This window comes from Miscanthus floridulus, chromosome 6, assembly GCF_019320115.1.
Source record: "Miscanthus floridulus cultivar M001 chromosome 6, ASM1932011v1, whole genome shotgun sequence".
Classification (NCBI taxonomy): Eukaryota; Viridiplantae; Streptophyta; class Magnoliopsida; order Poales; family Poaceae; genus Miscanthus; species Miscanthus floridulus.
Window position 1 is genome coordinate 26,536,217 of NC_089585.1, and position 72,089 is coordinate 26,608,305.

General features: G+C 44.6%; 1 pseudogene; it reads right to left on the bottom strand.

Annotated features, from left to right (window-relative positions):
• Positions 1 to 6,454: 6,454 nt before the first annotated feature.
• Positions 6,455 to 39,586, bottom strand: LOC136457920 (NAC domain-containing protein 20-like; annotated as a pseudogene).
• Positions 39,587 to 72,089: the final 32,503 nt, after the last annotated feature.

Genomic DNA, 72,089 nt, shown 5'->3' on the forward strand with positions numbered 1-72,089 from the left:
GTCGTTGTCCTTGCCTCTAAGACTCTTCATCATCCTCTTCATGCAAGCAAAGCCTCTCATCACCGGTAGAGGGTCCGTCTAGTCGGTCCCTCAGGTTGTAGAGATGTAGACATGTCAACTGGTGCAGTCATCTAGTTGTGCCCTAGGATCAGCTTGCAGAGTTTCTGCCTTTTGATCGGTTTGGAAGGCACCAATGGTCGCATGGGTTAGCCTCGAATGGAGCTGTTTGCGATTATTGTTCATCGGTGGTTCTCTTCCCGATGAAGGAAAAGTAGCGAACCACGCTTCTTTATAGCCATTGGCCACTCGATGAAAACGTGTGGTTGGAATCGGGAGTCTCTCGATGCAAGGTTAGCGCCTAAGTAATCGGTTGCACTACCCCGCTATTCTTCCTGACTGAGGGGTAGGTTTCATCCTCTCGTAGGAGGGGATTGTCTGAGTTTCGCTTGCTTGTCTGGCGAAGGCTTGGGATTGGAGCCCGTCATGGGTCGGGCGACCTCATCATAGTCATGACCTGAATCTAAATTCTCGAGTAGCTGGTCATAGCTGTAGAGAAAATGATAGAAAGCCTCTAGATCAATGAGTTCAGATACGTCGACATCATCCCGCCAGTCTTGTTGATCGGGGATGTCATTGAGATCGCTTCGGTTGGTCGGATTTGGAGGCTGGTCTTCCTCTATGGGAGGTTCGATGGGTTCCATCGTAGCCTGCGATAGTGTCTCGTGATGAGTTATCGTTGTTTGTTCTGGTCTCCCTAGAGATTGGGAAGCAGAATGATGAGGTATCTGTATCGGGCCTGAAGCGAGGGCCAGATCCGTAGTTTTGCTGATATGAAAAGTAGCGATAGGCTCACCTTCTAGTCCATCCTCGACGAAAAGATGGGCGTAGTGCTTTAGATGCTTTGTGAGCACGAATGGTCCTACGTCCACAGCCTCCTCTAGTCCGGTGGTGAAAGCACGGATCTGGGGGGACTGCTCTCCCTCCTCGGTTGGTTTGGGTTCCTGAAGGCATAGGTCCTCGAACTGGTCGACGATGAAGTCGAGCTTGCCGAAGGTGATCTTCTTGTCCGGCTGCACTTCTTCTGGTTCGTCACCAAAGTTAAACATAACTCCCATCTGAAACACAATATTAGTTTGTACACGGAAGAACCCTACCAGGCGCACAAACTGTCGAATTGTTTTGCTCCAGCAATAACTTGCAACGTGATCACGTAGACGGAATCTGATGGTAGCACACGAGATACATAGATTTATACTGGTTCAGGACGCGGTAGCACGCAAAACCCTACTCTAGTGGTGCGGCTGCTCATGTATTCATATGTTCAAGTATAGGGTCTATTGCTCCTAGCTATGCAGTAGATTGGAATGGTGGAAGATGGATCTCGAGCCCGAGGCGCCTACCCTCCTTTATATAGGCAGAGGGATAGGATTACAGAGAGGACGATCAGGCTAACAGATTGGTTTTCTAGTTGTTACACGATATGCACAATAGAGTGATCCTAGCTATCGTCCAGATATGCCTTTCTTGGTTTACCTTGATCTCCACATTGGTCGATTGCGTCAGCCCTCGCGGGTCTCCTCCTTGATGGCTATAGGGCCGATAGCCTGGTGACGGTCACATATACGGGCGGTGCAGGTCCCCCTAACCCATTATCTGACACCAAGGAACAATTAGAAATTTCTCAAATGTTGCGGAAGCAAAGATAGAAATACTCAAGAAAAAGAGGTAGCTCACAACCCAACAAGTTGAATAAACCAAGCTTTCAAAAAGAGTGTTGCACAAAAAGGAAATGTCCTTAACCTCCCAACCATGATTACTACTCTCAGCAAAACGGAGTACGGCCTGTTTGGTTTGTACAAGAGCTCCTAAAATTTCTGTCACATCAAATATTTGGACATATGTATAGAGTATTAAATATAGACTAATTACGAAACTAATTGCACAACTTGCGACTAATTTGCGAGACGAATCTTTTAAGCCTAATTAGCCCATGATTTGGCAACATGATGCTACAGTAAACATGTGCTAATGATGGATTAATTAGACTTAAAAAATTCGTCTCGTAAATTAGCCTACATCTATGTAATTGGTTTTGTAATTAATCTATATTTAATACTCCTTATCAGTATCTAAACATTCGATGTGACATAAATTTTAGAAGCGACTAAAGAAGCAAACACCCCCGTAATTTAATGCTCCAATGATGAGCTAATGATTACCTGAAGTACAGAAGTAGTAAGCCCGTGTTTAGTCGGAGGAAAGTTAAAAATTTGGCTACTGTAGCACTTTCGTTTTTATTTGGCAATTAGTGTTTAATCATGGACTAATTAGGCTCAAAACGTTCGTCTCGCAATTTCCAACCAAATTATGCAATTAGTTTTTTTCATCTACATTTAATGCTCCATACATGTATCGCAAGATTCGATGTGATGAATACTGTAGCACTTTTTAGAAAAACTTTTCACGAACTAAACAAGGGCTAATTCACTGCTACAAGAAAAAGACATTCGCCCAAACAAGAACCAACTCTGAACAGAATAGATGGGACCTGCAACTTCGTAGCAGCAGCACGTGATAAGTCATAAGTGCAAGTTGAACGCTGGGAAACAAAGAACCGCAGAGAAAAGATGCAAAGCAGAGCCAGCCTATGGAGCTATTAGTCCGAAGAAGACACAAAATTCAGCAGACTAACGGAGGACTGCACGCTGGAACGCATGGTCCGTTAGTCAGCAACCGAAGGGCATCGGACCAATTGCTAGACCGTGAAAATGAAAGACACAAAAACGAACTCCGAGACTTACTCAGAAAACCCAAAACTAAATCAAAATAAATCCGATTAATCTGAGATTTTGGACGTGGCTTCACAGGATCATATAGCATCCATCTCAAACTAAAACCACATCCAAAGATCAAGAAATTTAGATAAATTTCAGAAAAAAAAACGAGAAAACCTAGAGAGGTGAAATTTTGGGAAAACCCACGGAATCGAGATGCTCGTGAGGGGATTCAAGAGATTGATGATTGGAATACCTCCTCACCGTCCTAGCACCGATTTCCCCTAAAAATCCACACCAAAACTGTAGCAAAAACGACGCACGAAGTTTCCAAGAAAATAGCCTAAAAATTCAGGAAAAGGAAAAATAGAGAGAAGACTAGATGAACTCGAATTTCAAAGGAATGATTGCTTTATTTCAAGATCATAGAGGTCAGATGTTACAGATGAAAGATTACACAGACAGAAGAATGATTCTCTCAACTGCAGATCTCACTGCAAACTATTGCTGGCTAGATCTGAAAGCTAGAACTAGGGACTCAAAGATCTAGTTAGGAGCAGCCATCCTCTTATTTATATAGCTATTACACAACCCCTAACATGTCCTTAGATATTTTGGCTGAACGCCTAAACCACTTAACTCCAGGGGCAAAATGGTCTAACTCGAGATCCAAGCATCCGATGGACAAGGGTTATTCACGACTTTGCTTCGCCTCGACGTAAGCTTCGCATTAATGCCACATACCTCCTCCCATTTCCGCCAGAACTCCACTTGGGTTTTGAGGCCCAAACCCAAAAACCGTTCACCGATGCTTTTGAGGCACAAACCATGAAACCACTTGGAGAAGCGTATCCACTACGCCTCCTTCACAATATTGACACGTGTCACTGTCGTCCTCGACCGCCCAATCACTAAGTCCTCAAGCGCCTCCGCTTGACTTGGTCAGCAGCCATCTTGATTTGGTCAACACGGTCTACTCCTTATGTGCTCTTGCTTGGTGGTGTCCTTCTCCATGTCTGTCGACCGTCTCTATGCTCCACACCTGCACACCAACATAGCTAAGAGACATGTTGCACACACACTCATGCAATGGTTATTCTCTAAACTCAACTAAAGCCTTGATCATATCTGACAATCACTCATCACAAACTCGACATAAGGGCACGATCCCAGTGTCAATAATAGTGTTGTGATCAAATATCCCCAAAGAATCTTGATAGCTCTTGCCAAAGGACACATATCCTCTCGTTCCCTTGTTCAACTCTATCCAACTTTTCAGGAATAGTAGGACAAGTTCGATTGCTGTTCCATGTGTACTTACAACCATTGTTGGGAATTTTCTCTATGTTCATGAATTTGGATAACAGAATTAAAGTGGTCTAACTTCTTGTGAGTAGCTATCCCTTTATTTTTATCACTATCCGCTAAATTCTTCAATTATGAACATGGTCACACAAGTATAGATGGCCATTCGGTCTGCCCGGCCAGGCACGGCACGGTGGGCCACCGGGCCGTGCCGAGGTCGTGCTTCGTGCCTAGTCAGCGGCCTAGGCACGACCCCTCAGACTAATTTTTGGGCAGAACTAGCCCGATAAGCATGACACTTGTGACCCTCTGGGCTGGCCCATAGCTCAAGTAGCCAAGACACACGCCGGCGTCGAGGCAGGGACGGGGAGGAGGCACCACGATGATGAACATCGAGGCAAGGACGGAGTGCACATGTCGCGCCGCTGTCGAGGAAGGGACAGGGAGTAGACATCATCGCGCTGGTCGTCGAGGGAGAGGGGAGGGGTGGAGAGGCGACACGGCCAGCACAACAAAGGAGGTAGACCCATGGGGCAGTGGTGGAGGAGGAGGCGACGTCTAGTGAGGTGGGGGCGGGTAGATCCAGGAGGGACGAAGGGGGAGGCGTCCAGCGAGGCTAGGTGGGGGTGGTGAGGTTTAGGAGGTGATGAGGAAGAAGTCGCGACTCATGGCTCTGACTCATGACCCGTCACTCGCGAGGAGAGGAGAGGAGAGGAGGCGACCATCAGACATCAGGTTGGTTGGGGAGTGGGGAGAGAAACTAGGGTTAGGGAGTGAAAGGATGCATTATATATCTAAATTATGGGCTGGGCCAAATTCCAAATTCCATAGAGTTGTCATTTTGACGGGACACCACTGGGCCTCCCTCATTTTGCGGGCCGTGCCATGCCGCCCATCATCGGGACGTGCCGTGCCATGCTCGTGCCGAGCTACAGGGCCACGGGCCATATGGACATCTATACACACAAGGCATTGAGTTTTAGAGGAGGTAAAAATATTATATGATAGTTCCCCAAAAAATGCAAAATTATGTCACCTGTAGGTATTTTAATTGTAGATATTCAACAAATATTTTTACATGACTCTAAAATATCCCATCTTCATGCATGTTCAATTTGCGGAATCCATTAGCACACTACCTTCTCTGATTTGTATTAAACTTATTCTATCAAGAATTGAGAGGTGGAAAGGGACGGTGATGGGAGGCACCTTATGGATTGCCTCGGTAATGATTTTGGTGGTCGGGGTCATTGTTGGTCCTTGCGGCTTCATGGACATTGGCTGCAACATCCCTTCGAATGGAAACAAAAGAGAGACAGAGGAGGACAAACAAATGAAATGGTGCAACCCCCAACAATTGTCCTTTCCTTGGAGGATGTACCTATAACGCACAGCTGCACACCGTATAAACAAAAAAGAAATGATCAGGACAGAAATAATATGAGAAATATTTTTGGCAATCCCTATTGTTGTCGACCTCCGCCACCGCCCACCATAGGCCCTTCACACTGCCTCCAATCCACTAACCAAGGAGGCCACTCACCGCTATCCACCACACCCAATCCTGCACGGCTCTAGCGGCAAACCATCACTAACCATCACCAACACAAACTACTTCAAATCTCACCACCTCACCTACCTCTTCAACTACCGATGAATCGGCCTCCCTGAATTTCACTTTATATGCAGTCCCTAACCATGAGAACCCTAGCCCCAACATGCTTAAATATGGAGAAGGAGGACAACCTACCTCATGAGGTGTTGATGGTTTAGATCTAGAGTGCCTAGATCAGAGGTAGGGGTTGTTGGTGGGGGTGGAGCGGTCGAGCAAGAAAATTGTGTTGCAAGTTGTTATTGATACGAAGTGAATATAAGGTTGAGCTAGCACTGTGGAATTTGTTTTGTTCCGATGTGACAGCCATAGAATGTGCAATCATGACAACTATCACATGCATATTCGGTACGTAGCCTTAACAAAAAGATCACAATATAAATGAATATAATTTGACATTTAATTTGGCAATCAAGTTCATAGAATTAAACAACATACTATAATTCACATATATATAATATATAGGTTCACGATAATATTGTACCAAACTCCAATCTGCTTCTTACAATACAACCATCAGCGCGACCAAGCAGATGTCATATATCTAGGTATGCATACCATCATGCCCTAGATTGCTAAGACCAAACAACACACATACCACACAATGGAATGATACGATGCATATACACACATAGCTTATCAACTAGTTATTAAGGAAATATATAAACAATGCATTATTTCACAAAATGCAATGCAAATATAGATATAACATGCATATTTATACGACTTCATGTCTTTGCCTCCACCCTCCATGTTCACTTCTTCAGTACTTGTACTTCCATATGCCATCTATCTCTATGGTGGTGGTCGCGGACCCTAGGCGGTCACAAACATCATCGATGAGATCTCAGCGGCGTTAGCTTGCTCATGTTTCTATGACACCATTGAGGGCAGACTATTCTTGGGTGCAGCAACATCGAAGCTGCCAGCGCCGGCTGCTCCCATATCCATTTGGCCAGCTGTTCCCATGCCCATCTAGCGTGCTGGTGCCCCCATGCCCATCTGGTGGTAGAAGTTCATCGGCAGTGGTGCGACCATTGGATTGCCGAATAGGGCATCATTGATCTAGAGCCCACCAGCGCCACAGATACCTACCATAAGTGGCATCATTGGCAGCATCCCTACACCGATGTTGGGGTTGGGCGAAGTCTAGCGCGATGGGAAATTGCTCGGGCACATGGTACACCGGTGCAGTCGTCTTCTTGATCCCAGTGGTCTTGTGGAACACACAACAGACCACTCACTCATCCTATTCAAATTTCATTTGTAAACCAAAAGCGAAATCGGATTACAGCAAGCAAATAAAGCAAGTAGCATATGGATGCTGTTGATGGTAGTTAACATTCATTATAAACCATCAATACATCTTGCATAAATAACTAAAATGAATCACCAACATAGACTTAGGAGTTTAAACTAACAAATTCCACAAGTTTTGGTGAATCTGTGTTTTCAGCAGGATTTAATCAGAGAACCGCCAAGGAGGACCTATTCATCAAAGGAAATCATGTAAATCTACAACGATATCTACACGGGAAGACTCTAGAAGACTCCAGAAGGCAAATCACTGAAGCAGGCCACATGTTCATGACATGTGGGGTCGACCAGCCCCACCTGGTAGCCTCTCCTTGCTATGTCAGTTCTCCACCACCTTAGGGTTTGCATCTACGCCGTTCTTTTAAGTTAGTTTGATCTGAGGGTCTAGGATGCTTGAAGGCCCCTTTATATACCTGCTTGCACCCTCCTCCTCAGAAAAGGCATTTGATCCTGAGAGTCTAAAGGCCAGAAACCCTAATTCATATGTCCACCAGGATCAAAGCTAGAAATCAAGAGAAGATTAGTCCTCAATAGGATCTAGTTTTGTATTAGAGATAGAGAGATAGAGTGTGAGGGAAGAGTTTTGGAAGAGTCTCGGCCTATTTGGTGCTCATTCTACGGCTTGTACCCTGGCAGAATCAAGTTCTTCTTACGCTTGCTTCTGAGATTTCTCTAGTAATCAACTTCTAATTCAAGTAAGCATCTTGTTCATATTATTCTTCAGGTTTGTGACTCTCTTTTGAGTACTTTAATCCTTGTAACTCCTCGTAGTATAAGCGTGGTGCTTAGACTTGGTTACTCATGGATGTACCCTATATTCTGGATCGGTGGTAGCTCATAGGGTGACTTTTATAGCCTCATTGAATCCTCTATAGTCCACCTCCCGTTTATAGGCCTAGCAGGACCTCGTTGCTATAGAAAACATACTCTGCCTATGTTTTCTTTAGTAATATCCCCATAATTGAACAATAGAAGACAAAGCTTACTGAAGTTAGAACTAGAAGACCTTTATGATCTCTTTTATACTCCTATTATCTAAGCCTTGTTGCGAAGTTGGGTCAAGTTAGATTTTGTTATTCTCACACATATTTCCTTGAGTTCGATATAAAACTGGGATACTTTCGATGAAGTGCTACATCAATATAATATCTGTGCGCTTGTGGATTATTCTATGTGTGTTAGTATATACCAATAGATGCATACATCATGCTAGTGTTGTTACCACTACCACGCACCATGGAAGCTGAAGCTGAAGCTTTCATGGCCATGGCGGCATTGGTGTCTGACCTAGATGCGGATGTGGGGCTGGGGAGCCTACCGCTACCTTTGAGCTTGTATTCGTGCATCACCCAATTTGTTTTATCATCCCTAGGAGCCCTACCTTTATAGAAGATGAGCATCTTCTTCATGCCAATGAGTACCACCATACCACCCCATCCCCTTTGAAAGCATCTAGGCCCCCAGTTGGGTTTTGGTGAATAATGATGACATGAGATTACTATGACTAACGTGTGTTTTGTAGAGGCAATTTGAGTTATGTCATGATAATGGAAATTGATTGGGCAATCATGGTTGTCATGCCCCTATCGATGGAAATCATTTTGGTTTTCAAAGGATGGACAACAAGGTTAAGGACAGACTAGTTCTAAGTGTTATTTGGTGTTGGAGAGACACTTAGAGTAGTATAGGACTTTGTTTTTCCTTTGGACGTACTATTAAGGGGGTATGGACTAGTAGCTTAACCTAGGTGAGTCTAATGGATTAGATGTGGTACACACTTGTCAAACTTAGCACTAGGTAGCTCAGGAATAGCCCTAAGATCAATAGAAGTCAACTTCATTCATAAAGAATTTCTAATTGGAAGTAAATGAAGAGTCAAATAACTGACCGGACGCTGGTTTGGTTATGACCGGATGTAGCTTGGAGAGTCTAGTTAGTTCATTTGATCGGCAACAGCAGTCAGAGTGCGACCAGATGCTGGACACTAGTGCTCACCAAACGTGATGCTAGCCGTATCTGTAGCAGCATGGACAGGCTGTTGACCATGGACCAAACACTCAATAGAGAAATGACCAAACTCTGGGTGCCAACATCTGGTCAACAACAGTAAGGTTCTAGAGAGGATTTTTGATGACCAGACATGTTCGGTGGGTGCTGACCGGACGTAGGCCCGAGTCCTATCAGAGCAAACGACTCTCACTAGTGCATAGGGAGTAGCAAGTTTGCATCCGTCTTTCTCATTAGGCTTGTCTTGGTCAAGTGAGAGTTTGTGCTTGTGACTCTTGGTGATTGCCATTACCTAGATGGCTTGATGGTGGTTGGGAGCTTAGTGATCATCCGGCAAAGCTTGTGGATGACCCAAGTCATGTTGTGAGTGGTTGTGGGTGATTCACTGTGATGGAGTATCAAAGAATTAGCCGGTAGGGAGCACTTGATCCTTGCATGGATCAAGGGGGAGCTACACCCTTGCGCGGGTGCTCCAACAAGGACTAGCGAGGATTGGCGACTCTCCGATACCTTAGGAAAACATCATCGTGTTCCTTTCCCTCTCTTTATTTTGAGCATTTACATTTGAGCAATTCATTTCATGTCTTTACATTCCTAGAATTGCCATGCTAGAGTAGGATTGGAACCTAGGATACAAAACTTTTGTACGATAGAACAATAGAAACATATTCTAGACACAAGGGCTGAAATGGGCTAAGTGTTGGGCTTAATTATTACAAAATTTAGAATTAGCCCAATTCACCCCCTCTCTTGGGCATCTTGATCCTTTCAATTGGTATCAGAGCCTCGTGCTTCCTAAATTAGGCTTAACCGCCTAGAGCAAGATGTCCCACGGGGATGGACCGCCTCCTATCTTTGAGGGAGATGATTTTCCTTATTGAAAAATTCACATGGAGGCTACCTAGAGGCTTTAGATGTTAGAGTTCTTAGAGACACCTCACAAGGCTTTCTAAAACCTAAAGATCCCGCCAACCTTCAAGGCGATGAGGTTAACTAAGAGAACTAGAATGCAAAGGCTTGAAACACCATCTTTAGAGGCCTTTGCAAGGATGTCTTTAATCATGTGCGAAACCACAAAGATGACCATGCACTATGGTTGGACATTTGAGCGCTGCATGAGGGAACCAAGAGTGAGTGTGAGGAACGCTATCACCTTGTGATGAAAAAGCTTAATTCATTTGAGTTGCTTCCTAGAGAAAGTGCCAATGAGATATATTCATGCTTGAATGTTCTTGTAGAGGAAGTCAATAGGCTTGGACTCACATAATTGCAACCATCCGATGTTGTGAGAAAGATCTTGAGTGTCCTCCCCATTGACAAGTATGGGCATATTGTGATGGTGCTTTATCAAGGTGATCTTTCCACCGCTACACCAACTCAAATATTAGGGAAGATCAATGCTGTAACACCCTAGGTGTTAAGCTTGCATAATTTGACTTGCATTGCATGAGCATGAGCATCAAGCATTCATATTTAAGCTTTTACATTTGAAACATATGATTGAAACATATGAAACATGCCTTGCTATTTCATGTTTCTCCATGTATGCTTATGATCATGAGTAAATAAGTGTAAGTGGTTGATGTTAGTTACTAAAACATCTTAGCTACACTTAGGATGATTAATGGAACATTGTTCATGAAGACCACCTTGTCTAATTAAACTTCTAAGTGATGCTATGCATGTTGACCTGGAAAGTAATTTGTGTAACTAAGGTATGAAATGCTTGAGTGACCTTATGAATAGCTTAAACATGTTTAGAATGTCATTATGAACAACTTTAGTATTCATGACTAGGGCTAGTTTGGTCACTAAGTCATAGTAAGCCATCATTTGAATGTAGCATGTTCGACCTAGTTTGAACTATGTGATAGAGACTTTGCATGGATGTGTTAACTAAAGAAAAGTTGTAGTATTTGATGAGAGGAATAACTTTTATTTTTGGATCATAGGCTAGTTCAGCTCCTAACATGCTTCAAATTAGCTCACAAGAATCAAGGTTTCACTATTTTTTCAACACTTAGAATTTCGCCAAGTCATTTCGAGTTAACCGTTTGATAGGCTCAACTTTGGGCTGATATATCTCTCTAACCATTGAGAATTAGGCCTTGATTTCTAAATAAGATTTGTAGCAGGTACATAGCTCTACAAATTTTGTTTTAGCGTCGTTCAGTGAATCGCTCTAGATCGAGAGAATTAGCATCTTGAAATTTCGCTGTCAGGCTTCTAATCGAACACTAAAGAACGTCGCGCCGCACCTGGACGTGGTCGACCAACCACAGAGCATGGCCACCGTGTGGCCAACGCTGGCTAACGTGGGCCCTCGACACCATGAGCTGGCGCTCATTATCTGCATGCCCCGCGCCTCATTTCCACGCACCCGAGCTCACTCACTCACTCTCCATCGCCTGCTTTCACTCTCGCCGCGGAACTAGAGCAGCGCCACCGAGCACCGCACCCCTCTGCCGCTGCCTAGCACCCACGCCACCGCACCGTTGTCGTCTCCACCTCGCCCACAGCTATGCCACATCCCCCTCTACCTCCTTGACTTGATTGCAGCAGCTGATGAGCTTCGGTGAGGGCGTATTCACCATTTTATTCCTCGCCAGAGATCTCGGCCGCCCTAGCCGCCTCCACGGTGAACTCGCCACTGCTTGGCTCATGCGCGCATTGCTTCCGATTATTTGCATTAGAGCTTGTACAGGGTATAGTGTAGTTGGTCGCATGACGTTTCTGCATTTGGTCGCCTCACCAGCATGGAACACGGTGACCCACGCCGCCGCGCTCGCACCTCCGCGCCACCGCACATGTGGTCGGAACCCGTCGAAGCACCTTGTGTCGCCTAGGTCACCTAGATAGATCTGCATGGTCACTGTGATGCTAGTGCGCTCCTCGCCTAGCCTCGCCATGGTCGGAGATGGCCGACGAACCGTAGAGCAGCGTCGCTGTGCCGCCATGGCCGGCGACGAGCACGCTCTGCCACACCTGTGCTGCCACCACCTAGGTCACTAGATGCGGTTTGGTATGTAGATCACGTCAGTGCACTTGGTTTCACTGGAGAGCTCACCGGCAATGAGCTAGGGCCGGTCCGCGTGGCTCCCCTGCTTCCTATGTCACTGACCAGTGGGCCCGACTGACCTCTAGGTCCTAGCTGTCAGTGGCTCAGAGTGAAGAGGATAGCTCATTTATTTTCAGATTTACATGTTGGCTTTGGAAAATCATAAGTTGAGTTGTAGGGATCCAAATCTAGTGAAACAAATTTTGTTGTGTTCCTTAGGAAGTGTAGTATTTTATAAAAATATGATATGTACAGTTTCTGATATTTTTATTGGGGATTTAAATATATTTAAATAAAGGCTTTTTGATATTTACAAACCTTGTAAATTAGATATCTTGAGCTAGAAAACTCCTAAAATTGTGATACCAATTTAGTTAGTCTTGTGTTGACATGCTCTAGCTAGAAAAAATAGTGAGCTTGCTGTAAACTTGATTGAAATATAATCTTTCTATTTATCTATTAATAAATGGCATTTTCTGAGGAAACTTGTAGGGATAAAAATACGTATCATATTGACATGCAAATTTTTTTACAGCAAGGTGGCACTAATAGGACGCTAGGAAAAATATATGCTCTGTTGTTTGATACTTTTCTATAGGGTTTACTATTTTTGCAAAAATAACCCTTGCTAGATTGTCATTTTTGTATAGGATGTTATACATGTGCAAATGGTATGAAAGTTTCACAGTAGCCTATTGTGAGCATTAGGAGGCCACTGTAATTTTCTGAGAATTTATTGTGTCAATTTGGTGTATGTTTGTTATTTACCCTAATTACCTAATTAAAGTAATAAAGGCATTTAAGTAATTAGATTGTGATTAACCATGATGTTTTCTATGGTTCTTATGATGCATAGTAACCGTTGATGTCAATAGTAAGGCTTAGAAGCAATTGATTGTGTGCAACTAACTAATTATCACTTTATAATTCAAATACAAGGCTACATGTATAATTTTGATTGTGTGGATGATTTCACGTGGATAATGATCTTTTCTGTAAAATTTATTAATAACAAAGTTGTAGATAACTTACTAATCTACCTTGTGTTAAATTTTCGTGGTCATAGGACTTAGGGCTTTAGAGTTCTAGCTGTTACAAGTTTGCTGTCTGAAATGCTTACTTTGTGGATAGATTTGATTGACTGATTTGTTTGACCCAGATAACTATTGAATCACCTTAAGAGTATTAAAAGGAAGTTGTAGGAAATTTCATAAGCTTTCCAGAATGTCCACATTCATATGATTTTGATATATACAACTCTAGTTATGGTTAAAACAAGTAGCTATTGTTTTGTAGTTCGGTAAATGAGTCGCATGAGTGTTTACTTAAGTAGTAGAGAAGAGATATGCACCTACTCAGTAAAATATGATGCACTTATTATTACTTTTACACCATGCTATTGAAATTACTTACAAGGATGCATTCATCATGTTTTATCATACTATACTTGTCGACATACATGCATTCGTAATATCTTGTGTCATATTCATGCATATAGGATCGACAGAGGAGATAACGTTACTGGAATTCAACAAAGAAGAGGAAGGGGACCAGCAGGTGATTTAAGAGGAGCAGACCCCAGAAGAGCTCCTAGAATGCCCTAATCACTGTCCCACTTCTTTTCTAAAAGGCAAGCCCCGGAGCATTCTAAGTCTCCCAGTGTTTTACAAAATATTACTTGAGTCCTTTTGATTGATGCATTAGGTTATAAGAGTTGTCTGGAAATACTTGATGCATGGAACTACCTTATCTAGATATATACACCTTTAACCCTATGCAGGTCCAAGATCGAATATATGCTTAGCCATGTTTAGACCGGTAGAAGTCGGGTGATTTCCTGTCATCTACGAGATATAGGTGGATACCAAAGCACGGTTGGCTATATTTGCTATTATGGAAAAGAACCTTGGGGTAAAAGTAAATGGAGGCCAGATGGAGTCTATGTGTAGGTTGACTCATGTAATTCTGTCTGTGTTGATTAAGGACCGTACCATTGTTAGCCCTTCTAACAAGATTGAACGCATGCCTATCACTTAGCTGGCTGGATAACTCATTCCGACCGTGAAGCTGAGTAGCTCAACTCAAGCCAGACCCCGCTCTATAAGAGTGTGCACTCTAGATGGTAGTAAGGATGTGCGGGGAGCCAGACGTGAGCCCAAGGGTAGGCTAGGCCTGAATGTCCTGGTAGTTGGTTGTCCCTGATTGTGCGGCGCTGGGCGAACCCACGAAATGTGTACTTGAGTTGTACCAAAGGTGACCTAAGGCGACTAACGATCTGGTCTACCTAGGTTTGTGTTAGGAATAAATTTCTAGCTGGTTGAAATCGATTCAAATCACCATCTCTCCCGGATAGTGAGAAACTTGTCTAGCACCAACATCATAGTAATTGTATTATGGAATTTGATGGTTTGGATAATGATGGAATTACTATACCTGCTATGGTTACTATTGTATGCTCTTAAAATGATATATCACATGTTTGGCATAGGATAGTTGCTAATCTAGAGATGGATAGTTATAATTAACTTAATGAAGAAACTATAATTGTATAACTGAGTTAATCATTTTTTATGCAAAATGTTGTCAAGCTACCTCCACTTATAAAGCCTTGCATAATCCTTAGAGTTAATTTATTTTTGGTTTATGATGGGTAAGTCTAGCTGAGTACCTTCTTGTACTTAGGGTTTCATTCCCATTGTTGCAGATGGCACAGTATATCATGGATATTGCAAGAGTTGCTTCTATCCCACTGTGGATGAGGAGTAAACCTCGGGCATGCATCTTTATTAATCCCTCTATATGCTTTTGTGGACTGTGATCATATGTTGGCACTGTATTAAACTATGTTGACAAATGCTACTTTCAAACTTAATTTGCTTCCGCTATTATCTATCAAACTTAGTTTGTAATAACTTTATTTTGTACTCTGATGATGGAAATGTATCTGTGAACTTTATGTAACATGTGATATGTATGTTGAATCATGTATGATCTTGGTTGTTTGTGGATCGTTTATTGAGACCCGTCATGGTACTCGACAGACTAACGGGTTTATATGGGCTCAAGTATGATAGTGCGACCGCTTGCAGGCTGCCATTTTACTTATGCTCTTATAAATTAGTCGGTTCTACCACTACTACCAGAAACATTTTTCGTGGTGGACAAATTTGCTTTCCCGTAGCGGGCAAACGCATCCGCCACCGCGTAAAGGTCACGGTAAATCGTGGCCTTCCTGTAGCGGGCCGCTTTGCCCACTGCGGTTAATCGATTTACCATGGCGGGCACATTAGGACACCCGCCACGGTAAATCATTTAAAAAAACAAAAAAACCTAGGAGCCCATCGGTGAGCCCATTCTCAAGCCTGCCAGCAAGCCCGTACGTTCCTAGCCCAACCCACTGACGCACCCATTCCCACCTTGCTAGATTCGCCCACCACCGTGGCTAGGGAGCTCCTCCGCACCAGATCTGCCCACCACCTCAGTCGAGCGGCCCACACGCCATGGATCTGGCACCGTGGATGGACCCACCACTAGATATGGGCCGTGGGGGCTAGATCTGGGCCATGGTGGCCGGATCTCATCGTCGTCATCTATAAAGGAAGAGGGAGAGGGAGGGAAGTGCTGTACCTACCTCCACGCGCCGCGCCACCGTGGATCCCTGCCGGAGCAGGTGCCGCCGCCATGGATCTGGCCCTAGCCATCGTGGATCTAGCCCCAGTCACCATCGTCGCCGTGGATGCCCCAGCCGCGAGGAGGGAGGGGGAAGGCCACCGTCATGGATCCACACCATGTTGATCCACGCCGTGGTGAGGCCAAATCCATCAGGAACACCATGGTGGATGCCACCGCCACCTTGCTGTGGTAGTCCTTGCCGCCGGCCACGGCGCACACCACCGGGTATGCCTGCCTTGCAGCGCCATCACCGGCGTCATAGGGTGGAGAGGGAGATGGAGGCTGGCCGGAGGAGAGGGGTGGCGTGCCGAGACGGTGTGAGGGAGAGGGGCACGAGTGAGAGTTGGAGGAGAGGGAGCCGGGGCATCATGTGGATCTAAGAGTGTGCTCATGGAGGCGGAGGGAGGCAGTTCACGGAGGCAGAGGGAGGGAGTTCAGCTGTGGCTAGGAAACTATAAGTGTGCCTATTTATACCTGGAGTGGCTATCGGGCTTCATCTTGGGCCAATTGGGCCAGGCCATTTTTCGTGGCGGGCCTTATAACGTGCCCGCCTCAGAAAATCAATTTACCGAGGCGGACAACTTAAAATGCCCGCCACGGTTAATACCTATTAACCATGGCAGGCATTTTAAGGTGCCCGCCTCGGTAAATCGATTTTTCGAGGCAGGCAAAAGTGCCCACCATGGTAAATAAAAAACGTCCGCCTCGGTAAATCATGGGATTTACCGTGGTGGGCTAAAATAGGCGTCCGCCTCAGTTAAGTTTTTGGGGTGTCTTGCAAAATCATTTCTGTAGTAGTGTACGACAATTGCGCATGAGATGTACAAGCACATTACTCCACAAGATGGCTCCTCTTCCACCAAGAAGAAAGATTTGGCATTCAAGGCTAGCCAAGAGAAGAGGGGCAAAGTAAGAGTTGATCATGATAGCTCAAGTGATGATGAGATTGATGATGCAACTCTTTCTTTCACGGTGAGAAGAACCGCCAAGATGCTCAGGAAGCTAAACAAGAATGGTGTCAAGTTTGATGGTAAGAAGAAGAAATTCTTCACTAGTAGTAGAAGGAAGCTCATTTCCAAAATGGATTGCTATAATTGTGGAGAACTTGGTCATCTAGCTCATCAATGCCCCAAACCCAAGAAAGACAAGTACAAGAAGTACAAGGGCAAGAAAGATGACTCAAGTGATGAAAATGATGATGAGAAGAAGAAGAACAAGCCATACAAGAAGAATGATGGCAAGAAGAAGGAATTTCACAAGAAGAAGAAGAATGGCAAGGCATACATTGTTGGTGATTGGCTCACGGATATTGAATCATCAAGTGGCTTATCTGATGATGAAAGTGAGAATGAGAAGGAGAAGGTGGCCACTCTTGTGATTGATTCTTCACTATCTTCATCAACACCACTGCCGCCATCCTCTACACACCTATGCTTTATGGCCAAGGGTGAACGAAAGGTACAAAATGATGATGATAGTAGTGGTGATGATAATGCTAGCAATGATGAAAGTGGTAGTGATAGTGATGAAGAATTTGAATCACCTTGTAATGATCTTGTCAAGTTGCTAAACCAATACACTAAAATCATTAGAAAGACAAGAGCTAAAAATGAAAAGCTAGAACTTGAGAAGGACTCACTCTTAGCAAAATATGACATAACCGAAAAAGCTAGTGTTGAGCTTAGAAAAGAAAATAAAATTGTGTCATCCAAACTCAAGAAGCTCAAATCCTCTAAAAAGGAGCTTAGAGAAAAACATGATAAACTTGAGGGGATACATAATGAGCTCACCACTAGTTATAATTTGCGAAAAGAAGAGCACACCAGTCTCAAAATTAATCATGACAATCTTGTTCTTTCTCTTGAGTTATTATTCATAGAGCCACATAATGCTACAAACAATGTTGTTAAGATTGATATAGCTACATCATGTTATGACTTAATTGTTGAGAGCATTGAGCAAGATTCTAGTAGCAAAGGCAAGAAAGTGGTTGAGTCTGACAACTATGATGATTATGTCAACCTCAAGAATGAGAATGAAAAGCTCAAGAAAGATCTTAAAAAGCTATCAACCACCAACACAATTGTGATAGAGAATCTTGACAATGATTATGATATAGCTCTTGAAAATGAGATTCTTAAAGAAGAGAACAAGAGACTCAAGATGGAGAAAAATCATGATGAACTTAGAGAAGAAAACAAGAAGCTCAAGTTGGAGAAAGAACATCTCAAGACCGGTTTGAGTAAGTTCACAAGAGGCCAATATTTTCAAAGTGAGCTACTCATGAACACCATGATGAAGATGGATAGAAGTGGTATTTGGTACTTGGCAAATCAAGAGAAGAAAGCTCAAGCTCAATATCAACAATAATACAAGTTAAAGCCTAAGCCAAAGAGATGTTTTAAGTATGGGCAAGAAGGACACTTTGCTCATGAGTGTCAAACTCCACCACCACAACCCTTGCCCAAGCATGCTAGACCCTTTGCCTTCAATGCTCACTACAAGCTTACAAAGGATTCTAGTGGAAAAATAAAAGTCATGTTCTTAGGTCCACCCAACAAGAATAGGCCTAAGCAAATCTGGGTTGTAAAGTCACTAGTTGAGAAAGTCAAGAGCCCTCATCAAGTTTGGGTCCCTAAACAACAAGCTTGATCTCTTGTGTGTAGGTGAACTAGAAGACCGGTGGAAGTCATTGGGTTTTTGATAGTGGTTGCACTCAACATATGACTAGTGATCCTCGTATGTTCACCTCACTAAATGAAGAAGTAGATGGTCAAGAAAGGATTACATTTGGTGATAATTCAAAGGGCAAAGTTCAAGGATTGGGCAAAGTTGCAATATCAAATCATCATTCAATATCAAATGTGCTATATGTTGCTTCATTGAGTTTTAACTTGCTATCCATTAGTCAATTGTGTGATCTTGGCTTTCAATGTTTGTTTACCGAGAAGGAAGTGGTTGTGTCAAAGAAAGATGATCAAGTTATATTCAAGGGTTTTAGATACAACAACCTATATCTAGTGGATTTCACCTCCGAAGATGCAAATCTGAAGACATGCTTATTCATCAAAACATCACTTGGGTGCTATAGCATAGAAGACTTGCACATATTGGGATGAGCTCACTCAAGAAGCTAATGAATAATGAATTGGTGAGAGGTTTGAAGGATGTGAAATTTGAGAAAGACAAGCTTTGTAGTGCATGTCAAGCAAGCAAACAAGTTGCAAACACTCATCCAACAAAAGCTTACATGTCAACAACAAGAGTGCTAGAGTTTCTTCACATGGATCTATTTGGACCAACAACTTACAAGAGTTTGGAAGGAAATCTCTATTGTCTTGTGATAGTTGATGACTACTCTAGATATACTTGGGTGTTCTTCCTTCATGACAAGACCGAAGTGGCCGCATGTTTCAAGAAGTTTGCTAAGAGAGCACAAAATGAATTTGAAGTGAAGTTCAAGAAGATAAGAAGTGACAATAGAAAAGAATTTGACAACACAAACATTGAAGCATATTGTGAAGAAGTAGGGATCAAGCATGAGGTCTCCGCAACATACACTCAATAAAATGGTGTAGTAGAGAAAAAAGAACCGAACACTTATCACCCTTGCAAGAATAATGCTTGATGAGTACAATACACCCAAAGATCTATGGGCAGAAGCTATCAATACCATATGTTATGCATCCAATCGTATATTTCTTCAAAAGTTTCTTGGTAAGACCCCTTATGAGTTTCTCAATGGGAAGAAGCTGGACGTATCATTCTTCTAGGTGTTTGGTTTCAAATGCTACATCTACAAGAAGCGACAACACCTAGGGAAGTTCCAAAGACATTGTTATATTGGTTTTCTTGTTGGTTACTCATCAAAGTCCAAAGCATATTTAGTATTTAATCATGCCACCGGCTTGGTTGAAGAAACATATAATGTGGAATTTGATGAATCTAACGGCTCCCAAGGAGCATAAGAGAATCTTGATGATGTAGGTGATGAACCATTGAGAAAGGCCATGAAGAACATTCCGGTTGGAGACATCAAGCCCAAAGATGATGAAGATGATGTACAAGTGATTAATTCACCCTCTTCATCAAATGTGCCATAAGATAATGATAAAGATGGGAGAGTACAAAATGAAGATACTCATGTCTCCCATGATCAAATGGTGGCACAAGCTCAAGATGTTGATGCTCCACAACCTCCCTCTCAAGTGGTTGATAGAAGAAATTCACCCCTACTACAAGCACATCCACAAGATCTCATCATAGGGAGTCCTTCAAAGGGTGTAATGACTTACTCTTAAAAACTTGCTTCATTTATTGAGCATCACTCGTTTGTTTCTTGCATTGAGCCTAAAAATGTAGAAGAAGCTCTTTAAGATCTGGATTGGGTAAATGTCATATATGAAGAGTTGAACAACTTCACCCAAAATGAAGTTTGAACACTTGAAGAGCGACCATAAGATGCAAGAGTCATTGGAACAAAGTGGATGTTCCACAACAAACAAGATGATCAAGGCATCATTGTGAGGAACAAGGCAAGGCTAATTGCAAAGGGGTTCTCCCAAGTTGAAGTGTTGGATTTTGGAGAGACCTTTGCACCGGTTGCAAGACTTGAACCATTCATATCCTTCTTGCATATGCATCCTATCATGAAATGAAATTATATCAAATGGATGTTAAAAGTGCATTTTTAAATGGTTTTATAAATGAACTAGTCTATGTTGATCAACCTCCTGGGTTTGAAGACCCTAGATATCCTAATCATGTCTATAGGTTGTCCAAGGTGCTATATGGGCTTAAGCAAGACCTAAGAGCTTGGTATGAGCACCTTTGGGATTTCCTCATTGAGAAGGGCTTCACCATTGGGAAGGTTGATACCATACTATTCACCAAGAAGTTTAATGGAGAGATCTTCATTTGTCAAGTATATGTTGATGATATCATATTTGGCTCATCAAATGAATACTATTATAAAGAGTTTGGTGAATTGATGTCAAAGGAGTTCGAGATGTCTATGATTGGAGAGCTTACATTCTTTCTTGGTTTTCAAGTCAAGCAAATGAGAGAGGGGATTTTCATCTCTCAAGAAAAATATACCAAGGACCTTCTCAAAAGGTTTAGAATGGATGAATGTAAGCCAATCAAGACACCAATGCCATCTAATGGACATCTCAACCTAGATGAGGGAGGTAAATCGGTTGATCAAACTCTACCATTCTATGATTGGTAGTTTATTATATTTGACCATATCTAGGCCCAACATGATGTTTAGTGTGTGTGTATGTGTGCTAGATTTCAAGCTAATACTAAGGAGGCTCACATGGTTGTTGTTAAAAGAATCCTTAGGCACCTTAAACACACATCAAGCATTGGTCTTTGGTATCCCAAAGGAGCTAGATTCCAACTAGTTGGCTATTCCGATTCAGATTATGCCGGTTACAAAATTGATAGAAAAAGCACATCCAGAGGGTGCCATTTGCTTGGTAGATCACTAGTGTCTTGGACCTCAAAGAAGCAAAATAGTGTGGCATTGTCCACCGCTGAGGTAGAGTATATTGTCGTGGGTGCTTGTTGTGCACAAATTCTTTATATGAAGCAAACTCTTCTAGACTATGGTGTAGTTCTAGAAAAGGTACCTCTCTTATGTGACAATGAGAGTGCGGTAAAGCTTGCTAATAATCTGGTTCAACACTCTCATACCAAGCACATAGATATCCGCCATCATTTTCTTAGAGATCATGTTGCTAAAAATGATATATCACTAGAAGGTGTAAGGACCGAGGATCAATTGGCGGATATCTTCACTAAACCACTAGATGAGGCTACATTTTGTTGGTTGAGGAATGAGCTAAATGTGCTTGACTTTAGTAACTTCACTAAAAAATGAGCTAGTGTTGTCCCTTGCATTGCATTGTAATAAAAACATATTTAATTTTTAGTAATGCACTTAGGGCTTGTCTAACATGGTTAAGATAACCGCCAAAAAGCGTGTGAAGAAGCTTAACCTTGCATCAAACTTGACAAGCAACTAGACTTTCTTTCAAGTATTGCATTGCATGTGCATGTGTGTTGCTTTGTCGTTTCTTTTCGGTTATCTTTTGAGCACCTATTGTGTTTATCCATAATTAGGGAGAGCATTTGAAGCTCCTATTGGTCATAAAACCCTCTTGTGTGGTCACATGATGCTCCTTGCCCCTTTTGTTGAATATTTTCTTAAAAAGAATTATAGCCAAAGGTAAATTATTTAGATAAACTTGAGGGTTTGAGAGAGGTCTCTCATATCAGTCCTAATTGATGTTTATTTGAGTCTTATTGAAGTTTGGGACTTGATTGGGAGAAAGTGTCGTGAAGAAAGGAGGAGTATGTGGTAGAACTGCCTAATCTGATGCATCCCAGAACTGCTCGTCTTCCATTAGACACTAAGCACTCGAAGGAGAGCACCAAATTACTCGGTTCCGTCGGGCACACCCCAGGGGAGAACCCAAAAATCCACATTTTTTCATCAGGATCACAAATGAGAGAATAAAGCTTACATCATTCTTAACCATTTCTTATATCACTTTATATGTAACATCAGAGTATAACATTTATTATTTATAATAGCAGAATATGAACATGTTATCAGAGTTAGGAACAATTTAAATTAATAGCATAATATAAATATCTATTCATGGTATGATGAAACATTGATAAATGAACTATGACAACAGATTATAAAACTTCTGTTTATAAAAACATTTGGTGAAAGTTATAAATAAAGACTATGATCATAGCGTAAAGGAAATCCTCTCTGAGCCCACCAGGAGGAATCCACACACAAAGGTCAGCTCTAGCCTCCACCTGTCATCTGCAACAGGGGGAATAAAACCTTGAGTACTTAATTGTACTCAGCAAGACTTACCCGACAGGAGGAAAGAAAAGACTCCAAGGATATGCAAGGCTATCTAGCTTATGGGTTCATTGCAACTGTAGGAAGCATTACTAAGCATGCATCCTTATATTTGATTTTTTTATTAACACCCGCGTTGGTTCATTAACTAACCATTCTATGTAAGCACCAATGCTACTTTCAAGTAGGTGGTAAGCAATCAGATTTCCTATTTTCATCTTTCATCCTTCAGTTCTTACTACAGTGCTAGACCCAAAACAAGACATACTAGATTACCCGGCGATTCATGAATCAATGCCCCTGCTGGATACCCTGAAAATACACACCCCGCTTATACCCAAGGCACAAGCAGGACCAACCCATCACCCTCTTGTCCTGGGTGTCTAGGTCCCCGTCCAAACTAGGACTCCAAGCCCTTGCCCCTGAGTCCCTGACTCAGTGCGGTGCAAGGACCTCCTAACCCAAAAACCACCAAGACAGTCAGTCCAGAAAGAGCCGGATCCACGACAAGAGAGCAACAAGTCTTCCAAGCGCCCATACCCAAGTATGTGCTCAGGATAATAAGTTTGTGACTTGCCTCGAGTCTTATGCAACGGCCGGTCCTTAACCGACACGGACAGGGAAATCAGTGTAACCAAGCTATGCCCCACATCCATGGCAACACAACCTCTTACACCCACCAATATCCAAACCATATCCCTGCCCAGTCACCATTTTCCTTTCCACCATTTTTATATATTCCAAGTGATAATAATCCAATAATATATTTCCTATCTCTCGCGAGTGATAGCCATCACTCGACTTCTACAGGAGTCCTATAGCATAGCAATCTACATGACCCTAAAATACTAGTAAGACTCATAGGATAAAGATATATATATATATATATATGCAAGTGGGTTTCATTCAACTCCTTAAAACTTAATGCACAAATATAATTTAAACTGTAGAAAAGTAGGGGTTATGCATGGGGGCTTGCCTGGGTAAGATATAACCAAAAGTTAGCATTCCATCATGGTGATCGATCTCCAAAAGCACCATTTCTCCAGCGACTCCTGATTACTCCGTGACCCATCGACGTCCCTATTATGATATGCAATGCGATGCCATGCAATGAGTAATTAATCAACTGCAATTGTGACTCATAGAAATACGATTTATGTCTCTCAAGTTAACAAGCTAGTTCTAACGATGACCATATTAGGCTACATATCCATGTTATCAAATAAGGCATTATTTCTAAATAAATATTTTAGTTATACAAACCCAAGTTGTCTATTTATTCCATTCTATCGATTTAATCTTTAATCCAAATAGAGCATCATTAACTACTCTAGTAAACTAATTATTCTGCTGCTACAAAAATTATAGTGAGTAGCTAATAATATTAGTAATTTACTGTAAAATTTTTAGAGCTAACACTATCACCGATTTATCATAGAAATTCCTACAAGTTCTCCATTTAACAATATTAAATATTTTAAAATAATTAGAGCAACCCTAAAAACATATTGAGTCTATGTGAACAAAATACACTACTAGGTAGATCATGATTTTAGAAACTTAACAAAACTAGTTTGGCATTTTTATGATTTTTCTATGATTTTCTATGAATTTTACAAGTTTATTTCTGAATCTAATTTGGCAATCGCTTAGAAACTAGAGGGGCCAGCGGCCGCCCAAAATGGCCCAGCGGCCCGTGGTAACAGCGCGGGCAGCCCAGCACAGCGCGGACACATGGCCCAGTGCCGGCGGTGCTAGTCCGACCCAAGCGGGGCGTGGTGCGCGCGGCCCAGGCGCTGGCAGGAGACACGGCCGCGAATCGGCCCCTGAGCTTCTAACAAATCACCCCGCAATACATCAGCACTATTCACCTGGGTCACGTATTTTGCACCGACAACCCTGTACAAAATTTCTACTTAGATTCATACCCTTCTCACCTTCCTTCCTTTCCTAGGAGCAGAGCACGGGGCAGAGAAGGGCCAGCCGGCGGACATGGCGCGGCAACGCAGTGGGGCTACGGTCGGAGGTGGAGCAGCGTGGGGAGATGCGCGGACTCGGCACACACACGCACATTGGTGGAGCACCAACATAGCCATGGTGCGCGGACCATGAAGGAGGCGCACAGAAGGGAACAGCGTCGTGGAGCCAGAGGTCCAGCACGGCCATGGGGCACGCGCGCTCACACACACACACGAAGGGTAGGGCAATAGCGTGGCCATATGGGTGTTGTAGGGCATGGGTCCTTGGCACTGGCGGCAAGGCACGCATCTGGCTGGGCCAGTGCTGTGGAGGTGGAGACGGTGGAATGGCTTGGGGCATGGCGACATGTGTGTGGGTGGCGCTAGAGGCTCGGGCGGTAGAGAAGAGCGGCATTGTGGCACGAGCACGCTGTGGCTGTAGGACCCACGCAGGACGAGGAGCTTATGCACACACGTAAGGGGCAGGGCATGGCGGGCACGGCCATGGTGACCCCGGTGTGCCATGGAGGCACTAAGGAGGCTCACAGCAAGGCAGAGCTACGTGTGGCCATCCTCTGGGTGATGGCGAACCTCCTTAGTGACCCAGTGGGAGGGGACACGCCGGCGCCGCAGCTGCACGTGACTTATGGTGGCTCGCTCGATTGGCCAGCCAGGGCTGCATGAGCAGAGTACGGAGGTGAGCGAGGCGGTTGCAGTGATGGTGGGCGCACGCTTACGAAGGAGGATGGGCGATAGCAGAAGGAGGCGAGCTGGGAAGGGGAGCAGGAACTAGGACTGTGGCTCAACGCGTAGCAAGCAGAGGGAAGGAAATGAGCAAGCAGCGGCGGTAGCAGCTCGGCTTGGAAAAGCAATCAGAGATAGAGGTAGACAGAGCAGAGAAGAACGGGGAGGATTCAGCCTTCACTCGAATGAGAACATAGGGCAATGCAAAGATAAAGCATGCAGACAGGGACAAGACGAGGTAGACAGCAAAGCTAGCAGAGGCAGCATGACAAGGTTATCTGTTCGATGGGACAACAGAGGCAGCGGTCACTCGATGGTGCACGACAGATAGAGGACACGACATGGGTAGGGGCAGAACAATGTGCACCAATTTCAGACGCCCAACGCAGTGGACCAGTTTAGATGCGATTGGATGGGAGGCTTGCAACGCAAAGAAATGCATAGCCACGACGAGAACGAGACGGTGAATAATTGCCATGCAACGAGTACGTTGTACGCCAAGAAAAATAAACAAAGCTGTTGTGCTCTCTCTCTCGTCAGTTCATGCTTATCAAAATAAACCCATGAGTATATATATATATATATCGTTCTATTTATTAAGGGATTTTCTTTTATTTATATAAGTTACTTTTCATGCTTAATCTAATAGAACAAACCGTTCGCTAGTAGCGTCGTTCGACATTCCTAACTGTCTTTACACACTGAGTAATTTAACTTGGGCGTTGATTTGAGTCCACAGAACTAAGTCACATGGGACTCGCTTATCGCGTCAAGTACATTTTAATTCAAAAATTCCGAGAAACTCATTTCGAAAATTTTACTTAGGCCTAAATCACGATGCTAACGAGCTCGTAACACCAGAGGTGTTACAACCAACCCCCCTTAAAAAGGATCTCATCCCAAGATTTGAAGCAAGAACTAAAAGAGGGGAAAACATCATTACATTTTGTAGATCAGGGATTACATGAAAGATGACACGACTTCGAATACTAAACCACATGGGGATTTAGATATACTTGGTTAAGAGCAAACTAATACAACTGAGACTTACTCCAGAAGTCAAGATAGATGAGGGCAATGGAGAAACAACAAGATAATGAGTGTCCAGAACATGGTGTAGGTCCAACAGATCCAAAAATAGGAGACTGAGAAGTAAAACATCATGAACCCTAGAATTAAACTATCCAAAGGAAACTTGAACTCCTTCGACAAACTGGATCCTTCTTCTTCTCAGATTACACCATCACCTAAGACTGACAAATCTCGCTTCACAATGGTGATTGGATCTCATAGCTCTACGTCGGGTTTGAAGGGATGGGGATGAAGAAGAAGAGCAAGGACCAAGGGTATCTTATAGTGGTGAATGGAGGTGGGGCGCAACACATCAGAATTGAAGGTGGCATGAATAGGGTACATAGACGGTTCATGTTGTGGGGATAAAGTCAGCCAAGGTGTGCTTCCTGCATGAGCAACAGAGGGGGAAATAAATGAGAGGAGAGGGGAGAGGGTCTGCATCGACAAGGTAGGTGTGCGGGCGGCCGTGTCCCTAAAAGAAGAAAGAAGGGAGGGTGAAAAGGGGGATCTGGTATGAGGGACAAGGCGTGGAGTAGAGAGCTGACCGAATGCTAGAGAAAAAGGGAAAAGCGCACAGTGCATAAAGGCGGCGAGTGCAGCATGAGACTGCGGCCACGCGAGAGCGGGGAGCTAAAGGCCTGATACAGATAGTGTTCATAGGGCACACAGCGAAACAATCTGGCAGGCATAGTGTGGTCGACTAAACATAGGGCTTGGGACATGACATCCACTCATACTTTTACAATCACTCTCTACTTCCCGGGACTAACTTTCCTTACTACTCTTCTTTTTCTTTCCTTCCTTGTCCACATCTGTCTTTCATATAAACTAAGACCATGTCATACTTTCTTCCTCCAAAACCACCTCCTCTTGTTCACCTTGAGAGAACACTTCTTCATCAACCCATTGTGGATTTCCCGTTTGAACACCTGAATATTTCCAAGGAGAATATTTCTAGCAAAAGTGGTATGGTGGTGTAACTAGGTAAAGGTATAGGGTCAACAACCCCGATACCAGCGCGTGCCAAGCAGCGTCACCATGTGGCAGTTGTTCCATAGGGAGCCCTCAGTGTCGTCGCGGCACCATAAGCTATTAACTGGGCAACTGCCACCAGCTTACATGCCATGAAGGCGGTGGGGTCATAGACCACAGAATAAGGGGAGTATTGCAAGGAAAGGTTCAAACAACAAGGGTTCCTTTAGCAACAAGGAATAAGGAATTCAAATCCAATGGTGGATTTGGTTTAAAGAGATTCAAGTGTTCTGCTGGGACATCCACAATTAGTCGATATAGTGTCCAATATTCTCCAATCACGACTGGTTTGCTGATATCTGAATGTCAACTTCTCTTATAAGCCACTTAATATCGCCCTTGAAAACTCTAAGCACATCTCATGGACTTAAGGGTAGATGAATGCAAATGACACCGCAAAATAAATAAACTGCATATTCCAACGGTCTCATACGAGTACATCATACAGGCATACAGGCTCCCATTCATGACACAACATTCACCTTCCCTATGACGGACGATCACAACAACTATGGACGAGCAACAATGGCAATAGTACAATATCAGAGGACATCGATGAGAGCACTACTACTATGGGTACAGCATTCCAAGGCAACTAAGCTACTCTAGCCACGCATCTTCATTTCTGGGCTCGGTGGATTCTTCTATCGCCCTGGCTAGGGATCTACCTCTTCTCTTGGTAGTGGCTGAGTGAGAGGAACCAAGGGTTCTACATCTAACACTTCCGAGGGTGGAGGTGCTGGCAGCACTACAACATCGATTCTTCTTCTTTTAGGCGGGTAGACAGGGATCCCCTCCAAGATCAAGGGATACTACCATTCCGCAACTAGCGTCCTCTGCTTGGCTCTAGTGACAAGATAGGCCTCACGCAGCTGATGGACATGCCGATCTTCAGCCTCCTTCAAAGCTTCTAACATGGCAGTCTCCTAGCTCTTAGCAGCTATAGCACTAGCATGCGCTTTGACGAGCTACACCTGGAGCATCTGGGTGAAGATCTCGGCTTCCTCGGCTCGACGGAGAAAGATCCTCAGTTCCAAGGCTCAATGGTCATATTGCTAATGCAGAGCAAGCAGGTACATGGTCAAGTGCACCATGGTCGGACTATCTTCTTGTGCATCCCACCCTTACAAAGCCTCCATGCGAGCCCTCCATGCCCGTCGATTCTTGTCCAAAGGTGGAAAGAACCTCATGGGGGTACGAGCAATGGTCTCTTCATAGATCTAGCAAAGGTACCATAAGCCTTTGCGAGCCACAACCTGGTAGGTGTCGATGAAGTTAAACCCGGTTGTGGTCATACTCCAGGCTTTAGTGAGGTCAGGGAACTCTTCACTCTTCTCGATGTAGATGATAACCTCACACCGCTCGGTGCCATGCTCCTCACACTCACGGCCCTCATACTTGGGACGATCTTTGACTCTGAGTTTTTGCAGGGTGGCATGCAGGATTCTGGGAAAACTCTCAATGTTTAGGCAGTAACTACTAACCTAGGCTCCTGTCATCCCTGGCGGTGGTTGTGAGGAACACTGAGCGAAAAGCTGGCTCAAAGGAAAAACTAAGTGAGCTAAAGTGCACCGAGTGGTGGTACCAATGGCTAAGCCAGACTCTACTTATAAAGGCAGAGCATTCAGTGGTCCTGGCGTGGTCCACTAGGGTTCCCGCGTGGGATCACTATGATGAATCGACCAAATTCCGCACGTTCAAGGCGAGCGAGGTCCGAGGCCATTACTGACTAGTACGACTATAGGGCAGGTGTCCAATAAGAGCATAGAAAAGGGGTACGGGGAGACATGGGTCACGACATGCGGGAACCAAGGGCAAACATGAAACACAGAAGTCACAGTGCAGACCTAACTCTGGAGCAGGAACAAGTCATTCGTGCACAATACAACACGCATGACACCTATGGAGGGCGTATCTACAAGCAATACGAGCGCTACAATGCATAAACAGGATATGCATGAATGTACGTCCTATACGTCCTTTCACTGTTGCCAACATATAGAGCAATCGTTCTCAGATTTTTGGCACATAGTTCTCTCCCTGTAGCTAGTCAATACTATCGAACTATGCTCAGGGTCAGTGTACCTGTAGAAAATTTGATTAAGCCTACCTAAGTTAGCAGAGTGCCATCTATCCTAGATACATAACCATAGTAATAGGGCTACTTATATAACTTCACATGCAAACATCCTATTCTTTTGAAAAAAATTTGTTGTCAAATTTTATTTTAGAAAAGGTTTTCGAAGCTTTATTTCCTCATTTATGCTCTGATACTACCTATGGCAGAACTAGTTAATCTAATGCCTCTCAGGAGTGCTCGTCTTTCATTAGACACTAAGCACTCGAAGGCGAGCACCAAATTACTCGGTTCCATTGGGCACACCCAGGGGAGAACCTAAAAATCCATATTTTTCTATCAAGATCACAAATGAGAGAATAAAGCTTACAACATTCTTAACCATTTCTTACATCACTTTACATGTAACATCAGAGTATAACATTTATTATTTATAATAGCGGAATATGAACATGTTATCAGAGTTATGAATAATTTAAATTAATAGCGGAATATAAATATCTATTTGTGGCATGATGAAACATTGATAAATGAACTATGACAATAGATTATAAAACTTCTATTTATAAAAACATTTGGTGAGAGTTATAAATAAAGACTATGATCGTAGCATAAAGAAAATCCTCTCTGAGCCCACCAGAAGGAATCCACACACAAAGGTCAGCTCTAGTCTCCACTTGTCACCTGCAACAGGGGGAATAAAACCCTGAGTACTCAATTGTACTTAGCAAGACTTACCCGATAGGAGGAAAGAAAAGACTCCAAGGATATGAAAGGCTATCTGGCTTGTGGGTTCATTGCATCTGCAGGAAGCATTACTAAGCGTGCGTCCTTATATTCGATTTTTTTATTAACAGCCACATTGGTTCATTAACTAAACATTCTATGTAAACACTTGTGCTACTTTTAAGCAGGTGGTAAGCAATCAGATTTCCTTTTTCCATCTTTTATCCTTTAGTTCTTACTACGGTGCTAGACCCAAAACAAGCCATACTGAATTGCCCGGTGATTCGTGAATCAATGCCCCCATCTAGGTACCCTAAAAACACACGCCCTGCTTGTACCCAAGGCATAAGTAGGACTAACCCATCACCCTGCTATCCTAGGTGTCTAGGTCCCCGTCCAAACTGAGACTCCAAGCCTCCACCCCTGAGTCCAGGAATCAGTACGGTGCAAGGACCTCCTAACCCAAAAACCACCATGACAGTCGGTCTGGAAAGAGCCGAATCCATGACAAGAGAGCAACAAGTCTTCCAAGTGCCCATACCCAAGTATGTGCTAGGGATAATAAGTCTATCACTTGCCTTGAGTCTTATACAACGACCGGTCCTTAACAGACACGGACAGGGAAAGCAGTGTAACCAAGCTATGCCCCACATCCACGGCGACACAACCTCTTACACCCACCAATACCCAAACCATATCTCTGCCCGGTCACCATTTTCCATTCTGCCATTTTTATATATTCCAAGTGATAATAATCCAATAATATATTTCCTATCTTTCACGAGTGACAGCCATCACTCGACTTCTACCAGAGTCCTGTAGCATAGCAATCAACATGACCCTGTCATACTAGTAAGACCCATAGGATAAAGTGGGTTTCATTCAACTCCTTAAAACTTAATGCACAAATATAATTTAAAGTGCAGAAAAGTAGGGGTTATGCACCGGGGCTTGCCTGGGTAAGATATAACCAAAAGTTAGCATTCCATCATGGCGACCGATCTCCAAAAGCACTATTTCTCTAGTGACTCCCGATGACTCTGTGACCCATCAACGTCCCTATTATGATATGCAATGCGATGCAATGCAAGGAGTAATTAATCAACTGCAAGTGTGACTCGTAGAAATATGATTTACGCCTCTCAAGTTAACGAGCTAGTTCTAACAACAACCATATTAGGCTACATATCCATATTGTTGAATAAGGTGTTATTTCTCAACAAATATTTTAGTTATACAAACCCAAGTTGTCTCTTTATTCCATTCTATCGATTTTATCTTTAATCAAAATAGGGCATCATTAACTACTCTAGTAAACTAATTATTCTGGCGCTACAAAAATTACAGTGAGTAGCTAATAATATTAGTAATTTACTGTAAATTTTTTAGAGCCAACACTATCATCAATTTATCACGGAAATTCCTACAAGTTCTACTTTTAACAATATTAAACATTTTAAAATAATTAGAGCAACCCTAAAAACACACCGAGTCTATGTGAACAAAATACACTACTAGGTAGATCATGATTTTAGAAACTTAACAAAACTAGTTTGCCATTTTTATGATTTTTCTATGATTTTCTACGAATTTTACAAGTTTATTTCCAAAACTAATTTGGCAATCGCTTAGACTCGGCACCTTCCTCCCTTTCCTAGAAGAAGAGCACGAGGCAGAGGAGGTCCGGCCGGCAGACATGGTGCAGCAATGCAGTGGGGCTATGACCGGAGGTGGAGCAGCGCGGGGAGATGCGCGGACTCAGCGCACACGCACGCATCGGCGGAGCACCGGCACGGCCACGACACGTGGACCACGGAGGAGGCGCACAGAAGGGAACAGTGTCATGGAGCCGAAGGTCTGGCGTGGCCGTGGGGCACATGAAGGGCAGGGCAACGACATGGCCATAGAGGCACTATAGGGCGAGGGTCCTCAACATCGACAGTAGGTGCACATCCGGCTAGGGCGGTGCCGCGGAGGTGGAGATGGCAGAACGACACGGGGCACGACGACGTGCGTGCCGGTGGCGCTGGAGTCTCGGGCAGCAGAGAGGAGCGGTGCTGCAGCACAGGCACGCTGTGGCTATAAGACCCGCATGGGCTGAGGAGCTTATGCATGCACACGAGGGGCAGAGCACGGTGGGCGCAGCCATGGCAACCTTAGCGTGCCACGGAGGCACTAAGGAGGCTCGCGGCGAGGTGGAAGTGCACGCAACCATCCTCTGGGTGATGGCAAATCTCCTCAATGACCCAGTGGGAGGGGATGTGCCAGCACTGTAGCTACATGTGGCTTGCAGCGACTCGCTCGACCGACCAGCCAGGGCAGCACGAGTGGAGTGCGGAGGAGAGTAAGGAGGCTGCGGTGATGGTGGGCACACGGTTGCGAAGGAGGCAGGGTGATGGCGGGCGTGGCCTTGGTAGTGCTGTAGGGCAGCATGCATGGCACGTGCCGACTCACCCGAGGCCAGCAGAAGGAGGCAAGTAGGGAAGGGGAGCAAGAACTGGGACTATAGTTCAGCGCGTAGCAAGCAGAGGGAAGGAAATGAGCAAGCAGCGGCGGTAGCAGCTCAGCTCGAAAAAGCAATCAAAGACAGAGGCAGACAGAGCAGAGAAGAATGGGAGGATTTAGCCTTCACTCGAATGAGAACATAGGGCAGCGCAGAGATAAAGCATGCAGACAGGGACAAGACGAGGTAGATAGCAGAGGCAGCACGACATGGTTATCAGTTTGATAGGACAACAGATGCAGCAGTCACTCAGCGGTGCATGGCAGAGAGAGGACAGGGCATGGGCGGGGGTAGAACCACGTGCACCAATTTCAGATGCCCAGCATAGTGGACTAGTCCAGATGCTATTGGATGAGAGGCTTGCAGTGTAGAGAAATGCAGAGCCACAACGAGAACGAGACGGTGAATAATTACCATGCAACGAGTACGTTGTATGCCAGGAAAAATAAATGAAGCTGTTGTGCTCTCTCTCTCGTCAGTTCATGCTTTTCAAAATAAACCCGTGTGTATATATATATCATTCTATTTATTAAGGGATTTTCTTTTATTTATAAAAGTTTCTTTTCATGCTTAATCTAACAGAACAAACCGTTAACTAGAAGTGTCGTTCGTCATTCCTAACTATCTTTACACGCTGAGTAATTTAACTTGGGCATTGATTTAAGTCCACAAAACTAAGTCACACAGGACTCGCTTATCACATCAAGTACATTTTAATTAAAAAATTCCAAGAAACTTGTTTTGAAAATTTTACTTAGGCCTAAATCACGGTGCTAATGAGCTCATAACACCAGAGGTGTTACAGAGTATCTACAGTTGAAGAGGGACCGATCACAGGGACCGGACTCACCTATTGCAGCGTCCTGTCAGTACATTAGGAGGAGATATAGTTGCCGAAGAAAGACCGAAATATGAACAGTATTTCGTGCGCGCCAGGTGTGAAGTTGAATATGCATTCGGTCAACATGGGGAAGCTAACAGAAAAGGATTGGACTCAGAGCTACGTCCGGCCACAGTGCATCGGATGTGTCCAATTGCCATTTGGGTGTTTCTGGACCTCTCTGTACTCGACCAGACTCTGGTTTTCTGCATCCGATGCACTGTCGTTTTCACCTGCACGTCCGGTCGCTTCAACTCGTGTGGATTAGATCCACTTCTTATGTAACTATCATGGGGTCCTCATTTATTTCAACACGCCACCTTGCCCTCACCGCGCCTGCATCTCTGCCACCACACCCATGCCTACATCTCCGCCACCATGCCCGTGCCTGCATCTCCTCTCACCGTGCCACGACACTGCTCGCCGTGCCCGTGCTTGGCTCATCACCGCCATTGGACTTCTTCTTCGCACTGGCTCATTGTTGTCACCACTCTCTCCTACGCTCCCGCCCTAGCCTTGCTTGTCCTCCAGAGTAGCTACTTCGACAAATTCATTGGCCAGTAGTGCCTTTCCCTTGTATGCTTGTCATGACCTCGTGGTGCCCCATTGTGCTCTGTATACTCATCTTTTCATAGGAGTTTTTCTAGGTAGCAAGATGTTCTTCTATCTCTTACCCAATTGCTTGCTCCAATAGGATTACTCTCTTATCCCTAGTTACATAATGTTCTTATTTATATCCATCTATTCCATCTATGCAGTGAGTCGGTGTGCTTGAGGTTGCTTGGTAGTTGACAGTGGTAGATTTACTCGGGGCCAAGCTCATGAGTACGGATTGAGGCCAAGCCTCACGAGAGTCAGTTGGCAGTTGTTTATTATTAGTGGCAGAGATTCTTATCAGCTTTAGAGATGGCATGTTGCAAGAATGTCGGGGGTGGTCCCAGCAATGAGGATCCAACGCCTTCGCCTCGCCTGACTGCTCAGCAAAAAGGAAAGGTGAAAAGACTACAAAGAAGAAGCGCAAGAGAGATGATGTTGAGGCAGAGAGAACAACAGCAGTGGTAGCCGACGTAGAGCTAGCCAAGATAGGTGGATTTGCCAGTGGCATTCGCATAGGTAATCAATTGTCACTGGCTCAGAGGGCCGCCGTCAAGAGGGTTGAGGTTAGTCTTGGTAGTCCACCCGGGACCATCATGCTTGGAGGACGGCATGTCTTTTTTGAGGAGAGTCAGACTTAGGGGGTGACTGAGCAGCAGACACAGTCGGTAGAGCATACAGAGGACACTCAGCAGGGAGAGCAGGTTGAGGAGGCAGAGCAGGCAGCACAGCCATAGCTTTGATGCTCTAGTCACACATGCACTCAGGTGTCACCGAGGCCTTAGACATAGAGGTGGGGCTCTCATCCACCTCCTAGACCACAGGGTCCGCCTCCTATTGTTCACCTTGACCTAAGGGTAGCCATGGCCAAATAGGTGCAGTAGCTACGGTTCGTATAGTTTGAGGATTGGTTTCCACCGAGGCAGGATGAGTATGCCTCAGAGCATTTCTACACTGTATTATAGGAGGACTTCTATAGTGCATATCTCAATAGCGGTGTTGCCTTTAGATCTCAGCGGGTCTGCTCCTTAGAGTCTCTAGTTGCATCTGCAGGCAAGCAGATTCGTCCTCACATCACTTATCTGTCAGGCTTGTCAAATCTCCTTGGACAGATTGGTCGGTATGTTCCATCTTGGGTCTATGAGTTCTACTCCTCCTTGTGGATTGACTCGAGACACATGTTTATTCATTTTTCTTTCTGAGGGTGTGACTATAGGCTCCAAAGCTTAAGGGTCAGAGAGATATTAAGGATTCCAGAGTCACCTATTTGTCTTCATGAGGCATGCTGTGGACAGACAGAGCCTCCAAGATGCCCTCATGGTGGATTTGTGCCACCTACAGATCTTGTCAGACCATGCCTCATAGAGGCGTTTGGTGAGGGGTCGAGCAGGACACCATGTGACCTTACACCTATAGCTTGGCTCCTTGATGCTATTATGAGGAGGACTTTGCTTTCAAGGATGGGCTACCATGAGGGCCTGACTCAAATTCAGTTGTGGCTAGTGCATTACCTGGTGTCTCAGGCTATCTTTGATATTTGGGATGTGATGCTTTTAGAGATGGAGGACACATTAGCAGAGGGCTTCAGAGGTCACCATCAGCTACCTTATGCTCATTGGATCACTTTCTTACTCTGAAAGGCAGTTCCACACAAGTCCCTAGAGACAATGGTAGAGTGGACAAGTGCTACTACTGAGTTTCTATAGTATGAGCCAAATGCTACATCATAGTCATGTGAGGACACCTCGCTAGCCAAGTCATCGCCCAGAGGTACTAGAGATAGTAGCTCAGCAGGATGAGATCATCAGGGGCATCACAGAGATAGAGGAGGAGGAGCTTGATGCATAGTAGGAAGATGAGGTTGAGAGCGACTCGAGTGACAGCTCAGACGATTACTATTAGCTGATTCCGTAGATGGCACCTCGTCCACACGACAGAGAGGCCAGTGGCTCTAGCTCAGCTCCACCATAGCCACTGTAGACAAACCCAGCACTCCTAGTTGTACTTGAGCGAATAAGGCAGGACCAGGCATGCCAGGCATAGGAGATCGCAACTACACTTACTCAGGTTCAGGCACGACAGGATGAGTTTCAGCGGTAGCAGCAGGCCATGCAGCAGCAACGGCTTATGATTCAGCAACAGTTTCTTGGCTTCATGCAGCATGTATTCACTGCTATTAGGGTTGATCCTCAGCAGTCTACATTTTAGATAGGCCAGCCTACCACCACCACTCTAGTGACTCCGGCTGTACAGCCCAGTGGGCTTCCGAGTTAGAGACAGCCAGCTCCTTAGTTTGCCTCACCTATAGAGTAGGTGTCTTAGTGGTTTGCTTCACCAAGGATAGCTCAGGGTCTGCACTTTACTCCTATTGTTACGGGCTTTACTCTGACTCAAACTTCTTTGGTGTTAGTGATGGACACCCTAGTCTCTAGGAGTCTTGGCGCTACCTTCAGTGAGCTAATAGGGCAGCCTAAACCTCTAGTGTTCAGAGTCTCTGTCCCTACCACAGCTGCTCTAGTTATCAATACTACCGAGATGATTCCATCATCTATTGAATCATCCGAGCCACCTCAGACAGTCACTCCTACACTTGAGGCTTCAGCGATAGTGATAGCGGTAGATGTGGCTCCCTTCCTACAGTGACACCTGCAGAGTTATAGGCCACGCCAGATACTGACCAAACCCAGACCGCTTCACCTTCACTTCCAGCTACAGAGGGTCAGACCCCTCAGAGTTCAGGGTCAGAGGATGATGCAACTCAGTTCTAGGTCTCTCGCCGCACCTCAGCGCCCGACTCGACTACTCCTATCCCGTCATCCGACCTTTAGGTTTTGGTGCTTTACGCCAAAGGGGAGAGGGACCGAGTATCTTAGGGACCGAGTATGTTAGATTTAGGGGGAGCGTGTGAGATGGACTCGATTCTTTTGGTCTTTTGTGTGTGATACTTCATGTATTCACGTTTACTTTCATGCATTATATTATATATATGTGATGGTGAGACTTATGTGACCTGTGTGCTCTCTACATTGTTTTATATATGTCATGTCACTTGGTTATGCTCATTAGCTTTGCTACCGTGTTTTACTCCGATTCAAATGAGTTTTACTTCATGTACTCATACTTAATTCATATCTTTTGAGTACACCATGTTGGCTTGGGTCATATAAGCATGACTAATCCTTTTGTTCTTATTGTCAAAAGCTTATATGAACCAAGCATGTTGAAAACCTCACTCATCTCTTTTACATACTCAAGGTTGTGTTGTCAACAATCACCAAAAAGGGGGAGATGGAAAGTATCTAGGCCCCCAGTTGGGTTTAGGTGATTAATGATGACACGAGATTACTATGACTAACGTTTGTTTTGCAAAGACAATTTGAGTTATATCATGGTAATGAAAATTGATTGGGCAATCATGGTTGTCATGCCCTGTCGATGGAAATCGTTTTGGTTTTCAAAGGATGGACGACAAGGTTAAGGACGGACTAGTTCTAAATGTCATTTGGTGTTGGAGAGACACTTAGAGTAGTGTAGGACTTTGTTTTTCCTTTGGCCGTACTATTAAGGGGGTATGGACTAGTAGCTTAACCTAGGTGAGTCGAATGGATTAGATGTGGTGCACACTTGTCAAACTTAGCACTAGGTAGCTCAGGAATAGCCCTAAAATCGATAGATGTCAACTTCATTCATAAAGAATTTCGAATTGGAAGTAAATGGAGAGTCAAATGACTAACCGGACTCTGGTTTGGTTATGACCGGACGTAACTTGGAGAGTCCAGTCAGTTCATTTGATTGGCGGCAGCAGTCAGAGTGCGACTGGACGCTAGACACTAGTGCTCACCAGATGCGACGCTAGCTGTATCTGTAACAGCGTGGACAGGCTATTGACCATGGACCCGACGTTGAATAAAGAAATGACCAGACTCTGGGTACCAGCTGTTCGGTCAACAACAGTAAGGTTCTAGAGAGGGTTTTTGATGACTGGATGCGTCCGGTGGGTGCTGACCGGACGCAGGCCAGAGTCCAGTCAGAGCAAATGGCTCTTTCTGACACGCCGACGTATTACACTGACCGATGCGTCTGGTCACCTTGACCGGAGCATCCGGTCATCCCGATACTTGCTGAGTTGGACCTCAACCATTATGTTTTGAATAGGGGGGTATAAATACATATCCCACTCGTCCATTTGAGGTCTATTGCCCAATTGTTCAGCTGTGAAACGCCTTTGGAGTGTAAAGAAGAGCAAGAGCCTAGTGTGGTGATTGAGAGTTGATAATCCAAGATTAAGTACCTCACTAGTGCATAGGAAGTAGCAAGTGTGCATCCATCTTTCTCAATAGGTTTGTCTTGGTCAAGTAAGAGTTTACGCTTGTTACTTTTAGTTATCGCTATCACCTAGACGGCTCGGTGGTGGTTGGGAGCTTGGTGATCATCCGGCGGAGCTTGTGGATGACCTAAGTCATGTTGTGAGTGGTTGTGGGCGATTCACCATGACAGATTGTCAAAGAATCAGCCCGTAGAGAGCACTTGATCCTTGCGTAGATAAGGGGGAGCTACACCCTTGTACAGATGCTCCAACAAGGACTAGTAGGGAGTGACGACTCTCTGATACCTCGGGAAAACATCGTCATATTCCTTTCCCTCTCTTTATTTTGAGCATTTACATTTGTGCAATTCATTTCATGTCTTTATATTTCTAGAATTGTCATGCTAGAGTAGGATTCGAACCTAGGATGCAAAACTTTTGTACGGCAAAACAATAGAAATATATTCTAGACACAAGTGGTGAAATGAGCTAAGTGTAGGTTTAATTATTGTAAAATTTAGAATTAACCTAATTCAACTCTCTCTTGGACATCTAAATCCTTTCACACCGGGCTTATAGACCACCTTGTCCTTGTCGGTCGCCTTCCAATAATCGGCCTCTGTAGCCCGGTTCGCCCTTAGCCCCGTCGGGTACTTGCGGTCCTTCTGGTAGAAAAAGTACCACTCTTTGTCGCCCATTTTTTCCTCTCCTACAGCATGCATTCGAATCAAGTGCCATATATCAGTCCACTTCTCAATCACTAGCATATAGCAGCATGCATCCACAACACGGATCAAACAAAACCAAGATGTATATGTATGTACAGTACAGATCAAGGCTGCTTGTTACGTACTCGGGTGGTCCCATGGCTCAGTCTTATTTAGGTCGACCTCCCCGATGGCGGTGCAGGCATAGTCCCTATTATGCAGCTTGTTCGTGAGGTAGTGGTTGACAATCTCATAGTCACTCGGATGGAAGCGGCGAAACCCTGTAGGCAGGTTGAGGCCACCAACACGAACCATGTTCATCTCCTGCGGCTGCTGCTGGTCCGCCATGATCCTCTTGCTCCTTAACTAAGATCAGATCCAGGAAGCACCAACAATCGTACGTATGTGTCTGCGTGCCGCCCATGCATGCAGGCCTGCCCAGTCGTCGCGTCTTCTGCATGGCTGCGTGGCTGGCGGCCGCCCGCGTCAAGATGCACGTGCGTCAGTGGCCAAGGGCTGCTGTGACTATATACTGCAAGCCCTTCATGATGCAGGCTGTGGACAGGCGGGCCAGCGTGAGGTCCACGTTGCCTCGCATGCGGTGTGAAGGCTGCTATAGCCGTAGGCATCTATCTGGGACAAGCAAGCTAGTGACAGGTCGTCGTGATCTAGTGCTGATCATTGCGGCGCCGGAGCGTTGTGTTCTTCACTACTCGATCAGTTTTAGGTGCATATGGAGAAACACGTGCACGCGTGGCGTTGTGCCGATGCGGTGTGTTGTATGTGGCGGTGTATGTATGTAGACACCCTGATGACTGATGTATCTATTTGCTGGACGATACGATGTGTATAGCCTGTGCCCATTGTCACACATAAACCATGCATGTATCGGCGTTCAACTGACAAGTGTGCATCCGAGCGTGCCAGCCCTGGAAACCATGGCTAGTTAGGCTGTTACTAAGGCAGCCAAGGGACAGGTTGCGATGCCGCTTGATTTGTGCATGCATGGAGGCCGGGGATATTTTTCTTTTCAATTCCTTACTTCCAAAGGAATTAATTTAGTAAAGCTCCATTTTGATCCATATCAATTCATCATACATTGTGCATGCGTACATATGAGTAGAGTCCATGCCTACGTGCCGTCTAGGCCAGGTGAAATTGCATGGCATGCATGCTGGTGCTTTCCCCCACAAAAGTGGGGGCAACGTGTGCTTTGTCCTTGGGTGCGCTTTACCAATAATTTAGCCAAAATTTATCATATATATAGTAGTATCTAACAAGCACAACAAGTCTATTGATAAATCTATTGAGAGAAGAAAATCGCTCAGCTCAAAACGATTATTTTTATAAGAATTAGCCGACGCCTGGTCTGCCGTAGTCTGCGTTTTCATCACACATATGAGTAGAATCCACTTGTCTGGTCAAAGATAGCACAGCCACTTAGGATACCCCGACACCATGAAAACTCTAGTTCGGCACACTTTCATTGTCATCTTCAACTAAGAGCCTGCACGGATAACTACACAATGCTATGGTACTCACATTACCTAATAGGAGGTATGTACGTTGTTTCACTCCTTAAGTTTGTCATCTTGTGTCGAAGGAGATAATAGTTAATTAGCTGCTAATAGTTAGCTCTTTGGATCTAAATAGGTCTAGCTAACAGTTTAGCTAATTATTAGCTGGATACCAAACTAACAACTATTTCGATAATTGAATAAAACTAGCTAATAGCAGCTAATTAATTATAGCCTATTAGCTAGAAACTATTAGAATACCAAACTAACAACTATTTCGATAATTGAATAAAACTAGCTAATAGCAGCTAATTAATTATAGTCTATTAGCTAGAAACTATTAGCAGCTAATGGATCCGAACAGGGTATAAATATATTGATTTCGTACACACACAGTACTAATGCTGTGGTGCACATAATGAAGATAAAAAAAACAAGGGTGTCCAATCGATGAAAAGAAGCTGCCAGATGCTATATGCAATGCATATATTTATATCTTCACTCCTGCATGCATATATTCCCGAAGTAGTGTATGAAACAAGCTACACCGCTGCAGAAACCAAACAAGCTCCATGCATGACTGATATGGAATTGTACCCTTCGAATATATGTGTAACAAATTTACTTTCCAATGTGCATGGCTCGTAGCGACGAGACCATTCGACATTGAAACTTTGAAAGATCGATGCTGATCTAGTCGACAAGGGACAAAGAACATGAATAGGTTGGAGGATTCCTTGTGGATTTGGCATCCTGCATTATATATACCGTGTTCAGGCATTATATACATAACACCATCATGATGAGTTGTGATTTCTCTGTGAATTAAATACACAAAATATGCTTGCTTTAGAACTAAGATGCGATTGAGCCACAATAATACATAATTGAGCTGCGAAGGCATGGATTCCTCCCCCTTTTTTCCCAAAGGGTGCACACCACACGGTACATATGTAGGTAACGAGCATATATACTTGTGTTCGGGCATACAATGCTGCCTTTCCATGGAATCTTGTTTGGAGTGTGCCTAGGTTGGCTACCTAACTTCAAAATACTACTAATCTGTAACCTGTTGTCGTCATTAGCACCTCCACACATAGAATGGTAACAAAATAGTTTGTGGGGTTGTGCACATGCCCAATTTTACCATGCGCCGCTTTATGTAATCTGATGTCTTTATTAAGTCCTGGAGTATATATCCACATGTATAATAAAAAGAAAGAAAGAAAGAAAGAAACACCCACTAGAGCTACAATATTCTGAAGCCAAAAACTCCTTGTAAAATCACAAGGATTCAAGCAACAGCATCTCATCTTCATTTCAGTGTTAGATCTTTATCCTCCTTTTATTTGTTGAGGCCAGTGTGACATGTTACCTTACAGAGAGAATTATCTATTTAGCACTAAAATAAATCGGTCTTCCTTCTAAGGCACTTCCAAAATTGAAGTTTCTTATCTAGCAACAAGTTGAAATTTCCTTCCTTAAATGGCACTACTGTCCATTTCCTCCACTAACGGTGTTAAGTAGCCGCCAAAATGACGCACATGCCCCTCTTTGTATTAGAACTATGCTCCACCTTAGAAAAATCATATATTTTTTATACCACCTCAGATGAAGATGATTTTTATAAAAAAATTGTATCACTCAATGAGATCTATAACTTTCTAGTTTTGAGAATTTTTATTTGAGATTGTTAAGATGCTCAAAAAATAATATAAACTTATCTAGCACTGCTAAAACTTTATATTATATCTTAAGCATCTTAACGATCTTAGATGAAAAAACTCAAAACTAGAAAGTTGTAGACCTCATTAAGTGCTACAAGTTGCATATAAAAATCATCTTTATCCGAGGTGGTATGAAAAAGATATGATTTTTCTAAGATGGATCATAGTTCTGATACAGAGAGGGGCATATGGGTCATTTTGCCATAATAAGGTCTTTTTTTTTACAAACCCAATAGTCCTATGTGGACTATTCATTTCAATTTGTTTCCTTTCAAATGGGTAGGCACGTATTTCAGAGATTGCAAGCAAGCGCATACACCTTTTCATCAAAGGCATGACCTAAATACGACGGTAAAAAGGAATGAAATGCGATCACAAACACTTGGCTAACTATATTTCCAACATTGCAGGATAAATTGAAGAAATGTGCTTTATTTTTGGAATCATCCTTTTTTGTAGTTACATATATTACCACTACTACAGAAATATTTTTAGGGGTGGCTCGTAACCCTTTATAGGGGCGGTTTGGCCAGCCGCCCCTACCAAACCGTCTCTACAAATCATATATTTGTAGGGACGGTTCTCAGGCCGCCCCTACAAATCGATTTGTAGGGGCTGTTGTAGTACCACCCGCCCTATAATACCTGTTTGTAGGGGCAGTTCAATTTAGAACTGCACCTACAGTACGTTTTTCCGCAAAAAAATCAAATTTACAATTCAAATTCGATTAAAACACTGTTTGTTTCCGCGTATTCCATCCAGCGTTCGCGTTGCCGAACGCCCCGCGACTAACATTCTGAACCGCATTCGCGTTGCTGAACGTCACGCGACCAACGTTCCGAACCACGTTCGCGTTGCCGAACGCCCCGCGATCAGCGTTCCGAACCCCTTAGACTACAAGCACAAGAGTATTATGTAAACTACAATTACAAGTCCAATCCACAAGAATATATACAATCCATTATTAAATAGACATAATTCACAAGGTAAAACGAATGTCAAATTCCATACACATTGTTATCAACGTCCTAGAGCTAGCCTTTCAGTCTCACGAAGATGTTGGTACTGAGGATTTCTACCAAAGTCAGACTCTCGGTCATGATAGACGCCTTTGACGTGTACAATCTAGTCCAATATGAAGTTGCAAAGGTCATCGACGAGCTCTAAGAGTTGGTCATCCTTGTATGGGTCTCTTTTCATTTCTTTCTCTTCTTTCCACTACAAGAGAACAAGTTTTGGTTTAGTATTTCATACCATGTACAAAGTTTTTATACTATGGATGAAGAGGTTCAAACTTACCCTTAAGGGGTGTCTCCTGTAGGCACCAGTGTTACTCATCATAGAACATATATAGTATCCACAATGTACACTCCCAGGCTTTTGCTTGGGGCACTGTGTGTTTTGCATATGAAAATGTTAAGTAATGCTTTTGACAGCCATGTAATGGAGTACTAGAGAAGTAAATTACAGTTACCGCACATAGTATTTTTATAGCCAGCTTTTCCTTCCTTGCTGGATCATGCCTTCTGTGATGGTTAGTGACATAGAACCTAAATGCCATATTTGAATTATTTTAGCAAATACAACTTGTTAGTATCCAAAAGTGAACGTTACAAGTATGTATACAAACATATAAGGTAATGAGGATTATCGATATGTATACGTCTTGAGAATGGATATGAAGTCTTTGTATGTCACCGGGTCCCTATCTATTGAATCAAAGACCCATGCCATGCTCCTCCCGACATCGACGGCTATACAAATCCAGTGGTTGCTGTATGGATTTAATCATAGAACTAGATAAGCTCTTTTGCATCGAATAAAATATATCGAACAAAGCTTTAAGTATAGAGTTGAACTTACTCGAAGTTGTATGGTAGCCATATAGTAGAGTGATGTTGGAGAATTTTGAAAGCCAGGGCAATGTATGCCGCAACCTTAATGGACTCTTCCCTTAGTTTCGACGTACGGATGTGCTCTTTCTCCCGAAGAGTCTTTGCAGCAGCTAGCTCTTTGGTATCCAATTTCCACTATTTAGGGTAATTAAAATTTGTTTGGGCTATAGCTTGAGGGTCTATATACCCGGCTTTCACACTTGGCATTTGTTTGACAATATGCACTTGCATTCTACAAATCACGACGTGGGTTAGTTACAACAAAATTCAAAGATTACATTCATATCATATCGGGAGGACAAGGACTTATAGGCACCACGTGCGAATTAGATTCATCTCCATTGCTCCTAGGTGAAAGCATGTCTGTATGTCATTAAAGTCAAAGACAATTTTCCCGGCTAGGCTTCCAAATGTGTCGGTGGGGAAGCATGCTTGTATGAGGTCTATGCTCATTGGGAGAACACGCAAGTATCAATCATGGAACCTTCTCATTCCAAGTGGTAAGCGCCGGATGTCCCGGTTTGGTAGGAAGGGCTTGCCTCTTTCATATGTTTTTGGGCAATCCTTTGACCATTTGATGGCATCAACATTTGGATACTGCTTTGTAATTTGGTGGAGTTTGCTAGTGACTGCCTCCTCAGAACCCCGTGATGGGACTTTTTTAACTTGGTTCTCAGGCTTGAACTAGTCATGGGAATACCACTTGGACACCGACAAGACGTCTTTCATCATAATATAAACTAGCCTTATGGTGATTGGATGCTTCTTTCAAAGTTCTCATTCAGGCATGTCCTCATCTTCTTGTGCATCACCTTCTTCAGGAGGTACTCGTTGTTCATGTATCGGCTGTGCTTGTTGAGAAGACTGTGGCATCTTATCATGCACTTGCTCGTTATGAGCTGAAGAAGGTTGTGGCATCTCATCAGGCACATGCTCGCTAGGAGGTAGGGAAGAATGTGGCATCTCAGGAATGTGGTGGTCACAAGACGGTGAAAATATCTCCCCGACCTCAACAACTCGCTCCAAATTTGGGAGAGGGGGATGCGGTGAAGAAGCAGTCAATATAATGTCCCGTTCTTGCCAGAGGTTGAACTGCCCCATAACATCTCCGAGTAACACCAGCCCCTCGGGAGTTGCATAGTCTATCCTCCACTATATGAACTCGGGCTTTATGGTATGCACCTCGACCCTAGTGTAGTCAGACAGTATCATATTATTGTGGTGTAAGCCACCGGGAGGATGTGCCACACCCGTTGCCACCTCCATCACAGTGTTCAGTCGGCCGCTGAGAAACACCATGGTGCAACTAGTTGGTTCCCGTATGTGATCGACGAGGGTTGTGACTGTAGTGGAACCTTGGCTGCTAGAAACTTTTGAAGGGCTGCCAACTAATGCCAGTTCTCCTGACGGCATCATTAATATCTGTGGCTCCGTCAACAGTCCTTGCTCCTCCAATGCCTTCGCAACTAGAGCCTTCATTTGGAGCTCAAGATTAGTCTCCCGGTCTCTGCCATGTTTCATGTACATGTGCCTGTCCTCTTCGAATCCTTGCTTCTAGGTCATCCTTTTTCCCTAGCCCTCTAGTGCGGCCTGTATGCTCCTTGTTTCCCAAGCCAAGGCTAAGCTCGTCCCTCTCTCTAGAAGGATTGAATGAGACCTTCTTCTTGTCTTTAGTATATTTCAGTATCCTTGATACTGCCTCTTGGGTCTCTGGCTTATCAAACTTAAGATTACCGCCGGATGATTCTGTACTCCTCGCATATATCCAATTCCTTGAGCGTACCTTCAAATTCATCACATCGATATTCCCAGCAGTTGTGGCCTTTCCGTCCATCTTCCTAAACTGCTCTTCCTTGGTATAGTAGCCACCGGGGCCTAGATAATGGTGGTATTTGTTCCTCTTCGCCAGCTCGGTGTTATAGGCACTGAACTCCAATGCCTTCGATGAAGTCTTTTGAGCCACGAGCTCCTCCTATTGACTAGGAGTTATTTTGCCGAACTTGTTGAAGGGAGTCAACCCCTTTTGGATATACTTCTTGTTGAGCTCCGACCTCCAACGTCGGAATGACTCTCCCATCATCCTGAAAGCATTTTTTACCAGTTCGTGCTTACCCTCCGGAAATCTAAAATTGAGCTTCAGTTGCCTATCCCATAGTTCATTCTTTTTGTTCACTGGTACCTCTTTCCAGTTAAAGATTGTTGGGTTCAATTTATCTCTTACTAGGGCCCCGATCGCATTACCGAATCGTCCTCTTAATTCCTTCGGCTCAAGAATCTCCCCTGCTAGCCCGACCTCTGTTATCACATAGCATACCTTATCTGGATATAGATTTGTTTTTCTATCCCCTCGTTTCCTCTTAGGCTTGGTAATTGTGGTTGTCTTGAGGTTGTGGTGTAGAGGCATCGTGATCCGTCTCTGTGGTTATTGCCTCTGCTCTCCTTTTCTCTACTCCATCTTGTCTAGTGAGATGTCGCGGACGTCGACGTTGTCTTTTCTGAGTTTCAGGAGGGACCTGTATATACGATAGGTCAAAGTGTTAGCAGAGGTAACACAGCCAAAGCTTTAGCAAAATTTACAAGCTAAGGCTTTTTCCCTACCTCCTCGTTCAGGTCAAAATCCTTGTCCAAATCTTCCTCCGTTGGCCTCCTTCTGGCTTCACGTGTGAAAGGGTCCTCGGGACTTACATATCCCTCTTCTGAGTCCTCATCATCATCATCAACAACTTCTTTGCCTTCAGCAGCCTCTCCTGCTCTTCCTTCTGCTTCCCCTTCCTCCTCGTCACACTGCTCCTGAGTAAGCATCACTTCTAGATTTTTTTCTACCTCGTTATCGAACTGCTCCTAAGTAAGCTGGTCCTCTAGTGCTTGCTCCTCATAGGTTGGCTGCTCATCATGCTTGGGGCATCGGGCTGCACTGTCTGGTGTCCGTGATATTATTTCGCGCTTTGTTCTAATAGATGCAAGAAAGTGTGCTTTAGGTACGCGAGAAGGTATAAGAAATCAAAAAGGTCTATAAACCAAAGTAGTCCTATAAAACAACAATATATCAAAAAACGAGTAGCAGCATTAGTAAAGGCCTCAGAAACATGTCAATCATCATCTGATCTTGAACTTGGAGCATCAAGGCATCATAACAGAGAAGAGAAGAGAAAGTAATGTAGGGGCGGCTGCTAATGATGTCAAGTTCCTCATAAGTTCTTGATCATCAGCTTATATTCCATATAATGTATAGACTTAGACAATTTCATCATCGGCAAAACAAAGGAGATGAGAGGAGATGGGAGATTTGGCAAAAAAGAAACAGCTGCTTAACAAACATAGAGAGAAAAAGGTATAAAAAAAGCAGTTGTTGCTTCCCAACCATAGAGGATAGGAAAGGTGACAAAAATAGAGGAGAGGAGGGTAGCACAGGGGAGGAGCCGAGGAGGGTAGCAAGTTAGCAATAGCAAAACAAACAAATGAACACCTCATCAGTCACCTCCTTGATGACCCTGCTGAAGGTGACGGCAATGGCCACAGCAAAAGAAACAGCATACTTTTGGTAACTAAAAAATAATTGTGCATCAAGTAACTAAAGAATTGAAGTAACAAGGATTTCTCACATATATATATATAAGATAAAAGGACCAAAAGCTATCCACTAGAAAATATTCTCATGCTCAGTTCTATATTAGCTAGTACAGGTCACGGATATCCTAAGAAAAATGTATAACTCAAGGATTCGTGTAGAATTAAACACTTACAAATAGGGTTCAATAAAAGTTAGATTACTCATGCCGAAATACAATTACTATTTGAAAATTACAGAAGTAACCGAGAACGAGTAGAAATAAATGAATTTCCAACTGCTATCGTGTGCAGTGAGCAATGAATTGGATCGCGATCGTGTGTGCTTTTCTGGACCAGCCTCATCAGACTGCCAGTGCCCAGTGCAAGTGCCATGGTGGGGGCGCCCAGCAGGACAGGACGCCTGGCTGGCTGCAGTGCAGCTGTGCTGGGAGCGGGAGGAAGGCGTCGCTGTTTGGTTGGTGAAGAGACTCCAGAGAGAGAGGGTTTCATTTAATCTAGGTAGTACTGATCTACTACATAGGCTACCCTTGCAATATCTTTTTGGAGAAAACAACTTTGAGCGTGTGTTTAGTTTCAAAAAGTTAAAATTTGAAGCTATTATAGTACTTTCGTTTTTATTTAGCAATTAGTATTCAATCATGGACTAATTAGGCTCAAAACGTTCGTCTCGCAATTTCCCATCAAACTGTACAATTAGTTTTTTTTCGTCTACATTTAACGCTCCATGCACGGACCGTAAACATTCGATGTGATAGATACTGTAGCACTTTTTGAGAATTTGGGATGGAACTAAACAAGGGCTGAATATTTAATTAGTAGCAGCAGCAGAGAGTGATGAAAAAAACTATTTGTTGAGTGTTGTTATTTGTTCTGGATGTGAGCAAGTTCTTGATGTGATCGGAGGATGGAGTAGACACAAGAGAATGGATTTGCGCGAGCAAAATGCTACTAGTACACTGGTTTTGCATGCATCAAGAGAGAAGAAAACTAATGCTTCACCGAAATTTGAATGTAACTTCAGAAATCTCACCAACCAAAAGAACATGCATGCATACATGGCTCTAGTTCCACTTCTCCAAACCTAGGACGGCAACATTAGGTCTACTAGTAAGTTAAGAGTTGTTTAGATTGATGATGCCTAGCTAGCTAGTTAAAATTTGTACCTTCTTATTGTTCAGCCTGTTCGGTTGGCTGGTTCGTATCGTTGCTGGTTCGTGAAGAAGTACTGCTTGCTGGTTTGTTTGAGAGAAAAATACTGTTCCGGTTGGAAATTTACGATCGTTTACGACAAGCCACAGCCAAACGAACATGCTGTAACATTGCTTTACAGCAAGGTGTCACCAAGAAGATAGAGGGAAGGAGGGGGGACATTTTCTATATCTATAGGAGTATCTAGCAAAAGAGTGCATGCATGATGATAAGAAAGAACAACACATAGTAGCATATTTTATTGGGTTCCTTGAGGGGGAGACAGAGACTAATGCAGGAGAAAGATGAGTATCTAGCTAGCTGCTAATCCTAATAGAAAGAAATTAAAGTAAACATGTCAAGGCCTAGGTAGCTCCTTGAGGAACCTAATTAAAATACCCCCTCGGATTAACAAATTAATTAACTAATCAAGACTCTAAGAGAGGGCAGGCATCGAAATGAGTAACTAGGTTTTCAATATAGTGGTTTGAGGCAGGATGCTTCATGTATAATTTTTAATGGCTATCACCCGCTGTAGTCTAATTTAGCTTTGCTATTAGTCTGATTTTTTACCGCCTTAGATAAGTTTTCTGTGCTAGTGAGGGGCCATCGGCTAAATGACATATGGATATTTAAAACATTGCTGCTACATAAGTTAGTTTGCATTTAGATTCAGAAAATTAATTCCATTTATAAAATAAAAAAAACCTACTTGATTGGTTCCATCGGTTATCTCTGTTGTATGCATGTGCTGTCTTAGTTAGCCTTCTTATCTCTTGGAACATATTGAAATATTATATGTTCTATCTAAAAATCCTATCAGATAATCTTTCATGTATAAGAATTGTCTGTGATGTAAATATTTTGATAACAGCTGCTTAAACACATATGTACTACTATTTTCTAGTGTGTGCAACAGACGAAAATGATATGAGATTATTGTTTTTTATTGTTGTCTCTATGGACATGATTGTGGCTTGCTTTTAAATAATAAAGATATATATTACAACCAATTCTTATATGTATCTATGCTCAAATAAATACCAGTGTTGGATCTAGATCTTTGCATGTTGTATGATACTAAAAAAATGGACATTTAGTTCCTGATTTTATGAACTGCAGACATAATCTTATAATAATCTTATATAATAATATACTCATCATATCTTTCTTTAATTTCATCTGCTACTACAAAATAGGTGAACAATGCTGTGGGTACATTGGCCATGGGGCACTATTATGATGAGGATACAGTTGCTGCAGTGATTATAGGAGCTGGTACCAATGCTTCCTATATTGAACGCAATGCTGGTATCGCAAAATGTCGGGGTCTTCTTGCTGATTCCGACCAAACGGTAATATTGTTTCGTATTATCTTCTTTATTTGTATTCTTTAACTTGATTTGATAAATTTTCAATGTGAAAATATTATTGTAGCTTATACTATTAATTTATATGGTCTATTCATTAGGTTGTCAATGTAGAATGGGGTTGTTTCCGGTCTCCGCAAGTACCATTAACTCCTTTTGACATATGTTCCAGTGAAGCAGAACACAATCACTATGACCAAGTAAGAATTTATTAAAGCTTTTCCATTGTGGCATTGTTTGTGAAAATCAAGCTAAAGAGGCTTGTGTTAATGAATCTGAAACTGGCACCTTGGATGCATATATAGGCTTTTGAGAAAATGATCTCTAGTGTGTATCTTGGGGAAATTGCAAGATTGGTATTCCAAAGAATGGCTCAAGAATCAGATTTATTTGGTTCTTCTGTGAATTGCTTATCTACCCCTTTCATATTCAGGTACTTGTATTTTTCTAGTTATATTGTGATCTTACAAAGTTATATTTATTCCTATATGATTCTTCTTTGTTAATAGTTTCATACTGCTAGTTGCTACTGAAATATAAAATCGATGCGGTATGCCTAATCTTTACACTAAATCTGATACATTGTTTTATAGATAAGCTTCCCCAATATGTTCCACTTTGCTCCATTGTTTTACTTTTGTTCTTATCCTTTTGTTGTGATATTGGCTTGACATCTCTCTATTCTTGCCATCCAGTACACCTTCTCTAGCTGCTATTCGTGAGGATGATTCCCCCGATGTAAAACCTGAGTACAAAAACATTATTTGCTAGGCAATCACCATCAAAAGCACACAAGTTCAGCAACTGTGTTAGCGGTTGCTTGCTAAGGTAGTAAGCTATGCAAATGAGCAGATCCCGAACATTCAATTATCGAATCAGAAACCAATTTAATAGAAGCACACACAAAATTTCAAGATCCACAAGAAACGGTGTGACAAGAGAAGAAGGGGAGATGAGGTGTGGGTCAAACCCTAGCGGATCCAGAAACTACTGCAACGAAGGAGATGAGGCGCACTGACCTTCGAGACGAATGGCAATGGCGGTGGAGATGGCGACGGCCGACGAGGAGCGAGGCGGCGGTGGTGGATGAGCTAGGTGGCGGTGGTGGAGGAGCGCCTGAGAGCGACCCCTGCGTCGACATCGGCGAGTTTGGTGGTCGAGGTCGGAGAGGGAGCGTGGGCGGGCCGGCGAGTTCGGTGGTCGAGGTTGGAGAGGGAGCGCTGGTGGCGGGGACACCAACTAGAGCACGCAGCCGAGCCAGCGGAGCTCAAACCCTAGCCCCGGCGGTCTGCGGAAAGGCGGCGGTTGGGGAACGGTGGACGGAGGTGCAGTTAGGTGAGGATGGAGGAGGTCAGAGAAGGTGGTTGTAGGCCACGGAGACGGCGGCGGTGGCAATGGGGGCGGCGGAGAAAAAAATCGGCAGCCTGCCGACGTCCGAGAGGAAGAAAGCGCCCAGGTCATTTCGGCCTCCCGTGAGCTCTTGGTTATATATCGCAGGTAATTTCTAGGGGCGGTTCCTGAGCCAACCGTCCCTACAAATTGATTTGTAGGGGCGGTTCCTGAGCCAGCCACCCCTACAAATCGATTTGTAGAGGTGGTTCCTGAGTAAGCCGCCCCTACAAATATTTTTCAATTTATTTTAATTAATAATTTTGTAATTTATATATAAAGAAAACAATGTAAATTTATATAATACTTTTTTGATTATTCTATATATGTCTAAATAAATATAAATATAAACAATTTCATGATATATATATACAGATATAATTTTATATTTTCTTCTTTACAAAAATAATATTTTAAAATTTTAAAATTTAAATTTCAAAACAACAAAGAGAATTTTAGGACACTAAATGACCTCAAATAAAAATTTTATAAACATCAAAGTTGTAGAATTCATCAAGATGTACAACTTATATTTTGGTCATATTTTTATTTGACCAAATTTGAACATTTCAAATTTTGAATTTCAATAAATGTCAACTTCAAATAAGATTTTGAAACCTTAAATGGTTTCAAATAAGAAAGTCATGAATATAGGAGTTGTTGAACATATCATTATCTACAACTTTTGTTTTGGTCATCTTTTCATTTGACCAAATTTGAATAGTTGAATTTTTTAATTTCAATAAATGACAACTTCAAACAAGATTTTGAAACCTTAAATGCTTTCAACTATAAAAGTCATGAACATAAAAGTTATTGAACTTATCACTATATACAACTTTTATTTTGATCACTTATTCATGTGACAAAGTATTAGTAAACATTGTTCATAAATTCACATATGACTCATAGTTTCATGAACTATACGAGAGACATGTTGATTTATGAACAATGTGTACTATCACTTTGTCAGATGAAGAAAAAACCAAAATAAAAGTTATAGATCCTGATGAGTTATACAACTTTAGTATTCATCACTTTTTCAGCTAAAATCATTTAATGGTTGAAAATCTCGTTTGAACTTGTTATTTTTTAATTTAAAATTTTGAAGTGCTCAAACTTTGCCAAATGAAAAGAATGACCAAATCAATACAGTAACTTGATAGGCATGGTTTTAGAAAATTTTAGGAAAAAATCATCACATTTGGAGTTAGTATGAGGGAGAAAGACTAGTTACAAATTTTACCTAGAGATTAAAAAGAAAAATCACAACTGTTCATGATGATCAATGATGAACAAGTGTGATTTCTCTTTTTAATTTGTGGCTGAAACTTGTAACTAGTTTTTCTCCCTCATACTAACTCCAAATGTGATGGTTTTTTTCTAAAATTTTCTAAAATCATGCTCTATTATTTTAGTCTAGTCATCTATCTTTGTCACTAATTTTGAACAATTCAAATTTTGAATTTCAAAAAATGACAGCTTTAAACCTGAATTTTAACCAATAAATAATTTCAGCTGTAAAGGTGATGAATATAAAAGTTGTTTAACACATCACTATCTATAACTTTTATTTTGGTCATCTTTTTATTTGACAAAATTTGAACAGTGTTAAGTGATTTCATAAAGTTTTAGTAGTAAAAGAGTGGATGTTGAAATAGATTTATCTGGATGTTGCAAAGGGTAGTCTCACACACATGCATAAATGTAGTCTCACACACATACAAAAATATGTAGTCTTATACACATACATAAATATATAGTCTCACACGCATACATAAATGAAGTCTTACAAACACACACTAACACATACACTCCACGTTCAACAACTAGCAAGCCCGCTGTAACGACTTTCCCATTGACACCTTTTCGTTCCCATGGCAATATATCTTTGGGTAGGTTCTTTGTCACAACACTAATCTTCTTAGGAAAGTCTGTGAATAGCAGCATCTCATCATAGTTATTATAAGCTTCAACATCGTCCACGCCATGAACTCAAATAATGTGCTGTTTCTCGGAGGCAACCACGTACTTTGTCTTCTTCGGGGGGAGGTTACTTTGTGGGTCAGACATATAGAAAACTTGTGCGACACGTGAAGCGAGCACCCAAGGGTCATCTTGGTAGCCTAGATTCTCGAGATCCAGGACTCTCAATTCAATCTCGTTCAGTTGGTGTTGTTTGATCCAGCGGCATCGAAATAGGGCCACCGTTATATCCCTTTCATAGTCAAGTTCTCATATCTCTTCAATGATGCCAAAGTATTGGATCTTTCGTCTCAATTCATAGAGAGCCTCTATTCAAACGCCACTGTTTTGGTTCACATATTTACTATCCTTTGTGTGGGTATAGTACGTATACCCATTGATGTCATAAGCATTCTAAGATTTCACTTGTCTCGATGGCCCCTTTGCCAACCTACTGATGGTAATAGAGTCTATGGTTTCTCCAGGTGATATATTTTGGTCCTTCAACCATGTAGTTAGTTGTTGCTTGTATTGTTTCATGACCCAATCATTCGAACGGCCATTTATCTCCGCCATAATAATAGCCAAGTGTTCATTAATGTACGGTTGCATCAGTTGTGTACTCTGCAAGACACTGTAATGCGTCTGACTCACCTCTTTGTAATCATGGTCGATCAACACTTTTCTACCACTGGTGCCCTTTCTAGCCAGCCAACCCTTGTGACAAGAATCGGGTTTACCAATCCCTTTCTATACTTTTAGGTACTCTTGACAGCACTCGATGACTTCTTTAGTATTGTAACCCTCTATCATGGAGCCCTCTGGGTATGCTCGATTATGCACGTATCGACTTAGAACTGACATGAACCGCTCGTAGGATCACATTTCATGCAAGTAGCAAGGGCCCAGTGCCTATATCTGATGAACCATGTGAATCATGAGATGTGGCATTATATAAAAAAAACAAGAGGTAAACACATCTCTAGTTGGTTTTGTGTCTCCACCACAAATTCATGTAGGTCACTCAGCTCTTACTTGCTAATCGTCTTCTGTGAGATCTTCGAAAAGAAGTAGCACATGCGGGTGATGGCCATTTTCAAGAACTCTAGCTTTATAGCCCCGATTGCAATAGGTAGAAACACTGTCAGCATCACATGACAATCGTGAGCCTTGCAATGTGCTATTGACAAGTCCTTCATCGACACTAACTTCTTCACATTTGCTGAAAACCCAGTCGGGACTTTGACCCCCCTCAAAAAAGTGCATATAGATCTCTTCTCGTCTGGTGTTAGGTTGAAGTACGCCGCGGGCAGAGTGTATTTTCCATTAGCCTTAGGTACCGGGTGAAGTTGTGGCATCACGTTTAGCTGCACCATGTCTTTCCGTGCTTTCAGACCATCCTTTGACTTGCCTATGTCCATCAAGGTAGCAATGAGACTCTCAAAGACATTTTTCTACACATGCATAGCATCAATGGCATGGGGGACCTCCAAGTCTGGCCAATAAGGCAAATACTGAAAGAAGATCGATTGTTTCTTGAAAGATACACCTTGGACAGGAGGTGTGCTTCTATCTCTGTTTATCCCATCTGGATTCTTCTTTCCATAGACGATGCGTATGTTTTTCACCATTCTGTACACGTGTTCTCCGTTATGACGTCTCTCCAAAGAGGGTTCAATCTCTAGGGTGTTGTCATAAAATCTAAAGAACAATTTGCTGCGGTACTTGTGACTTGTCTTTAAGAAGTGTTGGTTCCTTAGGTAAACTATCTTCTTGAATGCATCTAAGTACACCCATGTAGTACCATCTAAGCAAACCAAGCATTGCGTCTTCCCTTTGATCTGTCCAGACAAAGAAAATAGCACGAGGTAATCATTGGTAGTAACAAATATTATTGCTCTACATATGACGTCCTCCTTTCGGAACGCATCGTATATCAGCTCCCCATGCCTCCATAGCCACTCTATTTCTTGCATCAAAGGCTCGAGAAACACGTCTATATCAATGCCTAGTTGTTTAGGGCTAGAAATAAGAATAGTGAGGAGAAGGTACTTTCTCTTCTGACACAACCATATTGGGATGTTGTACATGGTCAAGATCACTGGCCAAGTGCTGTGGTCGCTCATCCTCTTATTGAAGAGATTCATTCCATCGGTGCTCAAGCCAAAACGTACATTCCTTAGGTCATCGTTGAATTCTTTGTGTTTCTCATCGAACCTTTGCCACTGACTATAATCAGACGGGTGTGCAATCTTATCATCATCCACCTTGCGCTCATCATCCCACCATGTCATGAGTGTGGCTTCTTTAGAATTTAGGAAGATATGTCTCAAGCGATCAGTCACTGGCAGGTACCATATTACCAAGGCAGAAATTCTTCTCTGCTTTGCATCATTGCCTAATGAAGTGTCCTCTAGGCGTTGAGATTCTTGTACCACCTTTTTTGTACCCTTCTTATTCCTCTTTTTCTCTGTGGAGGTTTCATCCCCACCATAAAGGTCATTGTTCTTGTACCGGCTGGCCCCACACCGGGGACATTTATCCAGTGACTTGAATGTTTCGCCACAAAAAAGTATACAGTGGTTGGGGCATGCATGGATTTTTTCAACCCCCATTGTCAATGGACTTATGACCTTCTTCGTTTGGTATGTGTTGGCGGAAACTGAGTTTGGTTGTGGCAGCACCCATGACAGGAGATGCAATAGATCATTAAAACTATAATCTGACCAGCCGTACTTAGCCTTTAGGATGAGTAGCTCAAGCACAAAACGTAGCAATGTCCAATGTGTCGGACAGCCCTTTTCAACACCATACACAGTCTTCTTCGATGCTTTTGTCACCCTTTCTAAATTTTCTAGACCTTTCGAGCTATTTAGTAAAATCTCTAGTCTAAGGGTTCGAATCATGTCCTCCAAATTATCTTCATCCCTAACACGTGCTCCACCATCATTATTGGCGCCACCTTCATCGTTACTATCCCAACCATCAGCATCACCACCTTGTTCATTGTCAAACTCTGAATCCATTCGTGCATCAAGCTCTGCTGAATATTGGGACAGGGATTCTAGGGTTTCGTCATCGTATTCCTCCTCATCCTTGTTGTTAACAATAACCGTTTCACCATGATGAATCCACACTGTGAAGTCCTCAACAAATCCTCGCATAATCAAATGTGATCTAATGATAGTCACATTTGTCCATGCCATATGGTTCTTGCAATCTTTACTGGGACAAATAATTGTATCCTTATTCTCTGTCAATGTCGTTGCATGCTTCTTTACGCCTTCAATAAATTTATCCATCTCTTCACGGAAACCTGCCTTGAACCTTAATGAACCATACATCCAAGAGTTCATGTACTCTACCTTTTACAACAACAATAAAATAAACATTAAAGAACTATTTATTTAGATATATATATAAATGAATCAAATAAATAATTACTTGAGAATAATTGTATATACTTCAGATATATATGAATATGAATCAAATATAATTACATGAAGCATACAAGCACACCATGGTAGAAGAAAAATTATTAATGGCCCATTTATCCATAAATAATTAAAATACATATTTGTTGATTACAATAAACAATTTCAAAGACAACAATTAGCAACAATTATATTTTACCCAATATCTTTTATGCAAACCCTAGTCCAATTTCATCAAACACAAATTTATAAAACCAAAATTAATAAAAAAAAAATCAAACTCTAGATCTAGATCTACATGCACATGAAACATCCATAAAACTAACTAATAGTTCACTAAAATCAAGAAACACGGATCAAATAAGGGTATGATCTTGTTTCCCTCCCTAATTTACCCCAGTACATTCAAAATTTGGGTCTAATTTGCTTCATAAGTAGCTCAAGCACCATAGAAGAGAGAAAAATAAAACTCTATTTACTCACTAACCAACCATTAAAACTTAAAAAAAGTGTGGAATAACATTTTCTTATCGTCTACAACCTCTCCACCAAAGGATTTAAGACCAAAATCTTTCCCCTTAGTAGAGCAATTTTTGGGAGGTGTCCAAGGCCTTCCCACCTTTTTTTCATGGGTTGGAGTGAGTGACCCGAGGAGGAAGAATGTGTTGCAGTTTACTTTATATGTGGGTCATTTGTAGGGGCGGCTCTATATGTGGGTCATTTGTAGGGGCGGCTGGTGATGGAGCCGCCCCTATAAATTGGAGGTATTTATACGCGGGTATTTGTAGGGGCAGCTCAATCACCAGCCGCCCCTACAAATAAGAATACCAAGGACGGCTGGTGAGTGAGTCGTCCCTATAAATCCGATCCATTTGTAGGGGTGGCTCATATGACCAGCCGCCCCTGCTGTTCCATTTCTAGGGGCAGCTGGTCTCTAGACTTCCGAGCACGCCACTGTAAGGGCGGCTCCATCACCAGCCGCCCCTACAAAAAAATTGTCTCGTTGCTACAAACCGTTTTTTACGTAGTGTACATGAAATATGCAAAATCTTAAATCTAAAAACATTGTCGGAAAATATACCAAATTAATTAGTTTGCCCTTAACCAATGCGTGATGCCCCTGCTTGAAGCCGAAAATATGACTCTTGGACGCATGAAAGGTTGATCATGTAGCACACAGGTCACAAGGGCCGCCTAGGAAAGATAGAAGGATCACAGAACAGACTAGCAAACACTTTGGCCTTCACTGGTCTATTTCAGTGACACGTAGGACCTACCTTACATATAGTTGACTAATGACTAGTCTAGTGGTGTAAAAGAGAAGAGCAACCGAAGTGATGGTATGAATGAAAATACCTTTGGTTGTGGCTTGTGAAAGGGGAGAGTTAGTATCATATGGGACAGGAAACAAATCATGTGTTTGTGTGTGAGTGTGTGTGTAATATACAATTAAGACCAGCTAAAGCCTCGACATACGAAGCGGACTTTACCCTTGTTCTTGTTGCGCTTGTTGGTGGGAATCAGCCAGCTGTCTCATCGTCGGAGTTCCGGGCGCACCTTGTCTCGACGTACGAGGTGTCGGAGGGCGCGGACAGCGTCTGTGCCAGGCTCGGGGGCAACTTTGCACGCGAGCGTCAGCGGGACGGCCGACCAAGCTTGTCGTGTGAGGTAGTTGGTCTTGAGGCTGAGGCGGACCTGGTGCTATGGAGCCGGCCGAGGCAACTGCCACCCGCAGTCGACCCGACGCGGGACCCAATGTTGGTTGAAGTGGCAATCCAAGTTCTGCCCCCAAACCGTCGCTCCGCTTCAGAGCTAGGCCATGGGGACATGGCCACCATCATGGTCGACAATCCTTACGATGTCCAGCCGGTCTTCACTTCGCCCAGGGAAATGGAGATGCTGGGCGGGCCGAGGGACTCCTCGAGCGATGACGACACGGGTCAGCCGGCATCGCCAGGGCCTGTACCCCCTACGCTTCATGAAACGCTGGAGGCACAGCTTTGCCTTCCGTTGTAGACGCCCTTCATCCGCGGGCCGCCTAGGCTGCGTAGGCCCAGGACGCCGGTCTTCGTTCTGTCGCTGCGGCGCAGTGAACGCCTTGCTGCGAAGCCACGCGAGGCGGACTCCACCAAGCAGGCTCAGTGCGTGCTCATGCAGAAGCTTGGAGTTGTAGCAAGCTCGCCCAACGTCGATTCTAAGATGGTGTGCAAGTACAAATCAACCTTCTAGGCACCGTTATCGGCCTCCAAGCAAAAGGCGCTGCAACTTCTTTTCGGTGGGGAATTTGACCCGTTGGTCATGAACTTGGATATGGTCGGGATGGACGAGGCTTGAGGTATATCCTCGTCTTAGTCACAAAATAGTAGCTTCTGTAATCACAAACACGTGCGAGAAGTGTGAGAAATATGTGTTGTGGGTTTCGGTAATCTTTGGATTACTGTAACTGGACAGTTTTGCAATAAAACTTTCTACTCCTGCTTAATACGTGCCACGGCACGATTTCAAAAAAAAAGAACGCAAAGATGCAGCCATGCGTGTCCATTCAGCAATAATGCAAGCATCCAATCAAAACAAATAGACATGATCAGAAAGATCCGTCAAGTGTAGAAAAGAAAAGGACACTCACCTTTTTAATACAATATGAGCCCCTTTTATTGAAATTAAGATTATCTTGGTGTCGACGAAATATAGTCGGCAGTCTACCTAGGGGTATGCCCAAGGTAGTAGATTGTCGGCAGACAGATGCGCAAGTCACAAATAAGACGGTGACGCAAGACAGACACGAGATTTTATCTAGGTTCGGCCGCCAAGAAGGCGTAATACCTACGTCCTGCGTCTGATTGGTATTGCTGTATGTCAATGAGAGATGTTTTTTAGAGGGATCCCCTGTCCGCCTTATATAGTCCGGGGGGCAGGGTTACAGATCTGGAAACTAATCCTAGTCAGTTACAATTGCCAATGTGGCCGGACAAGAATTCCTATTCTAACCGACTAGGATCCTGCTTGATCGCCAAATCCGCCTTGACTCCTTGCGCGGGACTCCAACCAGGTTGGCTGAGCCGCACGTTGTCTTTCGGATGGACCGAACCCATCGATCCGGGCCGGTCCAAGCTTAGCCGTAAGGGTATAGGGGTTAATACCCCCACAGCTAGTCCCCGAGCATCATGTATTATGCTGCGACACGCCATTTCGACCTTCTCCGACAAGTTATGCCCGAGTCCTTGACATCTTTCAACCACCGTCGTCGCCAGAGAAATAGGTTGTCCGAAGAATGTATGGTGCTCTTAAGAAGAAAAAAGAAAAAGATTTCTGTCCCGGGAAGTGTGCCCACTTGTATTTCTGAAAAGAAATGTAAGTGCGTCTTGGAGCGTAGCATCTTTGATCATCAGAGGCGTAGTGGTCGAAAAACAAACACATTCACCGCAAGGTGAAGTGTGCCCACTTAGTCCCCGAGCCTGGTAGTAGGTGAAGTAGGCACGTGGTGCCAGGGTCTAAAAAGAATTCTCAGTTAAGTTGAGAACCCAATTGTCGAATAAGCAATACGAGATGCACCGGTAGGTGCATCGTACCAATGTAGCCCCCGAGCTTGCTGGAAGGCGAAGTATAAGCCTTGTAGCAAGGTCTAAATAAATATCTCTCAACTGTATGTGAGTACAAATCACATGTAGCCGAGGAGAACGATTCTCCGATCAGTGGTCCGGATAGCCCCCGAGCACATCAGTTGTCGGAACAGTCCCCGAGCATGATAGTGGTCGGAGTAATCCCCGAGCACGTTAGTGGTCTGGGCAGTCCTTGAGCACAGCAGTGGTCTGGACAGTCCCCGAGCACTTCAGTGGTCTGGGCGGTCCACGAGCAGGGCAGTGGTCTGGGCAGTCCCCGAGCACAACAGTGGTCTAGGCAGTCCCCGAGCACAGTAGTGGTCTGGGCGGTCCCAGAGCATAGCAGTGGTCTGGGCGGTCCCAAAGCATTGTAAGAGTCTGATCCATCCTTGAGCGCAAAACAGGCATCAAAAACTCGAACGCCATAAATGTATTTATTTGTTGTATTTATTTATCTCTATTCTCTGCCAAGTCCAGTCTGACACGCCTGGTCAAAAAAGCAAATGGGTATAGTACGTCATTTTGTCTTCTTACTCTTTTCTGGCAAACATTCGCTTGGCACCTGTATGGAGGTGCGTCAGTGTGGGCCCTCTTACACTATCAACGAAGAGGCGCGTACACTGGTAACGAAGGAGCGCATTTATTGGCGTAGATTTCGAGGTTGTGTGAACAACCGTCTACGGCGCGTGCGCACGACTCCCAATAATCTCAGGCGAACGAAACGACGGAGCTCTTTGTTTTATATAATGTAGATCTGGTAAGTTACTCACACCATTCCCCATTGTCATCCGCCGCCGCAACCTTTTTCTTCCTCCTGCCGAACCCTATTCCTCCGAAAATCATCACCAATCCCCTTGCCACCGCATCCACCCCCTTAGTAAGGACAAACTAATGGCGAAGAGAGACGCCTAGAAGAAAGGCGGGGTCATGGCGAAGGAATGGTGGAAGTCGTGGAGCAATGAACAGACCATCGAGGACCTCGTCGCCATGGGAAAGCTCCACAACAAGGCACTCGCGGGATGGCGTGCGTCGGAAGGAGAAAGCTTCCCCGATCCACAACCAGGTGAGATTGTGGTTTTTGAAGACTTCTTCAAGCGGGGTTTCGGGATTCCAGTGCACCCTTTCCTTTAGGGTCTCTGTTTATACTACGAGATTGGGATTTGCAATCTGCATCCTAACTCGATTCTCCTTATCTCCACCTTCATCCATCTCTGTGAGTCTTATGGTGGCTTCCAGCCCCATTTTGACCTCTTTCGCCACCTGTTCTGTCTTCGGAAGAAAGGGAGCGGTGGCTCGAAGATAGCCGGAGGCATCTACCTAAATCTTCGCAACGGCATGAAAGCACAATACTTGCACTGCCCCTGGAACACCTCACTGGATGAGTGGTACAAGAAGTGGTTCTACATTCATGAAGAACCGAACACCATCACCCTGTGCGACGTGGGGCTGATTCCAGAAAAGAAGAATAGCTGGACAGAGAAGCCTGAGAGCCTAGAGCAGATCGCCGAACTGCTCGGGATGATCTCGTGGGGAAAGCTAGATGGACCAAGTGTGGTCGGGAACTTCATCAGCCGAAGGATCTAGCCCTGCCAGAAGAGGGTTCATCCAGGCTTCGAGTACCAGGGAGCGCCGATCCAACAAGGACCAGGAAGGAGCCGCTCGACAAGATGGAAATCAAGGCTAGGATTGGGGAGCTCTTCAACCTAGTCGATCCCAATTACGTCAGGCTGAATGACATCGAGCACGCCTTCAAGCTGGCTCGACCTCCCCCAAAGGTAAATGATGCCTCCTTTTAATTGTAGAGTCATATTGTAACCATAAATTGACTGTTGTCCCCGCTTTGTGCCTTAGTATAATGGTCGTGACCGGGCAGCAGTGTTCATGTCGCCTCCCCCTGGTGTAGATTGACCTCAAGCTGCCAGCCTAGCCACCCAGACCAGCACCAGGACCGACGACGTCCACTGGGCGGCACTCGAGACTGTGGAGGACACATCGACCAGAGCCGCTGGCAAGTGTCCGGTGGCCAGCAAACAACGCCAAGCCATCTTCCCCCTGTCGGACGATGAAGCAGAGGATGCGGACATCTTTCGGCTCATCCCTCAAAAGAAGAGAAGACAGATGGGATCGTCGGAGCAAGGTGGCTCCTCTGTGCCAGCAGTGGTCGCATCACCGACCACTGCAACACAGAGGACAAACGAGGGAAACGTCGAGCATCAAACCCCGATGCCTGTACCAGAGGTGGAAAGAGACCCGGTGGAACCTGTCGAGCACGCGGAGCAGGGGCGGTCGAGGAGATGCTCCTTCGCAACATCATTCCGCAAATCGAAGCTGTAAGTATCTATATCTTTGATGTAAGCTTGTAATTTGCATTGGATACTATTATCCTCTGAACTTGTCTCTGATATATTAGGTCGGCGTCCACCGAGAACCCCGACCAGCTAGCTGGGTGCGGCACAACTTCGCCAGCAACGGTGGGACAAACTGCCTAGTAGCTAGCCATGGAGGAGCCTGTAGTAGGAACTCCGCCTAGACCTCAGCAGGCGGACGACCAGACGCCAGTCCCCGAGCGGCTGGTCGAGAAGACAGCCGAGCAGAGTACAAGTGCTCCGAGCACGAACCCTGCTGAGGCAGATACCATGGCGCCAAGGGAGCCAGATCTAGCCGAGGAGCAGCAGCCAGAAGTGGCCCAGAGCATTCTTGCCGACGCGATGGCTCATGGAAAAGCCCTGGTTGTTGTGGAGTCTGCAGACTCCAGACCAGCGCCACCTCTCGAACAGGAGGCTGAAGAGGAAGAAGTAGAAGAGATCCTGGGCCGTCGCCAAGATAGGCGACAATATGTATATGTGTCGCGCTATCGGAACGACGAATGGGTTATGCACGAAGAAATCCCAGAGGTCGAAGAGACCCTAAGAGTCGAACGAGCGACCAAGCGTCTGGTGACAGAAGTCCAGGTACGTTTGGCTTGAATCCTTGACCCTGTTACGTAGTCTAACTATCTAACTTAGCTTGTCTGTATGCAGGACCTGATGAAAACCGCAAAATACCGAAAGAGGTGCTTCGACTAGATTGAAGGAATCACGGCGACCAATAAAGAACTGGTGGCCGAAGTGGAACGCTTGCGGCACCAACTTGAAGCCACCGACCAGGAGAGGACAGATCGAGAAACACAGAACCAAAACCTGGTCGGCCAGCTCAATAACAAAGAGCTGGAGAAAACAAGTAAAGTTTCATCTTATCATAGCAAGTGCAGGACTTGTGTTGTTGTATTCTTGGTAGTAACAGCTGTAATGCAGGTTTAGAAGCTGAAGTGGCCCGCCTCCAAGGGGAAAATAGCCATGTGACTGCAGAGTGTGGTCGCCTGAAGGAGGACAACATGAAGCTAGCACGCAGCCAGTCTCAACTCTAAGACCACACCAACAAAATGAAGGAGGAACTAAAAAGTAAGTATTCCATATCACCTTTCTCATTCTGTTGCCCACCTTGCCTTATCGTGTTTTCACATTTGATGTCTTGTACTGTGTTCAATTTTGAAAGTCAATGCCAAGAAGCACTTAGAGGCCGTGATCAGAGAGCGTGATGACTGGAAAGCACGATGCCTCAAGGCCACCGAGGAGCGGGACACGTGGAAGAACTGGTGCCAAGAAGTGGCAACTAGCATTGTGCCCGTCCTCGACCTTATCGACCCGGTGCTCATAGAGGAAGAGCCGAGGACGCCCTAGCTCGGACTGGTCGAGAGATGCAGACAAGCATGGGGATGGTTCCAGGAGTTCGTGAAGGAGGCTGGTGAGTACACGGGTGCCCATGTACTAAGCATGGTGCGTGCCCACTACCCCCTGATTGATCTCAAGCGCCTGGAGGCTAGGTACCCGAAGGAGGTAGACCCAAACAAGGCAGAGGAGCTTCGGACGGCCCAGCTAGACTTGTCGTCAAAGATAATTGGCGATATTAACCTATGTGGAGGTGGGACAGCACCTATACAGGGTACGCCATCGACGAGTCAGCTAGAAATGCCATCAGCTGCAAGCCAACCAACGAAGCCTGCGGTCTCGACCAGCCAGGCATCGGCGGGGCCATCCCCTTCAGCTCAACTAGCACAAGAGTCCTCGAGACTCGAGTAGGGTATCAGAAGCGGCGAGCAGTAAGTGCCATGCGCCCCGACCAGCCAATGTAATAGGCTTAGAGCTGTAGAAGGAGGACATAGTTGTGTTATTGTGAACTTGAGCCTCTTCAGGCAAGCTTGTAATAACATAACTGTATATTATTATAAGCTCGTTTGCTTTGTATAAAGTGTATTTAAGCTTGATACTTTATGTTGGTGTAACTAAGTAAGAACGTATTAACATTCTGTTTAGTTGTACCATCGTGCTCGACACATCATCCTGAAAAGTTTGTGCGGCCCTAGTTTTCCATGTGGTCGGAGTGTGAGGTCCGGTGACCTGTGCACACGTAGACGCAGACAAGTTAAACCAAGGGGGACCTGCCGATCACCCGTAACGTAGAGAGCGGATCCCATGCACGTATTGGGAGGAACCGGAGACAGGGCCTGCTCCAAAAACTGTAGAAGGAGTGGTGGTCGGTTTTTACTGGCTAAGTTAGAATAACCATAAAACTCAAAGTGACACATTAGAGTGGTCGGAGAAATCATAATTGCTTTATTGAAGTAAATCAAAAGTACAAAAGGAGTACATATCTCAGTAGTTAAGCATAGAAACGTCTAAGCTTGTCGATGTGCCACGAGTTTGGTACGTCTGTACCGTCCAGGTGAGCTAACCTGTAAGACGTTGGTCGTGTGACTTCCTTGATCATGAATGGTCCCTCCCATGGGGTTGCAAGTTTGTGGACACCAGCCTGGTTCGTCTTCCACTTCAGGACCAAATCCCCGACTACGAAGAACTGCTCTTTAACATTTTTGTTGTAGTACCTGCGCAAAACAGCAAGGTATTTGGTCGTACGTACACAAGAATCGAGCCTTTTCTCTTCTGCGCTGTTTACTTCTAGCTCCCGTACTTCATTGACCTTGCCCTCATCGAAGTTCTCTACCCTTGCTGGTCTGAAAGCTATATCTAATGGGAGGACTGGCTCAGCACTGTAAACCATAAAGTATGGTGAGACACCGGTGTTACGACTGGGCTGAGTTTGGAGGCCCCAGACCATGGCCGGTAACTCCTTGAGCCATCTTCCGGGAGCTTTGTCGTTTTCTCTGTACATCCTCTTCTTCAATGCATCCAAGATCATGCCATTTGCCCGCTTGACTTGTCCATTAGCTCTAGGGTGCGCCACCAAGACGTATTTTACTACTATGCTCCTTTCATCGCAGAAGTCCCAAAAAACGTTCCCGGTGAACTGAGTACCCAGATTGGTGATGATGCTGTTGGGTATGCCAAAATGGTGGATGACCTGGTCGAGGAACATGACAGCCTTTTTTCGAAGATGCCTGTACCAAAGGCATGTATTCTATCCACTTAGAAAATTTGTCAATCAGCACAAAAACACATGTAAATTTCCCAGGAGCCGGTTTGAAGGGCCCGATCATATCCAGTCCCCAGCATGCAAAGGGCCAAGAGGCTGGTATCGTCTAGATCTCGTGTGCTGGTACGTGGATTCTTTTGGCGAAGAACTGACAACCCTCACAGTGGCGGACTAGCTTCTCTACGTCGGCTACTGCTGACGGCCAATAAAACCCTGCTCGGAAAGCCTTACCGACTAGTGTTCTTGAGGCCGCGTGGTCGCCGCAGGAGCCAGAGTGGATTTGGTCTAGGAGATGTTCGCCTTCTTCCTGGGTTATACACTTCATTAGGATTTCTTCCTTTGTGTTTTTACGCCATAACTTGCCATCGACAAGCAGATACTGCTTACTGCGATGCATCAGGCGCTCGTTTTCTGTCCGATCAGTATAACTACTACCATCTGTTAAGTACTTGATGAAAGGTACTCTCCAGTCTGGCTCATGAGTGGTCAGAGGTGGCTTGGTTGTGCTTGGTGCCGGAACCGTAGCCACCAATTGCTGGTCCGAAGCCTTGTCGACCGTGGAATCTTCCCCTTCGATGGAAGGCGTGAGCAGGTCTTGGACGAATACGCCATGTGGGATTTTGGCTTAGGATGATCCTAACTTTGACAGCGCATCCGCTGCTTGGTTCTTGTCCCGGACCACGTGTATGTACTCGATGCCATAGAACCTACCTTCTAGCTTTCTTATCGATTTGCAGTATGCGTCCATCTTTTCGCTGGTCGTGTCCCAGTCCTTGTTGAGTTGGTTGATGACCAGAGCCAAGTCTCCGTAGACATAGAGACATTTAACACTAAGCTCAACCGCAATGCATAAACCATGCAGGCATGCTTCATACTCGGCGGCGTTATTAGATGCTGGGAAATAAATTCGGAGCACGTACCGGAGCTGCTCCTTGGATGGTGACACGAAAAGAACCCCTGCTCCCGCACCATCAATGTTGAGAGAGCCATCAAAGTACATCGTCCAATATTCGTCGGATCCCGGAGAGGCAGGCGTGCTTAAGTCTGTCCACTCGACGATGAAATCGATGAGTGCCTGAGACTTGATTGTAGTACGGCTTACAAATTCCAAGGAGAAGGGGCATAGCTCCATTGCCCATTTGACGATGCGCCCATTCGCATCCTTATTGTGAATGATGTCCCCCAAAGGGTACTCGGTCATGACCACCACACGATATCCGTCGAAGTAATGTCTCAACTTTCGGGATGTTATCAGTATGGCGTAGAGTAGTTTCTGAATCTATGGGTACCTAGTCTTAGATTCATTGAGTACCTCACTGATGAAATAAATTGGCCGCTGTACCTTATAGGCGTGGCCCGGCTCGTCGCGCTCGACCACCATGGTAGTGGAGACCACCTGATTGGTTGCTGCAATGTAAAGTAGGAGGGTTTTGTCTTCTCTAGGAGCAGTGAGGACTGGAGGTGATGTAAGGTAATGTTTTAGCTGCGTAAAGGCAGCGTCTGCTTCTTCCGACCACTCAAACTTCTCGGATGCTTTGAGTAGTTTGAAAAACGGTAGCCCTTTTTCTCCTAATCTTGATATGAAATGGCTTAGAGCGGCCATGCATCCGGTAAGCTTTTGGACATCCTTCACCTTCTTGGGGGGCTTCATGTCTAAGACAGCTTTGACTTTCTCTGGATTAGGGCGTATGCCGTCATAACTGACGATGTTGCCTAGCAATATGCCAGAAGGAACACCAAAGATGCACTTCTTTGGGTTTAACTTCCATTGGAATGTATTGAGGGCCGCAAAGGTACGTTTTAGGTTGTCAACAAGGGTATGTGCTTCCTTGGTTTTGACAACTACATCATCCACATAGGCCTCTACTAGGTCATCTTTTATCTCGTCTGCGAGGCAGGCCTAAATGGCGCGTTGGTATGTAGCCCCGGCGTTCTTGAGCCCGAACGACATAGTCGTGTAGCAGTAGGCACCGAAAGGCGTGATGAAAGACGTCTTGATCTGATCATCCTTTTTGAGAGCGATCTGGTGATAACCAGTGTAGCAATCGAGAAAGAAAAGCAGCTCGCAACTGGCGGTTGAATCTATGACCTCGTCTATGCGAGGTAAGCCAAAGGGGTCCTTAGGGTAATGTTTATTGAGATCAGTATAATCAACGTTCTCCATTCATTATTCTTTTTGCGTACAAGAACCGGGTTGGCTAACCACTCTGGATGATACACTTCTTTAATAAATCCGGCTACCAAAAGCCGTGTGACTTCCACCCTAATCGCCTCCTTTTTGTCGCGAGCGAAACGTCATAGCTTCTGCTTGATTGGTTTGGCCTTGCTATTGACATTTAAGGAGTGCTCGATCAAGTTCCGAGGTACACCGGGCATGTTGGCAAGTTTCTATGTGAACACATCCACGTTGCTCCTCAAGAACCCGACGAGCGCATCTTCCTATTTGGGATCCAGGTTGGCCCCGATAAGGGCCGTTTTGCTGGAGTCGCCATCGACCAGCTGGATCACTTTGTGCTCCTTTGATTTGACGTTCTTGCATGGAGTCTCAAGGTCTGGGATCTTCAGGTGGTCGGCTGAGGTCTCCTTAGCGTCGAGCACGGTCTCGGCCATGCGAATAGAGAGGTCGTGGGCCTCTGCTATTTTGAAGCTGTCGTCCTCATAGGTATAAGTTGTGTATACGTTGCCCCTGAGGGTTAGAACTCCCTTCTCAGTAGGCATCTTGAGCACCAGATACCTGTAATGAGGTATGGCCATGAACTTGGTGAGCGACGGTCGACCAAGAATAGCATGGTAGGTGCCGTCGAAGTCAGCGACCATGAAGTTGACGTAGTCGGTGCGGAAGTGGTCCGGAGTCCCAAATTGCACAGGTAGCGTGATCTGCCCGAGAGGTGTAGAGCTCTGTCCGAGGAGAACGCTCCAGAACTGTGCTTCGTACGGCTTCAAGTCCACCTAGGCTATTTTCAGGGCGGGCAGACTGTTCTTGAACAGTATATCAATGGAGCTACCGCCGTCGATCAGTACCCTGTCGAACTGAACCTTGTTGATACAAGGGTCGAGGACCAGGGGAAAATGCCCTGGCTCAGGTATGGCGGCCCATTGGTCCTTCCTGCTGAAGTAGATTTCACGGTGAGACCACGGTGGGAGCCGCGGATCAGTGAGAAGGTTGTCGGTGTTTGCCACGTTCAAGCAAGCGCGGGCGAGCAGCTTGCATTCTCGTTTGGTCTCAATGGACACCTTGCCACCGATGATGGTGTGCACGCGATCGGTTGGCTTGACGTATTTGTGACGAGGGTCTGCATCATCGTCGTCATTATCCTCGTTGCGCTGTTCCCCTACGTCGTTAGGCTTGTCGGACGTATCTGGAGCCTGTTGACGCGTGTAGATAGTCTTGAGGACGCGGCAATTCTCCATGGTATGGTTCGACTTAGGATGGAGCTGGCAGGGCCCCTTCAATGCTTTGGCATAGTCGTCTTCGTAGTTACGACGTCCGCCCCCCTTTTTAACGGTATTGACCTCGCCGTCGTCTTCCCGAGCACGCTTGCTCCTATAATCGTCACGGCGGTTGCGCCGCTGATTACGTTGGTCGCGGTGGTCGCGGGAGTCATTGCGCCGGTTGTGGTGGTCAAAATTGTCATTCCGACCACGACTACCACGGTAATCGTCGTGGCATGGAGGGTGGTCGGAGCGTGGAACCCTTGCTGCTTCTTCAACAATTATCTTTTTAGCATCATCGGCGTCCGCATATTTCTTAGCAGTGGCCAAGAGCGCTGTGACTGATTCGGGTCTCTTCCGGAGGAGCTTGTCTCTTAGGGCGTCGTGGAAGCGGAGACCAGTGACGAAAGCCTCGATTGCCTCGTTGTCGAAGATTGATGGGACCTTGATGCGCATCTCCGAGAAACGCCGGACGTACTCGCGCAGTGGTTCGTCTTTCCAATCTCGGATCCGTTGCAGATCGTACTTGTTGCCGGGTTGTTCACAAGTAGCGATGAAATTGTCGATGAAGGCCTGCTTGAGCTCCTGCCAAGAATCAAAATAGTTCGCCGGCAAGCTAACTAGCCATTGGTGACCTGCGTGACCAACAGCGACTGGGAAGTAGTTAGACATGACGTGCTCATCAGCCATGGCTGATCGGCACGCAGTTTCGTAGAGCATGACCCATAATTCGGGGTTTTCCTTGCCGGCGTATTTCTGAAGTTTCTCGAGCTTGAAATTCTTGGGCCATATGACTTGGCGAAGGTGCGGAGTAAACTGCTTCAGACCCGGCGGACCGTGGGTAGTGTCGTACTCCATACGGCGGTGGCTTTCGTAGGATGCTCGATCATCGGCTCTCTGGTTGATGCGAGCGCACAGATCCCATCCACCGAGGTAATGGCAGAGATCGTTATTGCCATCGCGGCGATCCCGATTGCCATCTGGATTAGCTCTGCGACCGTGGTTATCGCGGCGATTGTCACGGTTGTCCCGGCGGTCATTGTCCCGACGACGGTTGTCATTCTGGCTACCATCATGGCCGTCGTTGTTGCGCGAGCCACGTTGGTTGAGTGGCTGTGAATGACTTAGGTGCTGGCGGCTGTGGCTTGACTCGACTGACATGGATGGAGCCCGAGCTTGGTTTGCAATCTCCGCGGTCTAGGCCATAGCAGCCGTCAGATAGGCTTGTATTTCATCGCGAACTGCTTGGGTTTCCGAGGTGTTCGGTAGCCGTTGCATTGTCGCCATGGTGACGGCTACGTTAGCACTTGGAGTCTTGAAGACTTGTTTGCCTCCCACCCTGTCGAAAGCGTCGTTGAGGTCATGTGGCTAGACCCTTATGCGCCGTGCCTCCTGGTCTGCTTCGGCTTCAATTTGCCGGCGATTAAACCGGTCAATGTTGCGTGCTTCGCGTGCAGTCCTTTCTTGTTCTGTTTCGCCAACTGTCGGTGGTTCATCATTGCTGACTACGTTGATCAAACCCCCTCGCCTTGGCGGGAAAGACGGGAATTGCGGGAATCCCGGGGCATGATCCGGGATATTCAGATCGTACTCGACGCCTTCATCCTTGTGATGCTGGAGCTTGGTGTGGACGGAGGCATCAGATGCGGTGCCAGACGAGAAGCTGGAGTCACCCTCTTGGATCGTGTGGATGGATCCTTCATGATGATCTTCAATCCGGACCATGTTGATGAAGTTGCGTGGCTTCTGCCGAGGTCGGCGCATAGAACACAGGTCCGGGCGGCGTTGTAGGTTGTATGCGTAGCTGGAAGCAGCGTTTTGTAGGCCGTAGGGTTGGACCTGGTGGTTCTCCATCGAGGCTTCGTACTCAGTGAGTCGGAGACCTGTTGCGAAGGTCGGCTGGCGACGAGCGGAGCGCCCCTCAGGAGTAGATATGACCACGAGATCTGTTCCAAGTCGCGTAGGACAACTGGTCCGAGCTGGTCGGATAGATCTATTATGGGGAGCGGTTACCTGCTCATTAGGTTGACTTTGAATCGTACTTACCAGAGCTAGGGTTTCAGCGAGTTTGGTGCCGACCCGATCGATGGAGTCGAGCAGGTCGGTGTTGTCGATCTGCTTCTCTTTGTAGCGGGGAAGCGGATGACGGGTCGTCGGCGTGGCTAAAGGTGATGTAGGCATGGTCGGAGCCAGATGTACCGTGGTCGGAGCCAGATCCATCGTGGTCGGAGCCGTAGCCGTAGTGGTCGGAGCCATATCCGTAGTGGTTGGAGCCATAGCCGACGCAAGTGAAGTA